We start from the raw sequence: 72089 nt of genomic DNA on the forward strand, positions 1-72089 counted from the left end.
CTAATATTGTATTAATTCACTTACATAGGATACTTTAGTCAAATTCACAGAGACAGAAAACAGAATGATGGTTCCCAGGGCTTGACAGTAAAGGAAAATGGGGTGTTCCCTGCAATGGGTACAGAGTTTCAGTGATACAGGATGAAAAGATTTTACAGCAATGTACATGTGGATTAATACAGTACTGTACACCTGAAATTTATGAATGGCATACTTGTTATGTGTATTATACCACAATAAAGTTTCTTATTCCTTACCCTTGCTAACACTTGGTACTCATTTTTTCAAGTCATTCATTTTTGTTGTTTTTGAAGACAGTATTTTCTCAGAAGTTCAACACAAGTTCAACTTATTTTTCCATGACCTGAGTGGATACCATCCTCCATCACAATGTCAGAGTCATCCCAGAAAGAAACGCACTCATATATTCCTCATCAAAATTTGAGATTTGTTACTACCCTACACAGATCAAACTTTCCAGGCATAAGAGAGATGTGGTTAAAACAGATTTCTGGAAACTTTAAAATTACAAGTGCAAACCCAGACCCACTGTCTAAAGAATGTACTGGAAAACTAATCTGAAGAGTTGACATAACTGTATACTAAACAACATGGAATGCAATGACATTTCCTGCACTAAAACTTATCTTAGCTTGCAAAACAATGATGTGTATATTATATAACAGTGATGTATCTGATATCCCACATGTAATATACAGTTTGTATGAATACATGTATTTAAAAACATATGTACAATACAGCTAACATAAAACTGTAGTATACCTAAAGGATATTACTAGTATCTAATATTGAGTATAACTCACTTTGTGTTTGCATCACCTTGGAACTACGGTAATTATAATCAGTGTAACCAATATTTATAAATCAGCTTGACAAGTGTGCAGTTTATACATACGTTTTTTTAAATAACTTTCACAATTTTCCCGACTTAATAGTGAGTTATGTGTCACAATAAAAAAAAGCAAGACATTTTTTACTGACTTTTGTTTGGTTTAAATAACGTAGACACTCTTCACCCATAATCTGGGTGTGACTTCCTGTTTTTAGATACCCAAGAGACTTCAGCAGTCACCAGCCTTAATGCTTGTAACAAGGCATTACTGTGATTTATCTGAAATTTTTAATCCATGTGAAATTAGAATTTATAAACTGACTTGGGTTGCAAATGTTACATCGAATGACTTATGTTATAAATAAAAAACATAGTTCCTTTTTTCCTTATCCTTGGTAACACCTGTTATTTTTTACAGTAATTCTCATACATGTGTATGATTATTTTAATTTTTTGAGAAAGTGGGGGAGCAGCAGAGAGACTGACGATCTGAAGTGGGCTCCAGGCTGACAGCACCAAGTCCAATGTGAGGCTCCAACCCACGAATCACAAGATCAAGACCTGAGCTGAAAGTTAGATGCTCAACCGACTGAGACACCTAGGCACCCCTTGATTTTAATTTTTTTGATCTTGCTATCTCTTGACTAATAGCTAAATATAGTATTTCTTGGTGCTATTTTTTTTTACCCCAACCTAGGTATTATTTGTATGTTTTCATGAACTAGTTCGTATGTATCATACATATAATTTTAATAATACAACTGCTTACCAACATCAAGCTTAAGGAAAATAAATCAAAACTTTAAAATCACTATTTCCTGATCCCATCTTCCTTCTTCTGATCATATTGGTGACTATTAGGAGAAATATATGCTTATCATTCTCTTGTCTTTATAGTTTTATTACAATCACATATTTCCTCAAATGTTTAGTTTTTTTTTAAGATCAAGTTATACATTTAAATAAGCCTGACAAGTTTTAATATCATATTTTTCAGGCATCCAGTATCAGCAAACAAGGTAATGAACATTTCCATCCCCATAAAAAGTTCCCTTAGTTCTTTTTGAGGTCAACTCTCTCCCCTAGAGTCTCTGGCAACCACTACTCTTATTTCAGTCCTTGTAATTCTGCTTTTTCCAGAATACAGTTTGTATACAATGCAGTGTCTAGTCTTTTGTGTGATTTCTTCCAAGGAGCATAATGTTTTCAATGTGTCCACCTAGTAGCACATAATAATTTATTCCTTTTTGTTGCTAAATAGTACTCCGTGTATGTGCAAATTGCAATTTGTTTAGTACTGCTGACTTTTTCATGTTTTGAGATTATATATAAATGGATTATATATATTTATACACACACACACACCACATAAAATTACTTTGTAACTTGCTTTGTTGCTCATTATTATGCCTGGACCATTCAACTATACTGATGTATAAAAATGTAGTTAATTTATCTCCATTACTGAGTAATAGTTCACTGTGTAAAAACACCATAATTTTGCTTTTTATTCACCTGGTAAATGAATACTTGGATTTTTTCCAGTTTTTATTCTATTAAACACTAGAATACTATTTATAGCCCTATACAAGTCTTTGGGTTCACATATAAATTAATTCTAGGGAAGAAACCCACTATGTTCTAGATTATGTGTGTCTTATTTTTCATATCAGAAAGCCTAAAAACAGAGTACAACACCATAGTTTATTATCAGTGCCAAGCCTTTTTAAATTGTTTTTGGTGGTAGGGGAGGTGGTATGGATAGTAAATCATGATGTTAGCATTGTCCTGATTGAAAACAGGTATTGGCATCATTTCACAGTTTATTAGTCATGCTATCCCTTCAGTGAAATGCCTAGATATGCCTTTTATACAAGTATCATTTTTATGTGTTTTTTTCTTGGTTTTGGTATTTGAGTATCAGGAATCTTTTATATTCTAGATATTAATGCTTTGTTAGATTGAATAACATATTTTATGTTTATGTCATTTAATTTTCTTTATGGCTCTTTTAATAGAACTTTAAAGGAGTAAAATTGATCAACATTTATGTTTGTGCTCTGTATGTTTTGTTTAAAAATATTTTCCTGCTCCAGTTTTATAAATGCTACTTATATTTTCTATTATTTTAAAGTCTTGTCTTTTATTCTAAAAACCCTCCCATATTTATGTGGAATTGACACCAATTTGTCATAAACACAGATTTACTTTCACTATTCCTTGTAAAAAAATATTTTCACTATACCACTACATCAGTTTTAAACAATTTATTCCTTCTTATAGGCAAGGATACATCTAATATTTGCAAAGTATCCCTATGTATGTGAAATATATAGTTCAATGGTCTAAGCTAATCTTTGACCAATACCAGACTCTTAATTACTGTTGCTTTATCAAAGTCTTAAAGTTTCAAAGGGAAAGGTCTCATTTTCTTTTTGTTTAAGGTATAGGATGGCTAACCTTACTCCTTTACCTACCCAAAAAAAATTTTTACTTATAAAAAAGTTAGCTTGTCAATCTGTAAGTGAATTTGGAATTAGAATTTATGATTCTGTAACCCTCTGTTCATGAATATAATTATTCCTTTGGAATTCTTTTAGGTGCTTCAGTAAAGCTTTATATTTTTCCCATAAGGTGAATTTATATTTAGTATATTTATTGTGAGGTGCTTTATATTTATTTATTCTGGGAATTCTACCTGAATTAAGACATTAAAGTCTAAAGTTATTAAAGATATTCATTCTCTTTCTGAAATACAAAAAACACTTAAATCACATTGTATCAAGTAACTGTCACCTTTCCAAATTTCTATAGCATAACTATTTTTTTATTACAGAAATCACTTTTCTACCTATATCTCCAGAGTTATTTCTGGTATCATTTTCATTTTACATCTATAGCTTTAAAATAATTATTGCCTAGACCCTTTATCTCATTGGGAGTTTAAAAATGGCTGTTCAACCAGTCATCTATTGCTGCATAACAAGCTACACCAAAACTAAGTGACTTACAATAATAACCATGTATCATTGCTCATGAGCCTCTGGTCAGCTGTGTGGTTCTGCCAGGATAGGTGCAATTCATCTCAGCTGGGCTAACTTGTGTATTTGAGCTCAGCTGGCCCACTGGCTAGAGCTGGCTGCTCTAAGATCTCTTATCATCCAACAGGCTAGCCTGGGCTCGTTTACATAGTGTACCAGGGTTCAAAAAGTGAAATGAAAAGCATGCAAAATTTCTTGAGGTTTAGGCTTAGAACTGGCATCTTATTCACTGTACTCTTAAGTTTTTGATTTAAATTCCAACTAGTTAACAAGCAGTGTAATATTAGTTCCCAGGATACACAATTTAGTGATGCTACACTTATATACAATACCTGGTACCCATCACAAAAAGTGCCCTCCTTAATCCCCAATCACCTATTTAACCCACTGTATTCTTATTGGTCAAAGCAAGTCACAAAGCTCTATTCAAAAAGTGAAGAAACAAGACTTTACTTCCGGAGGTAAAAGTCTGTTAGGTATCATTGGAAAAAAAACATAGTGGATAACTGTGGATACTGTTGCAGCCCACACGGTTATTCTTTTTCTGTCATTTCTTCTGAATTTCTTACTTGGAATTCTTTTATTCTTTCCTTTAACAATTTGTGGTCACCCTGACATACAGATCAAAGCAGAAAAGACAATTGTCTAATTCTATGTGTCTGTGCATGTTTATTTTTTTTGGTAAATAAATTTCAAAAATAATGTATTGGTACCACAGCCATCACCAGTGTTAACAGTGATTTCTTAGCCTTCTCCTATACTCACAGTTTTTGTCAGAGCCATTGCTGAAGATTCCACTCACAGCAGGGTCTTTTTTAAGGGTATGTTTTTGTAGGTGATTACTGAGGTCTAGTACTCTCCTTTTATTATACATTCCTCAGAGCTTGTTCAGACATTTTATATGTTAATATACAAATGCTTTATGTAGTCCACAAGGCTGGATTCCAGACTTGTCCTTTTCATCTGCCACAAGAATGATTCTCTCAGTAAAGAAACATACCCTTGGGCCATTTCTGATCATTTAAATATGCTATTCAAATTAATGCACATGACCTGCAGAATTCTATACATAAGAAGCATACTTTATTCCTATATCTTACATATCTTAAATATTTAATTCTTTATTTGGTATCCCACGGATTATAAACTAAACCTCTAAAACAAACACAAAAAAGTTGAGAGAGAACACATACTTAGGATATTAGCCCTAAATTCCTATGGAAAAATGTAGAAGGCAGGCTTTGTAAATAAGATATAGATATACAGTATATATGAATAGACAGTATTTAATAGAAATATGATGTGAGCCACATACAATTTTTCTGGAAGCCACATTTTCAACAATAAAAATAGATAAAATTCATTTTAAAAACTTATTTTTAGTTAACTCAAAATATTATGGCAACAAAAGCTAATAAACTAAGAAAATTATAAAGGATTTTTGATGCTTTAAATATTTTATACTAGGTCCTTAAAATCCAGTATATATTTTTAAACTAACAGCCCATCTCACTTCAGAGCTACATTTTAGGTGCTCAATGGTCAGATATTGCTAGTGGTGACCATATTTTACATCACAGTGAAATCTACAATAAGCATGCATTTTGTACTACCTTGAGGCAGTAATTTCCTTCTTCACTACCATACTACCTTGGAGTAGAGTTTTAACAGATTTGCTAAAGCACATATACACATACATACAAACAAAACAAAAATACTATACTTTACCCTCCAGGAGAACTACTGATCTTTTCATTTGACCTGCTGAACTACATCCTCCTTAAGATAGGACAGAGTGGGGAAGGAAAGGATCTATATTCTGCCCAGAATTTAGAATGGGTAGCTTTCACATGGTTATCCATGCATAGCTTCAAGCTGCATCTGGAAGAAAATTATGTATATAACTTGGAACTAACAATGCAGAATTAAAGTTATACACTGTCATCGCAACAAAGAGTTGATATAACTCCTTGTAAATTTGAGTATTTTATCCTAAGACTATGGTAGCCATGTATAGAAGATCACATTTTTACTTACCTCAGGATTGCCCTCAATACTACCATTTCCAGGTTTTCTTGAACATAAACTTAAAACACTTCATAAAATGACTTCATTATACTGAATAATCAAGAAGTAGATTGCACATGGCTTTCCATTCAAAGGAAAGGATTTAGTTACTGACTTGGAAACATTTTAAAGCATATTCTTTTATGAAACAGTTCCCTAATATGGATCATTGAAAACAGCAATGAAGTAAGTGTCACTGCATCACTGTAAACATTTTAGATGCAATAGTAGGGATGACATCACACTTATTCATCTGGTCTGCCCAATAAAATCAAAGTCTTATTATACAAGAAAAAAGTTCTGTCTGCTAAACGCTGTAATTTTTTTAGCCCTGAACAGATCAATGTATTAACAGGTTAACGGCTTAAGAGAAAAAAAATGAATTTGAGAATATAGTTATTATTTATATAAATAACTTTGTACTGCTGCAGGTAATTGTATTCCTTAATAAATACATAAAATAAGATTAACACACTAAGCTGCCTCACTCAGGTTCACTCATTTGACTGTTCTGTATGTTATGAAGGATGAGAGGCAGAAGCAGAAAAAAAAAACAAAATCCATGATAATTATACATCAAAACTATTCTAGGCATATTAAGTGTATCTTCACTAATCTTCACTACAATATATAAAGAGATTATTTGTCTTCAACTCATAGATAAGGAAATATGCTTTAATTAAATAATTCTCCAAGGTCACAAAGGAAAAAAGTAATGGAGCTGGGTTTCCAGGCAGGATAAGTTTGTCCTCGATGCCCCCCCACTTCTATTACCACTTAATATATTTCCTTCTATAATTAACTGACCTTACACTTCAACTGAATACTAGAGAACACTTGCAAATAGAAAGCACAGTTGGTGTTTTGGAACTGACAGTCAACAATTTGCAGGCTAATAAATCTAAGGACCCAACTGTTTCTCTCATTGGCAGTAATGGAGCAGCCACTTTAGGCTCTGCATTTTGGGTTAATTAGAACACTTCTCAGGTGGTAAAATTCATAGCCTTCAGCTTGGTATGCTTTAATGCCACCTGAGGCATACTGTTATCATTCAGAAATGCACTGCCTGCCAAGTACTACTTTTCAATTCACATAATTAGTTCAGCACTATAATCTGAACTGTTTTCCAAATAGGATATGGAAGAAAAAAATTACATATACATTTAAAATTTTTACCTAGTTTTAGAGATTCCTGTCATCACTTTAGATAAAAGAATTTACCAATTGTCTTTAAGAGTTAATACAAATATAACAATAAAAATCAGGTAAGTATTACTGATGACGTATGTTCTGGTCACTATGATCTTTAGATCTACTTGATCTTTACATCAATCATCTGATTTATACCTTGAGCCTACTTTTTATGTTGTAGTAGCTGTTATCCCAGTTTTCCAGATGAGCAATGTAAGCTTAATGATATAACTTGTTTCAAATCATACAAATATAAAATGCCTGAGAAGGGTGCCTGGGTGGCTCAGTGGTTAAGCGACTGACTCTTTATTTCAGCTCAGGTCATGATCTCACATCATGGTTCATGAGATCATCTGCATCTGGCTCTGCACTGACAGCAAGAAGTCTGAGTGGGATTCTCTGTCTCTGCCCCTCCCTTGACTCACGCTTCTCTCCCCCTTTCCCCCTTCCCCCTCTCAAAATAAACATTTAAAAAAAATGTTTGCCTGAGATTTCAAACAGCCTCACTCTAGACCTTGTACTCTTAATAAATATGTACTTTTAAAGTCATTAACAGTTATAAATATAGTGATTTCTCTACAGATCTACCAACACATTCACTAATGATTCAAGAAAGCAAAGTAATGTTAATTTGAATTTTAAACTGCACATATATTAACCTTGCAAAAGGATATAAGATTTTAGATCATCCTAATAATATACTTTAAGTCATTTTTGATGGCATCTTATATTAAATGAAGTGTTTTATTTTGAAAAGCATCTCCACAATGGGCCCCAAAGTGCACATTTAGTCCACCTTGAGAAAGACAACTAAACTGAGAACTTCCTACTTGAAGTACTCACTAAATATCTAAAACATACTTTACTGAATTTATAAAACCCTTTGAATTGCTACTTTTATTAATGCTCTGAGGTTAATTATGACTAAGCCTACTGGAGTCCCTTTGGCCTGAAAAGTTTAAAGTTTCAGCATGTGCTCTTCAGATATTGTATGACTTTTGTAGAAATAATTTTATTGTTTAATAAGTCATTCATGAAACAAGTGCTTTCCAATGCATACTCTACCTCAAAACCTATACTAAATAGAAGGGCTAGAAATAAGAATAAGAATCACTCATCAATTAAGGAGCTTACAACCAGCAAGAGGTTTACACACTTGACAATGGAGGATTTATTCTTGACAAATTCATTGAAAATTTTGCCCTATTTTTTTCATAAAAATTTCTAAGGTCATTCCAAAGATTTTAATATCAGTAATAGGACAGTGTGGCAGATTAAATATGGCCACAAATCTTTGGAGTTCCTCTCATCAATTGTTGGAGTCTATTTTCCTACCTGTTAAATTTGTATGGGCCCAAATCTTTCTTTCACTAATAGAATGTACCAGACATGATGCAGCAGGAGTTTTTGAACCTAAGCTTCAAGATGCCTTGTGGCTTTGCCTTTGCTCTCTTGAAATAGTGCTTTCAGAACCCCCTGTAAACAAATGATTGAGCTTATTGGAGTATTAGTAGCCATGTAAAAGAAAACTGAGTTGCCGCAGGTGACAGCCAAGTAACAACTGTGAGATGTGTGTGTGGTGACTTCCGACCTTCCAACCCAAACACTGTAGCCAAATTCAGTCCTTGAAGGAGCTTGGGTGAAACCAAAAGAACCACCACCTACTGAACTCACAGCATCCTAGAAATAATAAGCCAACATGGTTTTAAGGCATTAAATTGTGGCAGGGCACCTAGGTGGCTCAGTCAGTTAAGCGTCTGACTTCAGCTCAGGTCATGATCTCACAGTGTGTGGGTTCGAGCTCCACACGTCAGGCTCTGTGCTGACAGCTCAGAGCCTGGAGCATGCTGTGGATTCTGTGTCTCCCTCTCTGCCCCTCCCCTGCTCATGCTCTGAATAAACACTCTAAACATTAAAAACAAGTTTTTTTTTAAAAGACATTAAATTGTTGGGGTTTTACTTGACAACAGTTAGCTGAAGTAGACATAGTTTTAAGCTACTTACGAGCTTCAGAGGTTAATTTCTTAAAGGCGGCTTGGATTTTCATTCCCTATTATAGGTCTTAAGTAGTGGCACTAAGGTGAATGAATTTTCAATGGGTAAAGAAATGTCTAGTTAAATTTGTATCCATCTTATCAGGACTTTAAGTACAAGCTTATTTTTATGGATCAGAACTAAAATACCACAAAGGTAGATACGTATTATACATTTGACAAAACCCATACAACATAGGATACCAAGAGTAAACCCTAATGTAAACTATGGACTTTGGGTGATAATGATGAGTCAGTGCATGTTTATTGATAGTAACAAATGCACCACTATAATACAGGATGTCAATCATAGGTGTGTTTACGCATTTGGGAACTCTGTACTTTCTGCTTAATTTTGCTGTGAACCTAAAACTCCTAAAAAATAAAACTTACTATGCTCTGGTTTCTCTTCAAATCGCATAAATCTTTCGCCTTTTAATAAAAATAAAACTTACTAATTGTGTTTGAGGATTCCTTTTTATCATATAAACAGATTCAATTTTAAATGTAAATTAGTTGTATCAGAATTAAATCAGGCTTACCTGTAATATATCCCTTCATAGTCCTAAATTTTTGTTTTGTACTCAATACTATAGAACTCAAAATATTCAGTTAAATCCAGAAAGAAAGGAAAATTATATGTAATGCTGCTTACACACGAACACAGATATCTGAGGTAAGTATTTCATTAGTCACTGAACAACTCTATGCCAACAAACTATAGCTGTGGTAAGAAACTACAAAATCATGTGGCAAAAATGCTTAATGATGTCAGTATTTACTTCCCTTAATAAAATTTAGATTAGGTAGGAAGAGAAAGATGTATGAAGTGTATGTGTGTGCGCGCATGTATGTGTATACAGGGAGAGGGGAAAATATGAGTAAGTGAAATCGTTTTCCTTAATTGTATTCCTAGCTACTGCTATTTTAAATGGTCTCATTGGAGTTTTAGGGCACTAAAGACATTAAGTCCCAGCTCTTTTTTAATTAACTTATTAAATATTATCTAAATTGTTTTATTTTTGCTTCACTTGTGGAATGATCCTTTCACTGTTTATAAATGGATTACACTGAGATATAAAAGTGAGAAACAATTTATGGATAGTCAGTAACATGGTAACAGCAATGATACAGTATAAAATTTTAGGGAATAATAACAATTAGGGAATATCTTGATAAGCCATGGGTTCAGGGTATTACAGCTCTTAAACTGTATTACAAGGCAGTAAGATAAATGTGAAATATAAATGAATGTCATTTCGAGAGAATTTCATACTTTTGATTGCTTACATGAGAACATCCAACATTTATTGTGTGCATATTATGTGCCAGGCAATCTTCTCATCAGTTCACATATAACATCTCATTTAATCCTCTTAAGAACTATTTCAAGTGGATACCCACTTTACAGATTAGGAAACAGAGGCATAAAGAGACTCATTTAGTTAAGGTCACATGGCTATTAGGAACTGGAATTTCAACAGAATTTAACTCCAACTCTTAAATATAGGAGCCAAAAAGGAAACTATAATGTGACAAGCTGGAAACATATTTTATACATTTTTTTCCTAGAACTTCTAATTGTTCAGAGAAGGACACAGAATTTGATCAGCATTAACAAATGATTTGTCCAAATAACACAAAAATTAATACTCTGCCTGCTTAGATCTGTTTCCAAAAGGTGGTTTCTACCCTAGAAACACTTGTCAGTTGGTTAAATATATAAAATAAACCATTAGCCTAGTTTTGTAAAACAAGTAATGTTGATATTTATTTTGCTCTCTCCTCTCTAGATCTGTTGCAATTAAAATCTGAGTCAAATTATTTAACACACAATGCATTTTCACCATTCTGTATGCCATACCTCTTTCTCGATACAAAGATAGGAACCATGTGATGCTATATAAGCAAATTAGCTATTTATTCTTTATTTCTGTATTCTGTAAATAAATAGATCACAACAATCAATTTCACCCATACTTAAAACACAAATTTTGACCTCTATATACTGTTCCTCAAAGTCTGCTTTCCTGGCTATTAACACCACGAACCTAATTAATTTATGGATTTTAATCCACATCAGCCTCTTGGAGCCTTTTTTCATTTGAGTCTTTGCTAACAAATTTACAGGTCTCCAAGTCTATCTGAAATGACCACTGATAAAAACTGTCTACCTGAAACTTCCATATTACTCCTTCATTAGCTTTATTTTTGTCATCTTTGAAGACTATAATATCCATTCATCTTCCTGGGTCTCTGATGTTTTTTCTGCTCTTTTTGTTCATATCCCTGAGGATCTACATCACAGGCTATAATTTCATTAAATTGGAAACAATCGGTCTCATTTTGTGGCCATCTGAGACCTTCAGTGTATTGAGACTTTCTCATTGGGTATATTACAGTCTTGACTACCATGTATTCATTAGCTGATTGAACCTTATACCCAGGCATATTTGAAGTTTTCAAATACTTCCCCAACCCTTGTGTCCTTAATCATGTCTAGATTTTTCTATATTTGATTTTAAGTTTACCAAGCATCAGTTCCTTCATTTTGACAGAGTTCAAATGATCTAATCCTCAATAACTATAGGCTTCAAGATAATATTTTGGAATATTCTCCACAGAGCACAGCCACCTGACACACGTAAGTTTTTGTTTATTTGCATTCATGTATGATAAGTGGCATTCTAACTTTATCAGTTTTATCAAGTATGGCATACTGAGTTTAATTTTTAAAAAATGTAAAATTTCTTTTTTTTTTAAACATTTATTCATTTTTGAGACAGAGCATGAACAGGGAAAGGTCAGAGAGAGAGGGAGACACAGAATCCGAAATAGGCTCCAGGCTCTGAGCTGTCAGCACAGAGCCCGACGTGGGGCTCGAACTCACATACCACGAGATCGTGACCTGAGCCGAAGTCGGACGTCCAACCGACTGAGCCACCCAGGTGCCCCGTGTAAAATTTCTTAAAGATAGGTTAAAGGACCCACCCCTGTGGATCCACAAATAACTTCAGTTACACCCAAAGTTTTCCACAACAGTACCCTTAATATGAAAACTTTGATGTACTTAATTCTTTTAATGAGACTAACTGCCAATTTACTAAGTCACACTGACAGAATTAAATGGGCTTTGGAAATTCATTTCTTATTATCTGGATACCTTTGTAGATTCCCCCGATTCTAATCAAATTTTCTCCAGGTATTTTCATTACCATTTAATTCATTTTACAGTGTATTTACTATGTGCCTCTCATTTAACCAGCAGTCATTGATTTTGTCTATTCAAACACTTCAGATGAGTTTTCTTCAGCTTAATTCTCTCAAGTTTTAGTAGCTCCGAAATCCTCAGAATATCCTGAGATATGAAAAGGAAAACAGTCTCTCCCATGCCTCGCTCTTTAATTCTTATCTCTCCTCTTCAAAAGAGACTTGAACACATTTATGCCTGGTATGAGTACTATGGTCATAACGATGAAGGATCTGAATCAATGACTCCCTGAGGAAATATCTGAAAAATGTGAGTTCTGTCAGTCTGTAGAGGAGGTAAAATGTTGGGCATTAGAGCTTGGGATATCAACATGGAAAGCTTCAAATATTTAAGGGCTGCTTTATATATAAGAACACAGACTTGTTATGTAAAGTTTCAGAGAACAGAATGAAGATTACTTTGTAAAAGATCCCAAGAGTTGGACTTACTATAATTACATAGAATAAAATATGAAATAATCCACATGTCAAGAAGTTTTTATTCACTGCATGTTAATTTAATTCAATGAGCAATTATCCAGTTCCAACCACAGACACTATTGCACTATACAGGGCACTAACATATAAAGAAAAATACAGCACAGTGTTCACTCAGTTCAGATATCTGTGCCGCTAACTATGGTCTCAAGAAACTTTTTTCTACAGACCCCTGACCATGCAGCTTCTCATTATCTTCTACAGTTTGAAACAATTAACACCTAATATTGAATCTCCTATTTCTTACCACAGTGGCCTCTGAAGTCATTTACCTCTGTTTTGTCACTCTGCCCCATGGCAGATGCACATGCATGACTTAATTTTCTTTTGTCTTTATGAGACTAAGTTGGGACAACAGCTCTTAACTAAAGGTTCAAGGACAACAAAATATGGTAATTGGATTATGCAAAAAATCAAAATTAAACAGGACAGAAATTAAGAGCCACAGCCATGGCACATCTTGCTCAGTTCTTCAGAGCAGAACTTCTCAGACTTGAATGTCCATTACACATTGCCGGGGATCTGATTAACATGCAGAGTTTGCAGGAGGTCTCAGGTGGAGCCCAAGTGCCCAGGTGATGCTGCCACCGCCACCACCCTGCTCACCACAATGAGTGGCAAGGTTCTTCCAGATGCCTTTCTAATAAGCTAAAGGGCTTCCTCTCTGTCACTTGTTCTGTGTCAAATCCAGATTTACCTCAGGGTGCCCTTAAGCACACATGATCTGCTCAGAATCTAGTTCAGAGTGAATGAGGCACTTAGAAGGGAAGAGATTTACTTCTCAACCCAAAATACTGACTAACTTCACAGGCCATATTTCCGATCTCAAAAATGTTTGACAGAATGTTTTTTTTCCCCTGTAATTACCCAATTCCTAACTTAACCAGAAAATTCAAGGGGATAAATATTTGTAATCAGTTTTAAAAAAAGGAAATTGGTAGTTTTTATTTAAAACCCTTGCCAAATTAAATGGGAAACTCCAGGAATATTTCCCATTCCTCAAAAACTTCTATCAGATTAAGGGCAATATCTGTTCAGTCCGAGACAGCACTTCTTACATCCCATCCAGATACTTCAAACAATCTCTCATCTTGATTCAGGTGGAAGTAAGACTTGCATACCTCTCCTGCCGTCTTTTCCACGTGCTCAAAAACAAACCAACAAAAACCCATACACTTCCCCAGAAGAATAAATGTGTGTTTACCAACACAGCACAGACTAAATCCACTCTAAGAAGCATTTTTTTCTGAGGAAAGACAGAACACCACCACAATGTATTCAACTGTTTTCATTACTACACAAAGTATTTGCACTCCTTATAATCACAGTTCTACATCTCTTTTCAATTTCAATTTTAGTCTCAATTATAGTTTTATGTTAGCCTAAAATGCAACTAAGCAGTCCTTTCCTTGGCCCTCTAGTATTGAGAGAGTCCACTCCACAGGGATTTAAATGTTTTACCTCATATCACAATTTTTTCTGATTCCATGATCTATTGAGATGTTACAGCCATCTCTCCACTTTTTCTCTTACTATCCTCACTGTAAATACATGTATACTGAAATTATAAATTAAAAGGTAAAAATTTTTAAACCACAATTAGGTTTAGAAATAAAAAGAAAAAGGACATCTACAGCTACCATAGATGAAGAAAGTGGAAGGTCAGTGGTAATCATATCAGCTGATTCTATGGTGGCCAGGAAACTCAGATAATGACCCTAAGAATTAGACTATAATACCCATCAGAAGATAGCAAAGGTGAAATTAAGCTTCTATCAAGTATAGTGCTGGAACTAAGGACCCTCAGCTTTTCAAAATGGCTGACCTGACTTTGGATAAGAATGATAAAAAAGAACTCCACTGAGTAAGCAAATGTCAGGGAAACTGGTCACAGCTCAGAAATCTAGATTAAAAAAAAAAAAAAGTACATTCAGCAAGGACTGTAAACCTAAATTATGAATTTATATTTCTGATAAAGTAAGAGACCCAGAAAAATAAAACTCATTTACAAATTGTTATGGGGACAACTAAAACTCTGGGAACATAAGAGGAGTTATAACAACAGAAAAAAACATTTTGTGACTATTTTTCTCCACTCATGGGGGTTGAGGATAGAGGGATGAAAGCAACTCTTTAAATGAGAAACTTTCAAATAAAATTTATACTTCATACAATGGGGGAAAAACTGACATTAGAGAACTAAAATTTGTACACAAAGAAAATTATTCAAATTAGGAAAAATTACCAAATGTTTTAAGTTATTACAAAATAAGAGATAAACTAACATTTTATTTTAAAAACTGGAATGGAAAAAATGAAATAGAAAAGGAGTCACTAGAAGTAAAAAATCCTGAATGTAAAGCTTAAATAGCATATCAGAAATGTATAACCAAAAGAAATGATTAGTGAGATGATGTACAGAGCATAGGAAATTTTCAGAAAAAATCAGAGAAATTTTAAAAAAAATTACTAAAGAAGAATTTAGAGGCATAGGACATAGAATGAGAAGGTCCAATCTGCATCTAACAGGATTTGTAGAAGAAAATGGGAGAAATCGTTTTCCAAAAAGTAATTGCTATCATTTTCCCATATTAAATAAAGACTTAGGTAAAATTTTTAAAGAAGTATACTGTATCTTTCTCATTATAAATATTTAAACTCTATGAAAAAACCCTAATCAGAAGAAGAAATGAGTTAAGAAAAAGTTCATTAATTTCAAATAACTGCAACTTGACCGATAACACTTTTTGTTTTTAATTTTTATTTTTGGGAGAGTGCAAGTGAAGGAGGGACACAGCAGGAGGAGGACAGAGAATCTGAAGCAGGTTCTGCACTGACAGGCTGATAGCAGTGAGCCAGATGTGGGGTTGAAACTCACAAACCCGTGAGATCATGACCTGAGCCAAAGTCCGATGACCAGCTGAGCCACCCAGATACCTCTTGACTGACAACACTTTTATGAGCCCAATAGAGACCATAAAAACAGGAACTGTTACCTTCCAATTCCAAGAAAAAGTTAACTGTCAAATTAACTGTATATTCAGCTGAACTCTCTCATTGAAAAGCATTAAGTATCAAGAAATTTTGAGGAAACATATTTTAGAGAAAAAGATAAATGAATCCATAAACAAACTGAGGCTACAAGAAGCAATGGCAACAAAAGAATTAACATGTCAATATATAAAAATATCATTGATTTTTTTTCATCTCTCTTCCCAACAGCTCTCTAGATTGTACCTCTAGGTACAATTAATGCCCAGTTCCTCCACAGTCTGAACAGCCATGTTTCCTCTCTTTTGCCAGGAAATGAGGTATACAAACCACAGCCTAAATTTCAACACCTTGCATGGGTCAACATGGGTCAAACGGTGCCTTATGACAACTAGCAAGCCTAAGACCTTTCATGCCTCAGATTTTGCATTTCTTGTGAAATGCCCTTTTCTTTCCATTTCTACCTATCAAAGTCTTGATCATTCAGACTCAGTCTTTCCAAAATTTTTTAAATGTAGTAAAATACATACAACATAAAATTCACCATTTTAAACACTTAAAATGTACAGTTCAGTGGTATTAGATACATTCATAAATGGTATGCAACCATCACCACTATCTCTCTCTATAACCCTTTTCATGTTGGAAAACTAAAACTCTATTCCCATTAAACAGTAAGTCCCCATTTCCCCCTCCCCCTAGCAACCACCATTCTATTTTCTATCTTTAGGGTTTTGTTCACTCTATCTCAATATAAGTAGAATAATACTACATTTATTTTTTTTGGACTGGCTTATTTCTTTAGCATAAAGTCTTCAAAACTCTTCACTTTTAGCAAGTCAGAAATCCCCACCTTTTAAAGGCTGAATAATATTCCATTTTATGCCTATACCACATTTTGGTTATCCATTCATCCATCAATAGACACTTGGGTTGCTTCCACATTTTAGCAAATGTGAATAATGCTGCTATGAGCAAGGGGATATGAATATCCCTTCAAGACCTTACTTTTAATCATTTGGGCATATACCCAGAAGTGCAATTCCTGGATCATGTGATGATTCTATTTTTAATTTCTGAGGGAAGATCATACTATTTTCTATAGTGGGTGTACCATTTCACATTCCCACCTACAATGCACAAAGGTTCTAAATTCTATACACTCTTGCTAATAACTGTTAAATTTTGTCTTTTTGACAGTACTTATCCTAATGGGGGTGAGCTAGTATTTTGCTATAGTTTTGATTTGCATTTCTCTAATGACTAGAGATGTTGGACATCTTTTTCTTGGCTCCATTGGCAGGTCTATGCTGATCTTTAAAAAAAAAAAAAAAAAAAACTTTTGGTTTCATTAATTTTTCCTATCATTTTCTCTGTTTCATTTATGTCTGTTTTAACATTTACTATTTCCTTCTTTCTGCTGTCTTAAGGTTTAGTTTGTTCTTTTTCTAGTTTAAGTTGTAAAGTTAGGTTGTTGATTTCATTGTTAATGTTTTTTAACCTAAGTATATCTGTAAGTAAATTTCCCCCTTATCACTGCTTTTGCTGTGTCTTGTTGGTTGTGGTATATTGTGCCTTCATTTTCATTCATTACTTTCTAATTTCCCTGTGACATCTTCTTTGTTCAATTGTTTATTTATTTAGAGAAAGAGAGAGAAAGCAGGGGAGGGACAAAAAGAGAGAGAAAGAGATAGACAAAGAGAATCCCAAGCAGCCTCCATGCTGTCAACACAGAGCCCAAAAAGGGGCTGGATCTCACAAATGGTGATATCATGACCTGAGTTGAAATCAAGAGTCAGACACTTAACCAACTGAGTCACACAGGCACCCCTGTTCAAATGGTTTTTAAAGTTTGTTAGTTTCTACTGTTTTGGCATTTTTCAGCTTAACTTCTGTTACTGATTTCTTCTTTCTGTTGTGCATAAAAAAGATACCTTGTATGGTATCTTTTCAATCTATTGAGACTTAATATGTGGTCTAAGATATGGCCTACCCTGGAAAATTTCCCATGTGTACTTAAGAAGAATGAGTAGCTGTTGTTGACTGAAGTGGATATATGTTAGATCTAACTGGTTTGTTATTTTAAGTCATTTCTTCCTTATGTACTTTTTCTATCCATTATTGAGAGTGGAGCACTAAAGTTTCTAGCTATTATTGTAGAACTATCAAGTCTTTTTTAATACTTTTTAATGTATATTTATCTTTGAGACACACACACACACACACACACACACACACACAGCATGTGGGGAGGGGCAGAGAGGGAGACACAGAATCCAAAACAGGCTCCAGGCTCCGAGCTGTCCGCACAGAGCCTGACGCGAGGCTCGAACTCACGAACCGTGAGATAATAGCCTGAGTAGAAGTCAGAGGCTCAACCGACTGAGCCACCCAGGCGTCCCTCAAGTTCTTCTTTCAATTCTATCAGTTTGGGTTTTTTTTTGATATTCTGTCATTAGGTATATAAAATTTTTTGTAATTGTATCTTCATGTTGTATTAAATGTGTTATTAATATATAATGCCCCTTGTCTCTTGAAATTTAAATTTAAACTCTAATATTAGTATAGCTACCCTTTTTTCTTTTGGTTACTATTTCAGTATCCTTTTCCATCCTTTCAATCTGTGTCTTTGGATCTAACGTGAGTCTCCTATAGGTAGCATAAAACTGGTTCCTGTGTTTTTACCCATTCTGCCAACATCTGACTTGTATTGGAGAGTTTAAGCCATTTACATTTAATGTTTTCTTCATATAGTTTCCAGTTTCCTATTGAAAACAGGGAAGAGACTTCCTCCTGCTTTTTTTAAAGCAATCACTTTATGTAACACACACACACACACACACACACACACACACACACCTTTGCTTCACAGGGGTATAAAGCCGCACCACACAAATTTCAATATTGGCGAACTGAAGTAAAATATTTAGGGCATCTTCTGTCAGCTACAGGCTACAGAGTGTTAAAATCTAGGAGTCGACTCATTTTGTAGGTAAAGTGGTCTATTAAAAAATCTTAGGCCATTTATGACACCAGTAAAGACAGTAGATTCCAGCTTTTGCAAAGTCATCACAACCTCTGATGGAACTGCATGATGACCGTGGACCTCAAACTGAGAGACTTTCAACAACTAAAATTGGCTACAACTTCTCTCCCAATTTTAGAGATTCCAATTTTGAAAAACCCAACATGATTTATCTGATATATCTATTCATATTACAGATTTGATAGTCATGTACTTGGAGTAAAAGTGGCCCAGCAACATAAGGCTATGCTGTGGTGACTTACCATAAAACTTGAGGAACTTAGCCCTTGTCTGGAATTAAACTGATTGGTTAATAACGGTTATTGGATTTAGAATCAAGGTAATGCTGGCCTCACAGAATGAGTTTGGAAGTTTTCTCTCCATTTCTATTTTCTGAATCAAATTCAAAAGAATAGGTATTAAGTCTTCTTTAAATGTTTGGTAGAATTCCCCTGGGAAGCCATCTGGCCCCGGACTCATGTTTCTTGGGAGATTTTTGATTACTGATTCCATTTCTTTACCTATTATGGGTCTGTTCAAATTTTCTATTCCTTGAGTTTTAGTTTTCATAGTTTATCTGTTTCTAGGAATTTATCCTTTTCTTCCAAATTCCCCAATTTGTTGACATATAATTGCTCATAATATTCTCTTATTATTGTTTGTATTTCTGTGGTGTGGGTTGTATTCTCTTTCATTTGTGATTTTATTTATTTGGGTCCTTTTTCTTTTTGATCAGTCTGGTTAGGGGTTTATCAATTTTGATAATTATTTCAAAGAACCAGCTCCTATTTTCATTGATCTGTCCTGTTTTGTTTTGTTCTTTTTATTTCAAGATCATTAATTTCTACTCTAATCTTTACTATTTCCTATCTTCTGCTGGTTTTGGGCTTTATTTGCTGTTCTTTCTCTAGCTCCTTTAGATGTAAGATTAGGTTGTGTATTTGAGAACTTTCTTCCCTCTTTAGGAAGGCCAGGATTGTTATACACTTCCCTCTTATGACCACCCTTGTTTCTCCAAAGTTTTGGACTGCTGGTCATGTTTCCCTTTTCATTGGCTTCCAGGTACTTTTTCATTTCCTCTTTAATTTCTTTCTTTAACCCATTGATTCTTTAGTAGGATGTTCTTTAATCTCCAAGTACTTGTGGTCTTTCCAAACTTTTCTTGACCATGCTAAAAAGGAGAATTACAGCCTAAATTCCCTGATGAACATAGGTGCAAAAATTCTCAACAAGATACTAGCAAATCGAATCCAACAATACATTAAAAGAATTATTCAGTACAATCAAATGGCATTTATTCCTGGGCTGCAGGACTGGTTCAATACCCACAAATAAATCAACATGATACATCATATTAATAACAGGATAGGAATATGATCCTCTCAATAGATGCAGAGAATGCATTTGACAAAATACAGCATCCTTTCTTAATAAAAATCCGCAAGGAAGTAGGGATAGAAGGAACATACCTCAACATCATGAGGGCCATATACTAAAGACCCACAGCTAGTATCCTCTTCAATGCGGAGAAATAGAGCTTTTCCTCTCCTGTCAGAAATATGACAGGGATGTCCACTCTCATCACTGTTGTTCAACATAGCACTGGAAGACCTAGTCTCAGTGATCAGACAAAAAAAAAAAAAAAAAGAAAGAAAGAAAAGGCATCCAAATAGGCCAAGAGGAGGTCAAACTTTCACTCTTTGCAGATGACATAATACTCTATATGGAAAACCCAAAAGATTCCACAAAAAAAAAAAAAAAAAAACCTGCTAGAACTGATCCATGAATTCAGCAGTTGCATGATATAAAGTCAATCTATAGAAATTGGTTGCATTTCTATACACCAATAATGAAGCAGCAGAAAAAGATATGAAGTAATCTATCCCATTTACCACTGCACAAAAAACATAAAATACCTAGGAATAAACCTAACCAAAGAGATAAAAGATCTCTATGCTGAAAACTACAGATAGCTTATAAAAGAAATTGAAGAAGACACAAAGAAATGGAAAAACCTTCCATGCTCATGGATTGGAAGAATATTGCTAACATGTATATACTACTCAAAACAATCTACCTATTCAATGCAATCTCTTTCAAAATAACAGCATTCTTCACAGAGCTGGAACAAATCATTTTGTAAAATTTGTATGGAACCAGAGGAGACCCCAAAAAGGCAAAGTATTATTGAAAAAAGAAAACCAAAGCTGAAGGCATCACAATTCTGGACTTCAAGCTGTATTACAAAGCTGTAATCATCAAGACAGTATGGTACTAGAAAAAAAAAAAGACACATAGATCAATGGAACAGAATAGAGAACCCAGAAATGGACCCACAAATGCATGGCCAACTAACCATCAACAAAGCAGAAAAGAATGTCCAATGGAAAAAAAGACAGTTTGTCAACAAATTGTGTTGTGATAACTGGACATGCAGATTGTGGACATCCAGAATAAAATTGGACCATTTTCTTACACCATATACAAATATAAACTCAAAATGGATGAAGGACCTAACTGTAAGACAGGAAACCATCAAAATCCTAGTGAAGAAAACAGGGAACAACCTCTTTGACCTCAGCCACAGCAACCTCATACTAGACAGGTCTCCAAAGGCAATGGAAACAAAAGCAAAAATGAACTATTGGGACCTCATCAAGACAAAAAACTTCTGCACAGCAAAGGAAACAATCAACAAAACCAAAAGGCAACTGACAAAATGGGAGAAGATATTTTCAAATGACCTATCTGATAAAGAGTTAGTATTCAAAATCTATATGGAAGTTATTATAGTCAACACCCAAAACCAAATAATCCAGTGAAGAAACAGGCAAAAGACATGAACAGGCACTTTTCCAAAGAAGACATCCATATGGCTAAAAGACACATGGAAAGATGCTCAATATCACTCATTATCAGGGAAATACATATAAAGATACCATCTTACACCTGTCATAATGGCTAAAATCAACAACACAAGAAACAATAGGTTTTGGTGAGGATGCAGAAAAATGGGAACCCTCTTACACTGTTGGTTGGAATGAAAACTGGGGCAGCCACTCTGGAGAACAGAGTTCTCAAAATTAAAAATAGTTACTCAAAATTAAGAATAGTTCTAGCAATTGCACTACTAGGTATTTATCCAAAGCAAAAATGCTGATTAGAAGGGGCACATGCACCCCAACGTTTATAGCAGCACTATTAACAATAGCCAAAGTATTCAAAGAACCCAAATGTCCATCGACTGATGAATAGACAAAGATGTGGTGTACACACACACACAAATGGAATATTACTTGGTGATCTAATAGAATAAAATGTGCCCACTTGCAACAATGTGGATGTAACCAGAATGTATTATGCTAAGCAAAATAAGTCAGAGAAAGACAAATACCTGATTTCACTCAAATGTGGAATTTAAGAAACACAACAGATGGGGCACTGCGGTGGCTCAGTCAGTTAAGCGTCTGACTTCACTTCAGGTCATGATCTCATGGTTCATGGGTTCAAGTCCCGTGTCAGGCTCTGAGCTGTCAGCACAGAGTTGTCTATGCTGACAGCTCAGAGCCTGGAACCTGCTTCGGATTCTGTGTATCCCTCTCCCTCTCCCCCCGCCCTCATTCTCTCTCAAAAACAAATATTTTTTTAAAATTAAAAAATAAAATTTTAGTAAAGTTGTTATTCTATGGTAATTCTGATACTTGCTTTTCTTTACCATGGACTTGCTGGATATTTAGATGGCTGCAACCTGACCAGAAAAAGATAGAAACAGCAATGGAGATAGCTAAAAAATTGTAATGTTACTATTTTATGTTAAAGTGGGAAGGAAATTTTAAGGACAAATACAACCTAAAGAAAAAAGAAAAAAAAAAGGCTTCATTCTCCCTGTTGGTAGTAAGGGAAAAGAAAGACTTAACCCCTACATCTCCCATTCATCCTCACTTTTCTTAGAAAATACATCTTAGAAAACTTGTCAGTTCTTCCTCTGTCTCTTAAATGTATATAAGTCTTTTTAAAAAAACAAGCCTCTTGCCAGCTATAAGACCAAAACTGTCTTTCTTAAGGATCTAGAAAGTGTTTCTTTGAAATGTAAACAAGATAGTGTCCCTTATCTCCCACTTTCTTCAGGTATAGGAGTCTAACTTCAGAAGGCCTCATTCCACATTACAAAATGACTTTTTTTTATAAAGCAAATTTACTAATATGTATAGTCATCCCAAATACTAAGTAAACTTAGTATGAATTACACATAACAAATTAACAAATTGTGCTGTTCAGTACTCTTTCTTACTTGAGGACTAGTCATTTATCTTGAGAACATGTATATAATGAATTGTATCTGTTTGGTTACATAAAAGGGTGAAACTTCTGTCTTTACAATAGCTTAGGGGATTGCCTGTGATACATACATACTACATCCTGAATAATGTTTATTCAGTAATAAAACTGTTTTCTTTCTCTTCCATCTGACCCTTATAGAGAGATCTTCTGGGTTGGGAGATTTTGGTTTTAACAGTTATTTCCCCAGCAGACTTAAGCACACGTTATAAAAAAAAAAAACAACAACTATATACATATAGATAGATATCAAAACCTATCAGTGACCAGAGAAAATGTGCAGAGAAAATTTACTTGGAGTTTCTTGGAAATGCAGTGAATTTATGTTATCAATTTGGGAAAAATTATCTTTACAATACTGATTCTTCCAATTCTTGAACACTGATTTAGTTCATTTCTAAATTGTAATTCTGTATTGAAAAGTGTTTTTCTACCGTTATCTTATTTCTCTTTTGATCTCAACATATTAAATCATAGTTATTTTAAAATCCTTCTTTGCTAGTTGAAACATCTGGATCATACGTGCATCTTCATTTATTGTTGACTCTCCTTGAGATTATCAGTCATTTTTTTTTTTAACGTTTATCTACTTTTGAGACAGAGAGCATAACAGGGGAGGGTCAGAGAGAGGGAGACACACAATCTGAAACAGGCTACAGGCTCTGAGCTGTCAGCACAGAGCCCGACACGGGGCTCAAATTCATGGACCGTGAGATCATGACATGAGCCGAAGCCGGCTGCTTAACTGACTGAGCCACCCAGGCGCCCCTATCAGTCATATTTCTAAGTTATTTTTAAATATATGTTTATGCTGAGAATTGTATTAATTCATTTCATCTTTCACCAGAGTATTTCTAGACCTTTAGTCTATCAAGGAGATGAACAAATTAAGTTAATCTAGTAACATATATATATACACACATATATATGTATATACATATATACGTATATATATGTGTGTGTGTATATATATGTATATACATATATGTGTGTGTATATATATGTAGACACACACATATACACACACACATTATATATATATATATATACACACACACATACATATATACACATACATATATAGCTTATTTGGGATTGGACTTCAGTTTCACAAACATTAAATACACTTCCATGATATCACCTTTGTTCTTGGAATATGTCCTTCCAGGGCCTTTGATTACAAACCTAGCAGGTCTGACTCCATCCCTAAAGGCTTAAGTAGGTGGTTATATCCATGCCCTACTTCTGTTGCCCCAGCCCTGTTTACTTTTCTTGTCCACTCCTAATGGACCCGGAGAAAAAAGAATCAAGGACTTTGTCCTTCTTCTTTTGATTTGAATGGGACATTTTAGGTCATATTTGAGTTTTTGTTACCCTATCATGTAGGATAGTAATTTTTCAAGTATGAAGGCTAGAATGAGAAGATGGACTCTTATGCTCAAGTGAGCTGAAGTAATTTTAAAATGTCTTATCTCAAATAAAGGACATTTATTTTCTGCTGGGAACTAAAAAATAATTTCAAATGACAAAGTTTAAGCAGTTACATTTTTATTCTGGCATTTATCAATCCTTCTGGAAGATTAATCATTTTTTAACAAGTATAAAAACAAAAAGAAAAATTTTTTACACAGTAAAATTAAAACTAAGCTTATTTTATAAAAATACTATATATATGCATATGCCTACTGAATATTCTTTAGAGTCAACAAGTATGAAAATAAAATAGAATGAGCTAGCCTTCAAGTTTTAGCATTCCACTCTGAGCCATATTTTAAGAGATGTGAAAAATATTCTTTTAAAAATGAATAACAGTAATCCAATGCAATCAATGGCAACAATAAAACATAATTGGCTGATCTGCAAAGTGGAAAAACTTTTGATTGCATATATGCAAGATGAGATGTAGCAAATCCATATGCCTGCAAACCAAGCAGTAATTTCAACAAATATGTTATTTCATTCAAAGTAAGTGAGATGTGGCTAAGTGATACATCAAAGCAAAAATTTTTGACAGTAGTTTCAGTATGACAGCTGCTGGAAGCAATGGTTAAAATAAAATTTATTTCTATATAATGAGCAACTTCTATATACCAGGCATTGTCCTATTGACCTGTCACATTCTTAAGAACTTACATTTTCATGTAAGGTTAGAAGTAACAATGAAATAGATGTATACTTTCAAGTGGTGTAAGTACTACAAAACCAAAGGATAAAGAAAGGGAAGATAGAGTTTTGACCTGGTCAGGAAACATGTGAAGTATTTTTTGAGGAAGGGATAAATGAACCGAGATCTGAATGGTAGCAAGGAGTTAGCCAGAAAAAAAAAACGAAACTAGGGGAGTGTGCCAGTCAAAAGAAACAATGGGAGTACGGTTTTGATGCCAGGAAAACACAAGTGTGAAGGAACCAAAGTCCGTTTGATTGAAGCAGAGGGGATAGGGCAGCAGGAAAGACCAATAAGCTCATTTACAAAAGCCTTTTGAAAATTGTGTTTCTTTTTAAAAGGAAAAAACAGCGTTTAAAGTGCATAAGTATAAATGAGAAATGGAAGAAAATGAAGGTATTTTGATCAAATTCGTATCTCTAAACCATGGCTCTGGAAGCAACATTGAGACAAAACACAAAGAGACAAGAATAGACACAGGTAGAGTCATTAGGCAATTATTTAAGTATTTAAGATATAAGAGTAATAACTTGATTAGAGGGAAGAGATGCAGAAAAGTAAATCAAGTCAAGAGATATTGGGGCACCTGGGTGGCTCAGTCGGTTGAGCGTCCGACTTTAGCTCAGGTCATGATCTCACAGTCTGTGGGTTCGAGCCCCGTGTCAGGCTCTGTGCTGACAGCTCAGAGCCTGGAGCCTGTTTCCAATCCTGTGTCTCCCTCTCTCGCTGCCCCTCCCCCACTCTCACTTTGTCTCACTCTCTCAAAAATAAATATTAAAAAATTTAAAAAAAAAGATATTTAAGGGATAAAAGTAATAGGACTAATGATCTTAATCATCAGGTTCTGCAGCCTATTAAAAAACTTGACAATCTTTCTGGATTACAATAAATACATATTTTCATGCTTATAAGTCCACAGGTTTGCAGGTGTGGAAATAAACTACTATTTATTTTATCTAAACTGGACTTGTCTGAGCCTTAAGATACGCCAAGCTACTGGCTGGTTTCAGGTCTACTCAGTCAGTGTGTTACTATTCTGAGGCCTAGGACAAAGAGTGTGTGGCTATTCTGGGAGATGTTGTTGTCATGGTGGTTTGCAACAGTGCAAGAAAACAAGCTTAATCATATCAGGAGTATAAGGGGAAATACTGTAAAAATAACCTAAGAAATGGTGCAGATATATAATCCTACTATACAGGAGTCAAGAATTTGAAACATAATTCAATACACCAAATTTATGCATGTAATATGGTCGTTATGGAAGCATTAGGAGTCCAGAATGATCTCTGCATTTGCATAACTTCTATGTATTATTGGCTGGATGGTAGTGCCATTAATGACTATAAGGAGCAAAACAAAAAACCAAACCTCTATTATGTGAATGAAAAACCAGAACTCAGTTTTGAACATATTGAAACTTAGTTGCCCTTTAAGGATCTAAGAGGAGAACTCAAGGAAACTACTATAAACTCAGAGAAATAGATAGATGCTGGGAATGAAAATATGGATGGCTTCTTTGTATAAGTGGCAATTTCATCTTAGATCTGATAAAAGTTTCCCAGAGGAACCACAAAATGAGAAAAGAGTAGAACAGAAAGCTGATACTGAGGAACTCAAATATTTTATATTTGGATAAAGAGTTACACAGTTCTCAGAAGATAGCAAAAGGATTTGCTAGAGAGGGAGGAGAAAAGGTAGGAGATTATTTCATTTAAGCCTAGGAAGAAAGTTTCACCTAGCAAGACTGCATCAAGATAAGGAATAAAGCATGTTCATTGTACTTAGTTACATGAGGGTTTACTGCCAATTTAGAATGAACAATTTGGGTGGAGTGATAGGGTTTGGAATTAGAATTACAGTTTTTAAGAGGGAGTGAATAGGAAATAAATGAAGGAAATGCTTAGAATTTTCACAAGTTTTGCTAGAAAAGGATAAAAATAGAGTAGGTGTTAAAGGATGGTGGAATGAGGGGATTTTCTTACTCTTATTTTCTTTTCAAAGGGCAATGTTAAATGTACTTAAAATCCAGTGGGAAATTTCATTTTAGAAAGAGTAATTGAATATTCAGAAGACTGAAGGAGTAACCTCCATGCAGGAGGAAGTACGTTCCAAAGCACATTAGGTATGATTTAGCCTAATGAGTTAAATGAGAAAGAAAGATAAAAGTCAGATACAAAGAATAAAGACATTAGAAATCCCCAATTCAAAGAAAACGGAGAAGATAAACAATTTAGAATGAGAACAAAGAGAATTTAGTCTTGACAAAAATCACAATTTGATAAATAATGAAGTGAGGGTATCAAAGGAGAATTGTATTATCATTTTTTTAACACAATGAGGAAGCCCAAAGTCCAAGGTAATCTATAAAATAACCAATTAAACTAATTATTGAATTATGAAGGGCCATTTTTCTCATGCTTTTAAAAGCCACCTTAGTATCTTGTTTATATCATCTCCTTGTATTCTTTCAGCACATTAAATTCTGGATTCCAGGAAACACCCACAAATTGATAACCTCTAATTTATCCAACTTTAGTTTCAAGAGCTGCTGATATCCCTTGCACATGTTACCAGACTCTGCTGGTTGCACTAGGAAATTCTGATTACTTTTTTATTTATCAGATCCCACCTATCCTTAAATGCATGCTGTAACTTAATCGTATCTACTGGGATTTGGTCAAGAAGAGAAAATGAATACATATTGTGAGAGGCGCACATGTTGTCTTAGGGCAAGTCTCTTAATCTTCAACCAAGGCATAGTGACAGTATTTAATAGAAAATATTGGGCCATTTGAACAGGTTCAGGTGATCCTAAAAATATGCACTTCCAAGACTTTTCAGTCTATCAGTCAAAATTTCTCATCTCATGGAGCAAGTTCTCATTCTTTCCCAAACAGAACTGTGACCTTGGCATATCAGACGTGCCTTTTCGGGAGCTCAACTAATTTGATAGTTGATTCCTGGGGCAAGCCCTCAGTTTGCTCTGCTCTCCCTTTAAAGAGAGGAGGGCTTTTTTATGTGAAACTAGAGACTATTTGGCTTTAGCACTTAGATTTCACTTACCTATTAATTATTCTCATCACAGCTACCCAATTTCACTATCCACACATTTATTATTTTCCTCACATTTGTCAAATGCAATGTATTTCCTATCAACTAATTCATTTCTTCCCAGCAGTATACCATCCCAGTTTACCAAAAGTGCAAACAACTGTACTATTATCTTGTGTGAGGGTCTATGTTCCACTGATAGGAAGAATCAGTGTGAAGTCCTATTGCCAGTCTGGCAGCAAGTAATCCAGCTACAACACATCACCCTATTGTCTGCTTTCCTGGACCCCACTTCTCATATGAATTGTCTTAAGCTGAATTTCCTAGTAAGCAGACACTGATAGATTCACTTTTGTAACATCTATTACAGCATGCTCTAGTAATTTAGCAAAATAGAGTAGCAGGACATTTTCTAGCTACTTTTGTTTGCATTGCTAAAATAAATACATAAGGTCTTCTCATTCCCAATTTTTGTTTCCCCAACTTTCACTTCACGGAATTTGAAAAGATGAATGTGAAATGGTCTTTGATGACTCCATTAAATTTTCTCCCTCATCCTTCTCTTCTGTGAGCACAAGCATGATTTATTCTACAGGTTTAAAGTGAGTACCTAAAAGTCTAACTCTTGTACAGATATGAAAGTTTTAACATCTCATCCAAACATTTGATAATGGCAGAAAGCAATCAATAGTTTAAACATGACAATGTCATCTTTTAAGAGGCCAAAAATTGGCCTTGACAAAGAATATTCTAGTTATAAATATAATTTAATATTGATTTTCCAATAACTTACTTTTCAACAGCTGTGATTTCCTATCCAAGAAATATCTGAAAACCAAAACTGTCCCATATTCAACAAATTGTCAAACAATTGAATAATCCATGAACAAATCATATAGCTGAAGATTCTAAGATTAAATTTTCAATTATTCCTTAAGACATCCTACTATCTGCTCAAATTTTGATACTGTATTTTAATAGATTGTTGCAGAACTAAAATAATCTTAGATAATCGAATCACCCCTGCATTGGTATAAAGACAGCTGTTCTGTCTGATGTTCCATGTCAAAAAATGGTAGATTATAATTTAATTCATTTATTCAATTATTTTTTAAATGTCTATTTTTGAGAGAGACAGAGAGAGACACAGACAGAGACACAGACAGAGACACAGACAGAGACACAGACAGAGACACAGACAGAGACACAGACAGAGACACAGACAGAGACACAGACAGAGACACAGACAGAGACACAGACAGACAGACAGACAGACAGACAGACAGAAAGACAGAAAGACAGAAAGACAGAAAGACAGAAAGACAGAAAGACAGAAAGACAGAAAGACAGAAAGACAGAAAGACAGAAAGACAGAAAGACAGAAAGACAGAAAGACAGAAAGACAGAAAGACAGAAAAAGAATCTGAAGCAGGCTCCAGGCTCTGAGCTGTCAGCACAGAGCCCTACACAAGGCTCAAACTCACTAACTGTGAGATCATGACCTGAGTCAAAGTTGGGACACTCAGCCAACTGAAGCACCTAGGTGCCCCTCAATTACACTTCTTTAGCACTAATTTGCTACTACTAGGTTAAGAATAAAGATGATTTTCAGCCCTCAAAAATATTAAAATAAAGTATTAGGATTAGCATTTTAAAAGGATATAATTACAGTGAGGTATTATAAGGTTAAAATGAAAAGTTTATGTTGTCACAGGAATATTTATAATGATCTGAGATTTAAGACCTCTTTGGAAAAGACAAAGGATGAGAAGGAGTTACTGAAATGCAGTGGAAGCAATGAAAGAAAAAGAGTCTCCCAGAAAACAGTGCATGCAAAGTCTAGAATCCAGTAAGAGTTGCCTACCCAAGAGCCACAGAAACTACTCAAAAGCCAAAGAAACTCAAAAGCCCAGATTTCGGCTCAGATACACATACACCAAATTCCCTTTCTACCTACAGAGTTCAAAGACTTTGTTTTACTAGTCTCCCTCTCTCAAATTTGCCCCTCTTCATTTACCTTCACCATACTGAAAGGGTTCTATTCAAAGCCCCCTCCCCAGCCATGCTTACAGACAAAACTCACAGTTGTCTGTACTTGGCCTTAACTTTTTGTTTTTCTAGGTCACAGGGCCTTACATTCTTGAAAAATTAAACCACAACTACAAAACATATTCTTGTCTAGCCTGACCACATCCACTTCCCAGAGGAGCCCCAGGCAGAGCCCCTCAAGAAACTTGCCACCTCCTGTTCTAGATGGCCAAGAATCAAAACCTCTCCACACTTCCAATAGGCACAGCTACAACCCTTTAGGTAGGTAGGTAGGTAGGTAGGTAGGTAGGTAGGTAGGTAGGAACTCAAAAGGCCCAATCCAACAGAAGCTAGTGCAACAACTCTTGATGTCTGGCCCCTCTCTTCCCTTGGAAAAGAATAAACTATCCTGCTTGTTGCTCTACTCTTGGTGCAATTCTTGGCCACCTGTGTCACTAGTCACCCTAATACATACTACTCATATTTTTTCACCGAGTCCTGAGTTTTAGCCTGCAGTATATTTGAACAAAGGTTGTAAGCTCTTCATGTCTAATGATTTTCTTGCAAAAAATCTTTTTGTTGCTGGTGTCTAGATTTCTCTTTAAAGGTTTATTATTTTATTTATATACATCGTGATAAGACTATTTCCCATGAGATCTACCCTCTTAAAATTTAAGTGCACAATATAATATTGTTAACTATAGGCACAATATTGTACAGCAGATCTCTGGAACTTACTCATCTCGTGTAACCAAAACTTTATATCCATTGGATAGCAATTACTCATGTCCCTCTTCCTCAAGCCCTTGGAAACCACAATTTTATTCTGTTTCTATGAATTTGAGAGTTACCTCATGGACAAGTGAGATTACATCAAACTACAATGCTCCTATATAGCAAATGATTATCAACACACAGAAAATGCAACCTATGGGATTATAGAAAATATCTGCAAATTATTTCCTATTTCAATTTAAATATTCTGAGAGGCCCACAATAACCTGGAAAGCCATAGACACCTACTCCACAAATAGTAATTGTTAGAATATTGACAGTAGTTTAGGGAAAATAAAATTTTAGGGCAAAATTTAGATGCAAGATGGTATACTTATGCTGAAGGTCCATCATGGAAATATGGGATACCTTATTTACAATCCATGTTTTTAGGGCAAGAAAATATTCTGGAGCCTGTATGATGGCCAGCTACATGTTCTTGTGATCCATTCTCTCATTTCTAATAGGTTTTAGAATTCTCTCATTTAGAGCATATTCTCAGTTTTGTATCCCCCTCCCTTCAGAATTCCATCAATGATTCTCCCAAAGAAATCAAAGAGCATGCATAGTGGTATGCAAATTATTATATCCCTTCTCCCCTTCCCCTACCATCCTTCTTAAAAATCTCCACATCCAACAACTCATACACAAATTTAGATTTTCTCTTCCTCTAGGATACAGGTCAGTGAATATGCTCGATTGTCAATGGTATACAAAATTGAGTGAATGTATATATGTGACTAAATCCCATTCTTGTTAAATATTAAAATTTTATAAATTATCAAGACCAAATTGATCAGTATTATCAAGGTAAAGCAATTCTACTCCCATTCTAAAATCATTAGGGTGACATTATGTATACCAACTTCAGAACGTTGCTTATAGAAAGGGCTGGAATGATCTGCTCATATAATTATCTTCACAGGAAAATAAGCTGCTTTACAAAAATTGCTTTTTACGTGTCATAAATAAAAGAAAGTGTTCTTTGAGTGTTTAATACTCTTAAAATTGTAGCTTAAGATATCAGAGGCGATTGTCTAGGACTATGATTTTAAATACATGAAGTATTTTTGCTAATTTTTACGAGTTGAAGATTATAGTTGCTACAATACCAAAACAGATCTCTCATGTATTTAAGATGGTCAGTACTATTCCTTTCAGCACTATAGTTTATTTATACACAGAATTCATGTAAGTTTAAAATATATTTTTGTTTTGAATTTTCTTTAATTTTAGTGATTTAGATTACTTATATTATTCTTCATCTTTTGGTCATCCAAAACTGATTTTATTTCTAAAATAAAGGGAAACTTTGAAAATTCCAGAGCCAACAGAAAGAAAAAGAAATTTCTGCTGTTTAATTATGTAACCAGATGTTCACTGTTGCTACCCTCAAATTGAAAAACAAAAACAAAAAACCAAAACTGCCCTTACCACGCCCTTATTCTAGGTTTCCTGATTTTCAAAGACATTTCCTACTTTTATTTCTCATCCTTTTTGACTTCTAAACAGTGCTAGATTACTTAACAAAAACAAAAACTCCTCTTTTGCATTTGATGATTCGCCTCACATTAAAGCTCATTTGTTACTATTTCTGTGGACGCCCCCTCATCTATCTTGTCCTGTGAAGGTTTGTATTCCTCAAGAAGCCTGTACTTGACCCTTCCATCCTTTCTATAATCTCTGCCTTGAAATGTTCTACATTCTTATGACCTGACTGCAATAATCTATAGTCTAAATTCTTACTCTTATTTCTGTATCTGTACAATCTTAGCACTTGCTCCATACTTACTGGACATGTAAAATTCAGTTTAAAATATAATTTATCTCTTCTCTCACCAAATTTGTCCTCTCTTCTATATTATGTATCTATAATTGAATAATATATGGTTATATTGACTGTTTACCACAACAATCACATCAATTCATATATCATGTTGATTCTAATTCCCAAAACTGAGTCAAACTATATTTTCTTACGTTGTCAAGACTGATTAAGAAAGGCTAACCTAAGCATAAAACTTAGTCTATGCTGTTATGTCTTACTTGGATACCTGCAAAGGTTTTCAGACTTTTTATTTCACTTATTTTCCATACTTCCTCCAAGATAAGGTTTCTAAAATATAGATCTCATATATTTCATATCACCAGTTCCTGGTACATACTAGTGGCTCCACAAATATATACTGAATTCAGACCATTCACTTTGTCTTCTGAACTCTACAACCTATAACAGAGTATCCTGTTTGACAAAGGAGAATAATAATGGAACCACTGGCTATATGCTGTCAGGAGCTTTTATCTTTTAGCAAGGATAGAAATCACTTTGAAGCAGATTGTACATGTTTTGCAAATATTCACTTAAATGATCCCCCTAATTATGTAAATGTTGAACTAGTCAGCATCCACTGACTTAGAGAAAAATGTAAAAGAAACTTTGGTGACTTTATCAAGGACATTACTGAGATCCAAAAATATTTCATAATTTCAAAGTTGGCTGTGGGGCCTCAGGACCAGAGTGTAATGTCACCAACATCTTTCACAGACACAGGTTTTTAGAGGTAAGGAACAAGAACTCCAGAATCTGCCCTCTAGAATTAAGGTTAGGGAGGCCTATCATGGCAGGCTGAAGGGTCTCTGACAAAAGCACACAGATAGGGAAGAACAAGTTGCCTGAAATAAAATTACCTAAAAAATTGAGTCTAGACTCCTGTTGAAGCTCAACGCTGAAGTTTTAAAATAGTCAAGGCCATTTTGTCCTCTTTTTGTTAAGTCTTGCTCGAAATGTTCATTAGGAAACTAGAATGTCTTATGCCTTAGTTCAAAAGGTATCCAAACATATTATCAATATCCCAAATTCTCAGGTTTCTTAATTTAGTGTATATGGACAATTAGATGGATTTGTAAACAGTGAATTAATCTTGCATTCCTGTCATAAACCCTTCAATGACATAATTTTTCATACTGTGGGATTAAATTTCTTATAATTTTATCGAGGAAACTTTTGTCTATGTTCTTAAAGTTATTGGTTTTCTTCTGATTTTCCCCCTTAAGTTTTGATACTGATGGAATTTTTTATAATATAAAATAGTAATTTTACATTATTTCCTACTCTTATTTCCTAAAAGAAGGTTTCTCAATCTCAGCATTATTGACATTTCAGGACTATTGTTAGTCTTACTTACTTTGGACTTTTTATTTAACTCTGGAGTTTTAGAAATGCTCAGTTTTATATCCAATTAATTAAGAATTTTCCAGGTATCTTTTGATTACATTTTATGGTTTAATTATAACTTGGTCTAAACAATTTCTTCATATGATTTAAATTCTCACATTTTGGAAGTTTAATATTCCAAAAGTGATCTATGCTGAGAAGTACTATGCATTTAAAAAAATGTTCTGCTGTCTGTGATGGAATGTTCTATGCATGTATATTAAAGTACTTGATTTGTGTGATTCAGTTTTATATTGTTACAAATTTTGTCTACTTTTGCTTTAGAGAGGTGTTGAAATCTCAAAAAAAACATGGAATTGCTTTCTTAATACCATCAGATTTGGTTTTATGCATTTTGAAACTCTACTATTAGACATGTACAGGTTTATGATTTTTAGGTCTTATTTATCAGATGTCCTTATTAATCTTTAGTAACATTTCTTTCTCTGAAATCTACTTTATCTGATATTAACAATGCCAGGTTTCTTTTGAGTAATATTTGTGTAATATATGTTTGTCTATAACTTTAGTCTTAACCTATATATGTCTTTATATTAAAAGTGAGTTACCTGTGGACAGCATATAGGTGGGTGTTGCAAAGAAAGCCACAGGCCCAAAATGGTGTTGCTTTGGTTAAGGCCCCAAGTCAGCAAACCAAAACTTAATACCTAACCTCACTGCAGTTTGAACCCTCCAGAAATATAACCTTTTAACCAGTCAACATGGGATTTCCTGGTTAACACTAAGAAATCTAGACCATTTCTGTTCTCCCTTAGAAGGGTGACATTGGCCCTTTGTAGCGACATGGATGGAACTAGAGAGTGTTAACTTACATTTAAATAAAGATTTTAAAAAACGTAAATAGTAATTATCTCCAAAAATGGTTTGCTAACCCTTTCTTAGTACATGGGCTGAGTGAAACTAATCACAAGCTGGGCTACATTTCGGTGTAGGTGGGGTGGCATCCTTATTAATGGTTGCTGGGGTTTGTTCTTCTTGCACCACCATTTTCAAATTCTTCAAACGTTAACTTGCACTTAAGACAAAAGCTAGATTCCTAGAATTTTCCTGCACATGGAGCTTTTACTCAGAGGTCTCTCTTCACACTACTGCCCTTCTACCAACTACAGACTGCTATTGCTTGTTACTGAGGAGTTTGGCTCCTGACTAAAAAGCCTATGAGTGCTTTTAGGCTCACCCATAGGCATTTACAAAGGCTTTACCCAGCAGGCTTATAGGGGAAAGCTGCCTTCCCCCATACAAGACTGGAGGCATAGCCAATACGTCGCAGATCGTGAAGGGAGTTATCGTCAAGGATTCAGGCTCCCCTAGCCAGCAAGGCTCTTATACAAATCTGCATTCCTCATCCAGAAGCCTCCGTTCAGAACCCTCTATTCTGGGCCATTTGGCAAAAGCCTTCCTCAGTTTCCTCTGTCAAGACTTCTTTATTGGGGCATGGAGAAAGGAGAAGAACCTTAAATATACTTTTTACTCAGTACTTTTGCACTTCTAGCCCTTCTCCCTTGCTCCCCTCCAGCCCTTAGGTCCATGCAATGGCAAGCACTGTTTGTTCATGGCTCCCCCAACAATGAGATGACCCCCCATGTGTGTGCCAACTCACCTTATCAGCAGGTGAGCCATTCGATGTGGAGAAATGGAACCAGGAGGAGTTGGCATTTTCTCCAGTTTATCTCTTGCCTCAACTATCAAAATAGGTGATTAAAGCCTTGATTATTACTTTTACTCTGGGTTCTTGTCTCAGTTGTGTACTTTGACTCCTGGCAGCTCAGCTCCATAGGACTTAGCTAAGTTCTTAAGAGTTGCTTCCATATATGCTAAGCTGGTGGTGGGAAACAAGCTTTAAAAAATATCATCTCCCTGAGTTTCAAGGTTGTACTATTTCAGAGATTCTAAACTTCCTCCGGTGGTAAGAGAGTTTCTAATATAAACACAAGATGGTTTCCTTTCTCTAATAAATCAAGGGATGATTTTTAATCCTTCCTCCAGGCACAATGTGTCTCCACCTATGTTGGAAGCTACAGGTCTTACTGCCCTTCTTCCAATGGCTTAAAGCTTCCATAGCTAAGAAGCATCTGGGTAGGGCTTTGTTATCTTTTAACAAAGATTCAACATATCTTTGTTACCCCTCTTCCTGTATACATGACTGACAGATGACTGATTCACTCCTCCATCCTAACCCCAATCTTTCTCCTTAATGCCTTCTTGAGGTCTACAGAGAAAAGCCTACCTGTGGGCCCAAACTATGCATGTTTCTTTGACTCTCATTGGTTCTACATCAGTACACTAGACCAGACTCAGCTGTTACTTTTTCCATATTTCTATCTCTTTTGTATAGTGCACAGTAGGTCTTCTTCTCATACGCTGTAAGAGAAGACCATGTGTTTCCATCTTGTTTCTCTGGATTTAAAACATTTTCCCTGTTATTTCAGCTGTCTCATGGGTTCATGAAAGATTATGATTTTCTAGATTACCTAGCTCTTTCTGTTAGTTTGGAAGTGATGCTCTTTCCAGCCACTCCTTCTACACCCTATGCAGAAATAGAAGCTTATATTTTGATCGAAGTATTTACTTATGTCTTCATTTCTAAAAGCAAAGTCACTTTTTGGTTCAATTCATAGATTTAAAGCATAAAACTGATGTAATAGCTATCTCCCAAACTGAGTTCTTATTCTTAACATCACCGTCTACTTAAATTGGTTTTCATTCCATTCTATCAATCAACTTACCAGGCCTTTTCTTACATCAGATTTGTGACAGATTAATGTTGATCATGGAACAAAAAAAGTATAATTGTTTTCCAATAGAAATCACCTCTTCCTATGTATCACATATTCTCATTGACAGTTGTGTGACAGAAGCCATATTTTAGTTTTAGTAAATTCTGGCCTCTGCTTTCCAGGTACAACCATATTCCACATATCCTAGTATAGGTTTTACAGGTACAGGTGCCATTATGTAATATTGAAACAGTAAAAACACTGTGTCATTCTTTGATCTATCCAATCCCAACCAACTGCATCATAGAGAAGATCCATGTTATTTTCTATACCAAGCCATTAGAAAACTAGGATATTCGCTCAACTGTCCAGTGATAACCTGCCTTAAAATTGTAACAAACCCCATTAACACAACTTTCTATTCCCTTCTAGCACTCTTAACCACTGACCTTTAAAAATAGTAGATTCCAGGGCACCTGGGTGGCTCAGTTGGTTAAGTGTCTGACTCTTGATTTCGGTTCAGATCATGATGTGACATGTCATGTAGTTCGAGCCCCACATGGGGGGCTCTGTGCTGACAGTGTGGAGCCTGCTTGGGATTCTTTCTCTTCCTCTCTCTACCCCTCATTTGTGTTCTCTCTCAAAATAAATACAAATTTTAAAAATAGATTCCATAAATACTAGAATATTCACTAGTCCTTTCTTTATATGAGAATACAAGACTTCTCTCAACGTTGATAGTGGTTTTCCATGAGCATTATTGCCCAATTATTTCATTTGTTTATAGCAAATTAAATCTTCCAGATTGATTCCAGCCATGGTTATGCTCTTGAAACAGAGGTCCCTCTAGTGTTCCTATTTGAGTTAAGCACATCTTTTACTCCTGTTGACAAAGCTCTAGAAATGTTATTTTAGTCATACTCACTAATTTCAAGACCAACTCCTTAAGTCTTCAGAATATCTTAGGCTGAGTGGACTTATCTGACAAAGCCACAATATATATTACTGCCATTGAATATCCACTGTTTATGTGTAATTTTGGAAACTATATGTACCCAGAAACATTATATTCCACGAAACTGTCACTTAGGTAGTGTCAAGGTCATACGATAACCCCATCTGGGTGTAATGTAAAGTATCACATAAATGTCCCTTATTTATCACCTGAGGGATATTATTGCTAATATCAAGACATCAAATCACATCCAAACTGACCTCCCTTGAGGCTCTTCAGGTCCCATTTGCACCTCCTTTAAATGCATTCCATTGAAATTCACATTCCATATATTCAAAGTAGCAAATAAACTTCTGGCATGCTGGGAAGGCAGCAGCAATCTCCTTTGTCACACCCAGGCAGCTGTCTTAGCAATGCATCACATTGATTAATAGCCACAGAGAATGACAGAAGCTCTGTTCAGCATTCTCCACCTTCTATGATTCATTGGTAGTATTTTTCTCAAGTCATCAGAAAAATAACAAGAATGGTAAATATAGACTATAAACCATGAATCAAATGGTAGTAGGTGGTTACTGATAAGTTGAGTTATCATGGGTACTGTGTCACATCTTTTCACCAAATTATCTAGGTGGAATTTTGAAGCAGAGTTCATAAATCATCAAGAATCCAATTCCTCTTGGGGCACCTGGATGGCTCAGTAGGTTAAGCACCTGACTTCAGCTCAGGTCATGATCTCACAGTTCGTGAGTTCTAGCCCCGCGTTGGGCTCTGTGCTGACAGCTCAGAGCCTGGAGCCTGCTTTGGTTTCTGTGTCTCCCTCTCTCTCTCTCTGCCCTTCCCCCACTTTCACTCTCTCTCAGTCTCTCAAAAATAAACCTAAAAAAAAAAAAAAGAATCCAATTCCTCTTTGTGGAGAAAACAGATGCAGAGGTTTCTCCTAGAATCTGCTGCTAGTAAATGTTAGATTTGATGAAGATAGCTAACAGTCTTATTCTATTGTTCTAAAGCACTCCTGTGGAAACAGTGTGATTGCTTTCTTACCAGAGATTGTAACTCACTTATGAACATCCTTCATTTGCCACAACTTCCCCTGTTTCCATTTACCATTCACTGGTCTACATATTTCCCACCATGGTGAGGTTTTTCTAGCTCAGATGTATAGTCCTCTATAGGGTACACAATAACAGCATGCATGCTAATGCTTCTTATCTTCTCCAGACCAGAAGGATTTCAAATTTTTGACAAGTAACAAATATGCAGACAAGTGCATACTGCTAAGAGCATTTCATAGAAAAGGCCATTCCTTCTAGTAAGCCCTATAGCGTATTTTCCAGAATTTCCATAATCAGCATGTTTATGGTTGATTTTACAGCTTGTATTTCTTTCCTGAGTGTCCCAAATAGAAGAGAAATAGGTTACAGGCCTAACGCTAACTCTTTCCTTTCTGGTAATGAATAAACAATATATGATGAAGAATTACTTGAATGGATTTTGTACTATTCATATGGTTGAGTTTATATCTATTGTGTATGTTACTGATGAATAAAGAGAAATCTACACCATATGCATAAAATACACATGCCTTTCTACAGACCAACAACACAAGTGAAGGGACAGTTATAACTGATTTTGAATGTAACTAAGTGTGTTTGTCAGATTTATAGAGAAAATACCTATGCAGTAAAATTTACTGTATTGAATTATGTAAATATATTTTATGCATTATATAATATATGCAGAATATATATAACAAATACATGGTTATCTGTGTGTGCGCTGATTTCTATAGATGCTTTGTGTATTTTCTATGGCTGAAATTGGCTAGGAAATTGACACAATACATATCTCTAAAAAAATCCATTTGTTTGGAGACATGCCAACTTTGTAAATAAATTGATCAACTGAAATGATGTGAAAATCCAAAACTAAAAAACAGTAAAGGTATTTTATTCAACCTTACTCACTGCTAAGGGAAACATTAATTACTAAAATGTTAGCAAGGCCATTTGTAGATGGAGAATAAGAATCAAAATTTTTTCACTTTTGGTTATATATCTGAAGAAATAATGTGTAATAGAGGCAAATACTTCCAAAAAATATTAACTTCTTGAATATAAAAGATTACATTTTCTTAAGCTATCTTAAATCATTTCTTAAATATACATATTTCCAGGGCACATTTACAATAGCTGGAAAATTCCAGTTGGCCCGGAGTTAAAGAAATTACTACTTAGTTTCTCAAGGGAAACTGCAAGAAGTTTTGTTTTGTTTCCTTCTTGTTCATCCCAACCCATATTATACTCTCAGTATTTCTCAAAGTTTTCTTAAAGATTTACAGTCCTCTGGCTATATGGTCAATGTCAGAGTTCAGATTATGGCAAGGTAGAAAAATTTCTCTTTAATAAAAACTACCATACTTTGGAAAAGATTAGGTATTAGATATAAACTTAGACAACCTAGCCATCCCCAGAAAATACTAAAATGCTCTTCTCTGCCCTACTTCAGTCTCTATCATTCACAAGGGGAACATGCAAAGTTCATAGAGTTTCATATGCCATAATGAAAACAATTACCAAAACCATGGATAACATCACTAAAACCATTGATCTGTTCCCTAGAGAAGTGATCAAAATTGTGAAGACCATAGATCAGAAGCTAAGAGCACAAGATACATTCTTGAACTCACATGGAAAAAATAATTTATGTCCCTAGATACTCCTATGGACTATTTAGAGGGAAAAATAAATCTGAAAAATAAATCAACTGTTAACCCACATTTAGAACCAAGATGTTTTCTGGAAAGTAAAGTTTAGTAATTCTTCATGTATAATTTTTAAGATTCTTTCCAGAGTTCTGTTCAGCTTTATTTTCTTTATTGTAACTCTTCTTTATTCACTTGGGTTGATATTGCTCAGGCTGGAAATTTTTTCTTGAACAGTTACAAGGACTCTACAGTCTTTCCTAAAACTACCAAAACTGCATAGGTTTACTCCTAACCCAGATATTGCCATGAAATTTATTGAAAATTTTGGTTATCACTGCAAAGCACTCAAGAAGCCTTCAAGATCTATATGACTGTTCTAACTATAAGCCGTGTAGTTTGAAGTCCCTGCCCCCCATTCATGTTAAAGTTCAGCTAACGGTGCCTATCTTTCATCTGTTGTAAAGACTAGCAGCAACCTATAGGAGTTGCGATTTCTCTAGCTACATCAAAATGAGAATGAGGATCAGTGTTTGTATGTCTGTTCCATTTCCCTATTATTACCATATTCACATCTTTTCTTTGGGTACAATTTGGAGACTATACAGATTAAGTATACACATGAAAATCTTTATTATTTACTGTTTAATTGTCCTCAGTTTCTTTTATACCTATACTCTCAATCTAGGCTTGGTTCTACTTCTCAGACATTAATAAACATAATTTATGTTTCCTAACTTTGATTTACTGACAGAAAGCTAAGGCCTAGAATCCTTAATAAATTTCTTACTCTTCCTGAAATCAGTTTTCTTCACTTCCAACATGACTTCATTATCCTTGGTCTTCAAAGACCAGGACAACCTTTATCCCTCATTGAAGTATTGACACTGTGCCTTAAAATAACAACCTGATATTAATAATAGCTAACATTTTTATAGCACTTAGTATATGCCAGGTCCTGTGCTAAATATTTTATATGTATTTGATTCATATAACCTACATAGCAGCTGTTTAAACTTGGTAAAATTGTCTCCATTTTATGGATGGGAAACAGATACTGAGCTGTTAAGTAACATGTTCAAGGTCACATAGCTAGTAAATGGCAAATTTAAAAACTGAACCCTTTTGTAAGTAATGTCACATTTATAAGTAGCCATTTGATAGGATTCCAAATGATCTGCAGAATGTGTACAAAATCAACCATGGGTTTACTGCTTGAGCACAGTGCTGAGATATTGGTCTTCTACAATAAAAGACTATTAGCACATAAAAGTGTGTTTTACTGTGAACAGCATCCATATCACTGATCATAAAACCTAGATTTTATTTATACCCCACCAATATTTTAGATCCATGCCAGTGTGCTAAGATACACTTCACTCATATGATAAGTGGAAATAATATTACTGGCCTGGTTCATAGAGCCCTATGAATATAAAAGAAATTTTAACAGTTACAATCATTAAACTATTATGTAATTGAGTTTAAGAGAATAGGTAAAATGCAGCAATAATTAAACTTTTAACTTTGGAAATGTCAGATGACCCTATTCCAGAGGATTTTCTAAGAATTGACTGTTCCCTGTATATAGGTAGAATATACTAACCTAATTTTGAGAATCAAACTGCTTCCCCTCCACACCCATTTATTAAAATATGCAGATAAAATATTAACTGAGTTTATATGGGACCAATGAACCCAACTTTTACTAGTTGAAATTGAGAAGCGAGCTCCATTCTCTGATATCTTACTGCTAAATACTTATTTGCCTCTTAATTACTCCAATTCCTTGGGAGTAAGAAGTTTGTGTTTCTTTAAATCATAATACTAGTCTTGAAAAATCCAAAATTACTGCTCACTGCTTATTACCCAAACCCTGGATACTTTTCAAATATTGCAAAAACTGCACTAAAATCTGAATCACCATTGATGAATATTAACGGCATATATTTAACTACTGAAGGGGGGAAAACAGTTGAATGACTAAAGGAAACAAGAAAATACAGCAATATATTCTTCATATTTACTGACTTTCACTGCTGCCTTTTTCCTGATTTAGGTACGTGAGGGTTTCTACCAAACATGGAACTGAGCAGCACTTCTATGTGTCTAATGTAACCCAAATCATTTTTCTCAACCTGCCACTACTCCATGAAATTCTTCTCATTCTGCTTGCATCCAAAGCTGCCATTTCAAGAGAGTAAGAAGGAATAACACTGGACCATCACCTGAAGGAAAACATAACCCTGACAAGAAGAAAATACAAGAGGAAATATAAAAATATACAATGGAAAAAATAAGGGATCTGAATGCTTAGAGAAAATGAGAGAAAAGCTATCACAAGATTAGATTCTTTCCACCAGTAAACTTTAAGCAAACAAGATGTTCCATGGCAACATTTCTCCCCTCCCCACAGTGCATGTGTCTAAGTGCTTCTTGATGGTTCTGTCATTTCAATAAGAAAGTTGATTGATGAAGGTCTGGTTTTGACTGATGGTTTCAGCATCAATAACATGGTATCTAAGCAACATGGTCTCCTTGGTTCTGTCACAAGTTTACAAATTCTAAAGAGGTAATGGCAATGGCTACTAGAACTGCAGGCTGCCTAATGTGGGGTTTCAGCAGCTACAAAAGTCAGTTTCTGCTCCCTGATTTTCATGTTTTCTATCTTTATAGTACCTGTCACCAATATGGAAGAATTCTTCACCCCTACTGAAGATGGGTTTGGCCATGTGATTTTCTTTTAGTCAACAGAAGACAGAATGACAGCTCAAGATCAAAGTCGAAAGAGGTGTCAGATGTTTACCCTCATGCTCCTGCCATATGCCATAAGGAGAACTTGTCTCAGGTTGTTGCTTACCCAAAAATAATATAGAGACACTTCAAACAGCCCTGAATCCAAACTGTAGCTGGAACCAAGCCCAGCTCATAGGCATTCTGAAAAAGTTTCTCTGCCTTGATCAGCCAAGCCAAAATTGACTTGCACGTTTTGGTGAACATGAAAAACCAGCATACTTGTTGCTACAAACTATTGAGATTTGTTTGAAAACAATACAATCTACTTGATTGATGAAAGCTGCTACAGTTGCACCATTTGGTTGTAATGTTCTCATCATTTGACTTCACAATGAATTCCATTCTAAGACACATACTTTCAGGACATATAGGACTGTTAGGATTAGAGTCATGTTTTCTTCTTTCAGGAGTTAAAAAAAAAATTAAGTAGGCTTCATACCCAGCAAGGAGCCCAACCCAGGGCTTGAAATCACGACCTAGAGAGCAAGACCTGAGCTGAGATCTAGAGTTAGTCACTTAATGGACTGAGCCACCCAGGTGCCCCTTTCGAGCTTTTCTATATAAATTCTCCATTACACAAATATTTATTCCAGAAATAAATATTTTATAGACTTGTAAAGATGCTGACTATACTATTTGATGAGTATTTTCTTCTTCCCACAATACTTTGTGTCATTTTGGATTAAAATTTCACAAGTATTTTATGAGGATTCATATCCTACCACTCACTCTGCACTCTGGCTACACTAGACTGAAATCTGAAGATTTTCCAGATCTTCAAAAAGGTATCATGCTAATTTCCCCATCAGGACTTCTAATAAAGTGTTACTCTACCTTCAATATCATCTTCCCATTCATTTATCCAAATACAATCTGGTTACCCTTGAGATAGCAGTTCAACTATATCCTTGGTTAAGCTTTCCTTAATGTATCCCGACTAGATCAGTCTTCCTTTCATATGCTCTTACAGCCCCCTTATAAAACTTTTTAATGGTTTTAGCTGATTATTACCTATCTCCCCCACTCATATGTAAACTCTGAAAGGAATGTATGTACTATTTAAATACACACACATTCATATGTTGAAAGTGGGAAGAAATTGAACAATTATTTAGAGGAAACCTTTTGTTATGTGCATGAAGTGGCCTAGTATTTCATCTACTTGCCTAAGAACTTTGAATCCTGTCCTGAATCCTTTGAATCTTGTTCTTCAGAATACCAGCAAGTTCTTCTCCCCTACTTATCAGACATTTTACATTTCTGTTACTGAACTCAATGTATAGAAGTTAATGAGATTATGGTTAGTCTTACTGGTTAGTTAATAACTTATGTAAATTCTCTTTAAATGGAAATATTTTTGTTGAGAAAACTTCATGCATGATTTCTTTTTGTACTCAACTTCAAACAACAAATCTTGAGTAATTTATATAATAGCAGTCCTGCTTACCATGCATGTGTCACAATATAATTCTCAACAAGACAAATATGTATGATTACATTCACTAAGTAACACTGAAGAGCTCCAAATCATTCACTGTGAAAGCTTTAACTGCTTAAGTAAAATTAGTTTGGCTTCTCATTTAGTTTCTACTGCCTTTCACTTAGATATTTAGTTTTCAATGATTGGGAGGAATAGAAATTTTTGCCTTATTCAAGTTCACAAAGTGGAGGGATCAAGGAAGCCTCGGATATTGAGCTCAATAATTGACCTCTAACATTTTTGTGTGAAACTAGGAATATTAATATAGAGAGGGTCAAAGACAAAGGAGTTAGCTTTACTTAAAATTATGAATGACATCAAATTAAGGAAATAAGGTCATTATAACATTTTTATTGTTCATCTATGCCCTATCTAGTTTTTAAAAAAAAGGTTTCATAAATATGATATAATGTAATAGGTGGCTAAAATATGGTAACAATTTATTGAACACTTTTTACTGTTCAATACCAGAATATACTTTAAAATATACATGTAGAATACATAGTAATCCTCAAAGTCCTCTTCAGATAGATATTAACATTATTTTACCACATGGTAAATTCAGACCTGGGGATTTGAAGTAACTGAAGTTCACACAGCTGCCACCTGACAGAACTGAATTATAGCAGAATCTATGTGATTTAAAATCCTACTACCATGAGAGAAGACTAACAGATGAAGCGAGGATAAAGCTTCTGGCATATGCCATGCCATAATAACTTGTGTATCTGCCTTAAGTGACAGATTTGACTCAGATTTTAAGAGGAATGAAAAGTTATACTATTTACAGATTTTGCTTTTTTGATAGAGTCCCACCTAAACAAATACAAATTAATTGACTCTCAACATCTGCTTTTACAATGCTCCCGAAGGGGACAAATAATTGGTAGTCAATTATCTATGAAAAATTTAATCTAAACAACCTTACATTTTTCTCAGTGGATTTTGCCTGGCTCTATAATTGAAGCATCAGTAATACTAATTCATTTTCCTAAGCACTGCATCTTTAATATTGTTAATACAACATACCCAGACACTCTTCACAAATGAGAATGCTGAAGGTCACAGAATTAAAGTTTGAATTTGAATCCAGGTTTGCCTGAGTCTTATCACATGCTTTTATTACAACTGTACTCAAAATGCTCAAACAATGCTAAATACATTTCAATAACTTGTTTTACATTGAGCTATATAGTTAATATACACACATATCTTGCCTCTTTCTTTTAATAGGGATAAGGAAGACATCTAGATTTCATATTCATAGAATTTAATATAACTTGTATCCTAAGATCGTTATTAATGATGAAAGTATACAAATAAACGAACTTTATGTTAGATTCAGAGTTATTACTACCAAAATACTTCTGCTTGCATATGGGCAATAGGGTCTTGTAAGGAGCTCAGGGTAGGAGGACTAGACTCCAGATCTTAAATCCTTTCCTTCCATCTCCTCTCATTATATCAGTCTTGATTTTCAAGGAAGAAACTTGAATATATGCATTCCTTTTCTTTAGCGTTAATTAAAAATTTATTTTATTTTTTAAACTGGCATTTTACTTTATTCTCAACCAAAAATAGAGATCACTTACATTATAGAAATTTAATTCAATACTTGAGGCATATAAATAAAAAATGTCTACGAAGTTCTGTGGTAGGTAACTGGATTACAGGATTTCCCAGGAGAAATCTTTTGCTCTAGTAATAAAACTGAAAAAATTTACTTAAGACATGAAAACAACTGCTCATTTCAAGTAATTGACAATTCCTCCTCTATAATTCCATAATTCTCTATCTGTACCTCTGTTAAAACCTTACTGTTAAATCTCTGTTCACCTTCTATTCCTCTTACATCTGTGAGTCACTGGAGATTTAGCTAATGTCTTTCAATACCCTGGGTCCTGGTGTATTTAAAAATATTTTTAGGGGCGCCTGGGTGGCGCAGTCGGTTAAGCGTCCGACCTCAGCCAGGTCACGATCTCGCGGCCCGTGAGTTTGAGCCCCGCGTCGGGCTCTGGGCTGATGGCTCAGAGCCTGGAGCCTGTTTCCGATTCTGTGTCTCCCTCTCTCTCTGCCCTTCCCCTGTTCATGCTCTGTCTCTCTCTGTCCCAAAAATAAATAAATGTTGAAAAAAAAAATTAAAAAAAAAATATTTTTAGATTTTCAACCATTTTATATGATGTATGCATACATATGTACACAAGAAGATTAATTAAGCACAATACTCTAGAGGTGCTTAGAATGATTTAGTTTAATTCCTGATTATCAAAGCCTTCTATCTGGGACAAAGTACAAGAAATCCACAAGTTAGATGCAAATTAATTTCAGGGGGAAACTGGATTTATTTAATGGGCATATGATATATACCTCCATCAGTATGCACAAATTGTGACAGAATCCTCACAAATAGGAGATTAACCTGGGCTTGGCAGAAAAACTTCAGTTTCAGCTATCAAGATTGAATAAAAATGTATTTATAGGAAGGAAACAAATATAAGTGTTGCTATGTATCCAGAAAGTTTAAAACTTAATTGTGGACTTTTGTTTACAGGGACCATTTTACAACCCAACTTTTAAAGTAGAAGAAAAAATGTTTAAGTATATTTGAACACCAACTGAAACTTGTTCTGAAATTTATGAGGGCTTAATACAAATAGTAGAATATTGAGGAAGAGAGGCAAAAGTAAGCAAACAAAAATAAGACCCCCCCCAAAAAAAAAACAAGGAAACCCCTCCAAAACCAGAACATGGTAAAAAATGAAAAGTAACACTAATGACATAACATGCAAAAAAACAGGTATTGAATTGGCTGCAGACTTTGCCTCTGCAATATTAAATTCAATGATAAGTTGTGAATTTACAAAAAAACATGAACTTAAACCCAGCTATTTTCTCCTGCATAAAGAACAGCAAATTTCTCAAATATACAAAGGATTAGAAATAGTGACATCTGTTTCTTCATAGGACAAAATGATCTTTTATATTCTGTAGCCAACTGACAAGACCTAAATAAAAATTAAGAATCAAAGCATGGTAGGTAACAGCATACTTTAGCAAGAACCATCCAGCTTAACACTGCAATTGCATAAAGAATTGAAAATCAGAAGCTCTCGGGGAACCCATCTGATGCCTGATTTTGGCTCAGATCATGATCTCATGGTTCCTGAGTTTGAGCTCTGCATTGGGCTCTGTGCTGAGAGCACAGAGCCTACTTGGGATTCTTGTTCACTCTCTGCCCCTCACCCACTCACACTTATGCACCCCCCCTCAAAAAATAAACATTTAAAGAAATTCAGAAGCTCTCATTATGAATCCTGGATAACTAGGTGATTTGGAACAAATCAATTGCTTTCAGATTGCATAAATACATATGCATATATATAATTTTAAAAATTAATGATCATTCCTTAGTGATGAAAACTTACCCAGCAGTAGTAACTTAAGTTTGTGCTTCTCTTTCTGGCCGGATATACATTAAGATACAGTTAAGCTCTTCCTTTTTCATGACTATGGATATAGAACATTAGTTGAAAAATTTCATTCTTTATGACAAAGACTAAACCTATTTAATGCAAATTTAATTGGCCCTTGCTAAAGGAGATAATTCTTTTACCTAAATGTGGTGCCCAGAGCCTGGCCTTTTCTTCTATTCAAGTTTTCCCCTCAATCTCCCATCATGAATCCAGTCAGCTTGCCCTCTTAGTGTATCATCTCCTCCTTGGGCTAACTCCTCAGAAAACATTCAGTTTTCTCTTATATTTTCTTCTCACATTGTAGTCCGTTTCAACAGTATTAACATTCTCTGTCCTCCACTGATTTCAATTTGCCTATTCTATACAGTACTGCTGATTATTTTAACCATTATTGGTGTCCTGTAACTCACCATTTAGTTTATTCTAAATGGCAAATCCTAGTATAGTCATGTTTCTAGATTTATGGGTGTAATGTATTAAAGATATAAAGTCTAAACTAGATCTTCTAAATAACCTTCATGGTCATTAAGTTAAAGAGCAAGGAATGGAATGATGAATTTAAGTAGAAAACTTATCTCAACTAGCTAGACATGTTCAGTAATATAAAGGAGTCTGAAAGTATAGGTTTTCTGCTAATTCTCAGAATGTCCTTAAAGTCTTAACTAAAAAATAGAATCTGAACAAAAAATGTATACAATACCAGAGTAGACAACGGACACTCAATAGTTCACAATTAACTACTGAACAGTCACAGAAACAGGAATACTTAAGGTCATGCCCTTAGTATTGGGAGATCAGGACAGTGAAGCCCAAAACATAATGAAAACTTTGTTATTTTTTCTTACTGTCTTCTTACATGAAAAATCTTAATGTAGTTTCTTTTTTCATTGCACATTAACTATGTTCAGTACATGTTGAATACTGCAATTTCAATGCAACTGAGTAGGTTTTCAATATTTCCTGGAATATTTCAGTATTTACCAAATAGACTTCTTTGGAGCTATCTTTTCTCTAGATAACTTTAATTTTCCCCTCTGTACTACTATTTTCTATGGCCTAATTTTGTCTTGCTTCTACAGATTTACTTGGTCTTAAGCTGGATTCTCATAACTGGATTAGGAGAGATCCATAAGCTTTTCCTACAACTAGCTCTAAAAGGTTTTGAGTTCAGAATTTACCAAATTCCCCTGGTAAATATTTGTTCCCTAGTTTTATTTCCTTAATTTTTAAGTTTTAGGGAGTTGCTTCACTGTTTCACTCACGAATTGAAAACAGGTAATTTTTTAGATTTTTGAGAGAGAAAGAGAAAGAGCGTGCACTCGCCAAGCCTATGCCTGAGAGTGCATATAAGCCGAGGAGGGAAGGGGTGGAGGGGGAGTGAGGGACAGAATCGCAAGCATTCTCCACATTCATCATGAAGCCTGAGCAGGGCAGGACTCCATTTTGAAACCTTGAGATCACCACCTGAGCTAAAAATCAAGAGTCAGACACTTAATCAACTGAGCCACCCAGGCACCCTGAAAAGAGGTATTTTTATAGATTAAATGCCCCATAAGCATGATGCAATCTCAACTGGTATTTTAATGATAGCTACACATTTTTTGCTCATTATATACCCATGGCAGATTTAGCAAAGTTTATTTGGTTTATCTATTCATCTTTGATTCAAGTAATTAAGACAGACACGTGCTTGAGTTTTTACTCTTCGGTCAATCTCCATGGGAAAGAACACCCAGATTAGATTTCCCTCACAAGCAAGTCTGAGGTGTCCACTTTATATTAGCAAACATATGTATTGCTGAATAAAATGGCAATACAAAGATTGCATGTAAAATCTGAAATTCCCTTTCAATTTTTTTATTAAAGTAATTTCGAATTTTCTGTTGATTCTACAGATCTAAATTAATCCGAGAGATGATTTCTGAACATTTCCACAATATACTGTTAACTAAATACATTTCCAAGAGCTTAGTGAAATTTGAAAATTATACAATGCAACATAATTCAATAAAGTTAACCACTTATTAACATTAGTTGTATGTAATCAAAATAGGAGACAAAAGGACATGACTGACTTGAAGCCTTACTTTTTCCAGAGCATTTAAAGATGTTCAAAGTTACAACCTTTTTATGAATCACAGTTTAAACACAAAGTATTATGTTGAGGGCAGAAGCCTATAAAGGGATGTTGTTAGATACACATATGGGAAAGGAGTTCTATGTTGTATCAAAACTACGCAAATTGCTAAATTCTGTATACATCTTAGTATTGCCTGAAACTGAGGTTTTACATCATTCACAGAGGAGCAGGAGACCCAGGCCAGCCCCAGTACTTGTTTCTGGCTCTTCATCTCCTGTATCCCTCAATGGAGTTTAAAAAAAAAAAAAAAAAAAAAAAAAGACAAGGACTGTCACTTCTACCATGGTCAAATAGCTCCTACTATACCAAGCTCTCTTGCACATTACTATAAAGTCCAAACAACAAAAGGACTTCAAAGCAATGGATAGTGATCAAATTCAAGTACATTCTAGAGCAGGAGTTGGCACTTGTTAAAGAATACTACTGTGTGAGTTATGGGGTTTTTCCCTGGCTTTTTGTTTAAAGTTAAGCCAACATTTTCAATGCATAAAATGGCTAGAACACTTAGAACCTACAGACTTTGACTTTAAAAACCAGAAAACATGGGGCACCTGGGTGGCTCAGTTAAGCATCCAACCGTTGATTTTGGCTGACGTCATGATCTCATGGTCATGAGATGGAGCCCCGTGTCAGGCTCCACACTGGGCGTGAAGCCTGCTTAAGTTTCCGCCCCCCCCCCCCCCTCACATTCTCTCCCTCTCTCAAAACAACAACAGAAAACCAAAAACGTATTTCAAAATGACTATACTTCTTAAAAATTTACGCAAGATTCCTAGTAAGGAGAAAGCCACAGAAAAAGAGCCCTAAATCTGGAGTATAAAACCTACCTGAGGGGCTCATGGGTGGCTCAGTCGGTTAAGCGTCCGACTTCGGCTCAGGTCATGATCTCACGGTCCATGAGTTCGAGCCCCGCGTCGGGCTCTGTGCTGACAGCTCAGAGCCTGGAGCCTGCTTCAGATTCTGTGTCTCCCTCTCTCTCTGACCCTCCCCCATTCATGCTCTGTCTCTCTCTGTCTCAAAAATAAACATTAAAAAAAATTAAAAGAAATAAAACCTACCTGAATCTCAGAACGGTTTCTGAAGTATACGGGCACAGTACAGCCTCAAAGTAACTTGCAATGAAGGTCGAAATAAGTACACTGAGATTTGAGATGTAATAAAATGTTTGAAATTTGACCCTAACCAAATTGTCTATTAAAAAAGAAATCCCACCATTCTTAATATAATCAAATGCAAATTACCTATATAATATCCCCTTCACAATGAGAGGAATATAATTAAAAATAAGGTATGAGAAACCAGAAAAAAATGCTAGTCATTCTTACAGGAAAAATTAACAGATTTTAACCTTACATTATCCAGATGTTGAAATCAGCACAGACTTTAAAAGAGCTTGTGTGTGTGTGTGTGTGTGTGTGTGTGTGTGTGTTTGCATGGTGTTATGTGTAACACACACTATGTGATGACAGAGAAACACTCCACGTATAAAAACCTAGGAAATCTAGGCAGAAAAAAATAAAGATGGGGCACCTGGGAGGCTCAGTCAGTAAAAGCACCGACTTTACCTCAGGTCATGATCTCGCCATTCATGAGTTTGAGCCCCTTGTCGGGCTCCTTGCTGACAGCACTGAGCCTATTTCAGAATCTGTGCCTCCCTCTCTCTGCCTCTCCCCAGCTCGTGCTCAGGGTCTCGCTCTCGCCCTCGAAAATAAAACATTAAAAAATTTTTAAAAAGAAAAAGCTTGATAATATTCCAGATAAAGTCAAAATAAAACAGTTTTTGGAAAAAAAATACAGATGACAGTAAAGAAAATCAGTGATCTTCAAGATCTAGCAATAGAAAAAAAAACAGTCTGAAGAAAAAGAAGAGCTTCAAGGATCTGTGGGACATATCAAAATTATAAAGTGAACATAATTTGAGCTCAAAAAGGATTGAAAGCAGAGCAGGGAAAAAAACCATTTAGGAAATAACCATCAAAAACTTCCCAAATGTGTGGAAGACATAGTTTTAAACAAACAAGAGGCTTAGTAAACCCAAGTAGAAAAAAAATTTAAAACTAAACAGCAACACAGAAAAAATCGTTGAAAATTAAAGAGAGGGGCGCCTGGGTGGCGCAGTCGGTTAAGCGTCCGACTTCAGCCAGGTCACGATCTCGCGGTCCGTGAGTTCGAGCCCCGCATCAGGCTCTGGGCTGATGGCTCGGAGCCTGGAGCCTGTTTCCGATTCTGTGTCTCCCTCTCTCTCTGCTCCTCCCCCGTTCATGCTCTGTCTCTCTCTGTCCTAAAAATAAAAACATTGAAAAAAAATTTAAAAAAAAAAAAAGAAAATTAAAGAGAAAAAATTTTAATTATCTAGGGAACATGGGCAAGAGTAACTCATATTACCAGAGATTTCATATGAGCATCCATGGAAGCAAGAAAGTGGAAGAATATCATTAAGAAGATAAAAGAAAAAAGAAGGTAAACACAGAATTATGTTCACTTACAAAAATAAGGAATTTTGTCCTGAGTACTGCATGTGTAAATGCTAAAGGAATTCCTTCTAACTGGGAAAAAAATGTGTATATATATATATATATATATATACATACACACACACACACACATACATATATATATATATACATATATATGTATATCAGAGGAGAAAGATGGACCATCAAGGAGAAATGAAGAATAGCAATATATATTAACAAAAAATCAGTTTTTCCCTTAGTTGAGCTGAAATGCACATGACTTTTTGAAGCAAAAATTATAATGCTGTCTTTTGGGTTCATAACATCCATAGCATAAGACAACATACGAAGAACGAGGAGGTTACATTAAATGGGTCCAGTGGCTGCATGTTTTCTATGTAGCATATGAAGTACTACAACATTGATTCTACAGATTGCAAAGAACGATCCTAAAGAACTACTGAAAAAGGGTCAAGAGGTAACTTAAAATGGAATTCTAAAATTCAAATAGTAAGAAAGCTAGAAAATATGGCAACAATAGAGGGGATGTACAGAAATTATCTAATAAAATGGCAAACCTAAATCAAGTATCAATAACTACACAGGGTATTTATGGATAAAACAATTCTAATTAAAAGGCAGGGATTATAAGAATCAACAAAAACAGGATCTAACTCTATGCTATATAGAAGCCATGAAATTTAAAGCTCACACAGGTTGAGGGCAAACAGATATAAAGGATATATAATACAAACCCTAAGCAGAAGGCTGGATTAGCCATTTTAATAAGATAAAGTAGACATCATGAAAAATTTATTGTCAGAGATAAAGCAGGCTATTTAACAAGGATACAATTCCCAGTTCATCAGGGAGACACAACAACCAAATGTGTATTACCTGACAGCCAACCTTTAAAACATGGTATGAAGACTACAGAATTTTTAAAAAGCTAGTTAATTCCATGATTATAGGATATTTTAATAGTTCCCTTGAACTGAGTAAACCACTAGGGAAAAAAAAAAAAACCTAAGACAAAAATCTTGGCCTAATAATTATAGGACACTATACATACATATATACACGTACATATAATGTCAGAAAACACATTCTCTTTGAGTGTTCGTATTTTATTTACCAAAATGGACCATGAACTGGGCCATAAAGTCTGAATCAACTTATCAGAATTGAAATCAGAGGAAATAAATTCTCTGATCCCAGTTAAATAAGATATCAATAACTACAACGCATCTCAGGAGAACTACATATATTTTCAATTAAACCACGCTTAGAATCCAGAGGTGAGAGAAGGGAATCGAAAGGAGAAATCACAGTAATTTGAATATACAAAATACAGCATACAAAAATTTGGAGAAACAATTATCAGAGGGAAATTTTTACCTTTAAGTGTTCATACGGAAACAAATTTTAAAGGTCTAAATTTTAAAGATTTTAATGACCGAGAACCTGCATTTGAACAGAATTTAAAATAGAGCAGAGTAAACTAAAAGTCGAAACTGGAAAGTTGAGAGAAGTAGAAATCAACGAAATAAAAATCCAGCAAACAAAGTAGAACATTAACAGCACAAAGCTGCATTTTGACTCAGAAAGTCTAGTAATGGGGCTGCAGAAGACGCCTTCTCCCCCACCCCTCGAAAAACGCAGGCACCTGTGGCTGCTGGCCCCGCAGTGACCTCATCAGGGCGGCACACCAGCTGGTAGCAGGAGATTTGACACCTGTGGCCCACAACCCCCCCCCCCCCCCCCCCCGCGGAACCGACCGCAAGGCTTACCTAAGAAATGGAGCCTGTCTGTCGGGACACCAGTGGCAGTCGCCAGGATGCTGAACGAGAGCCACACATAAGTGGCTTCCGCTTGTTGGGATCTGCTGGTGAACGCCTCGAGGCAGAGTGTAGCTTCTGGACCCTTCAAGGAGACACAGCCCCACGCTGGCGGGCAGGAGAGGCCCGTGAGTAGATGCAAACGCCGCCGAGGCCTGGAGCGCCGCTGGAGCGGGCCTGTCCGAGGTGCCACACTGCGGGCACATGTGGGCTCTCTGGGGAGCAGGGAACGGACGGTGTCTTCCCCGTGGTGTGGAGCGCCGCTGGGAGGAGGCCCGACACCAGGCAGCAGCGGGCAGCCATGTTCTGAGAGGCTCACCGCCAAGTTGCTTTCGGTTCGTCTTATGCTTGGTCTCAGCGAAGGGGGCGCCAAGGGACTCGAGGCCTAAGGAACGCGGGCTGGGGTCTTTCAGCGGCCTGGGTGTGCAGAACGCCAGGGCTGTTGCTGAGGCGAGGTAGCAAGCTGCGAGCCTTGAGGTTCTTCAGGGGTAAGGATGTGGCTGGCTGCTCCGACCGGAAGTGGGCACTGGCAGTATTTTTGCGCTAGCTCCGACTGAGGCTTCAGCTTAAGCGGTCTTCAGGCGTACTCGGTTCGCCGTCGTCTGCTGCAGAGACTTGTGGCTGATTTACTCTCTAACCCTATCAAAACTACTGGGAGAGTGGTTTTTATGATGATGGGCTGGGAATGTTCCCGAAACCCCATCCCAGCAGGACTAGCGCCAGGTCTCCAGGTTGCTGTAGTTAAGAGTCCAGGCCAGTCAGTGGCGGCACCTGCTCCTGGAGCTGCTGGGAGAGCATGAAGTCTCGTAATTGCCGACAGATGGTGGTCGAGTAATTGATCTGCCCTAGCTCACACTCCAACCGCAGATCTTTGATTTCCGTTTCCTTCTCACTCTGTTGCTCCTGCCCCTTCTCTTGCCCTCTATCTAATCTAAGAAAGGAATAGAAATAGAAATGGAATTATCAAAAGAACTCCCACCAAAAAACAAAAACAACCTTGTGATCATATATTTTCACCAAGAATTCTATCAAACATTCAATCCTGGAAGTTTTTTGGACAAAGCAGAGGAGATGGAACTTTCCCTGACGTCTTTTGAGACTAGCTACCTCTAAAGATGTATCCTGACAATAAAATTAGAAAAATTCCTGACAAATATTCATCATGAATATAGGAACAGAAGCCTTTAACAGTATTATTAAAATGGATCCATATGTGAGGGAAATACATTATGAACAAATAGGTTCAATTCCAGGAATGGAAGGTTATTTGAACTTGCTTAAATTAATCCATGTAAGTCGTCATATTAACAGAATAAAGGACACAAAACATATTATTTCAATAGACTGAGAAAAAGAATTTGACAAAATTCAACACTCCTTATTCATCAAGAAAATTCAACAAAGAAGAGAAAGAAATTTCTTCAATTTGATATCCAGGAGAAACATAAAGGTAATATCATGTTTAATGTTCAAATATTTAATGCTTTTCCTCTAACATTAGGAAGGGGACAGTAATGCCTGCTCTCACTTATTTAACATTCTGCTTAAGTACTTATACTTGATTCATGTGCCTAAAAACTAAACAAGTTTAAATATTGTGTGAATTCACATGTCCACCACTATAATCAAGATGGAAAACCATCCTAGAGTTGTCCTTGTTTTATTGATTTCTAATTTGATTTTATTATGGCCAGAGAACGCATTCTGTGTGATTGCAATTATTTTAAATGTGCCAAATTTTGTTTTGTGGCCTAGGACATGGCCTATCTTGTTGAATGCTCCAAGGGCCCTTGAAAAAAAAATGTACATTTTTTATGTTAAGTGGAATATTACATTATGTAAAATACAGTCTTTTAGTTGATGGCATTGTTCAGGTCTTTTATGTCTTTGTTGATTTTCTAAGAGTTCCTTCAATTTTTAAGAGGTGGGTTGAAATCCCCAACTACAATTTCAGATTTGTGTTTCTCCTTAAAGCACTATCAGGTTTTGCTTCATGCGGTTTGAGTCTTTGTTGTTTGATGGGTACATTTTAAGAATCATTTTCTTCTTCTTTTGGATCTTTTGTCTTTATGTATTTGAGGAATGGAGGAGTGTTTCCAATGGCAGTTTAATTTTTAGGGACTTTGCAATCTTATTACGTGGGTCTGCTTGGTTTACCTTGTACTGCTTGGACTCCTACTGGTCTCTGTTGATGTTGCCTAATTGGGCAGAACAGGTTTTCCCAGACCAGCCAGGAATGCCTCTCCCTGGGGAAATCTTGTGTTGGGGTGGTTTTATCAGTGCCCCCCCCCCCCCCGTGTTGCCCTGATAGCCCCTGCTCAGACAGAAAAGCCTCAGCCTATGTAAAGAGATGGGCTTCCCAGACTAAGGCACTTGCAGAGACTGCATGCGTTTTTCTTCTGTGTTCCTTGGCAGGAGAGGAGATTCTCAGGCTTGTGAGATCAGAAGCTTCCCAGATTGATAAACCTACTGTAGCTGAGTCTCTCTTCCAAGTTATGCTCTCCCACTTTTTAATCTCTTGACAAAAAAGGGGTGTGTTAGCCCCAATGGGATAGAGAGTGCTTTACCTGGCCACTTATTTTTGGGGGCTCCTGATTGATACTTCTTGCCAGTGGTGTCGAGGTTGGTTGATGTTCCCCTAGGGACTCCCATTTCATTGTGGAAGGATGAGCCTACCTGGGCTACCTTCTGTTGCTGTATTGGAGGTGAGAAAAATTCAATCTACATCCTTTCTCTGTTGGCTGGGAGGACCCAGACACCTTTCCACTATGATATTCTTTCATTACTCAGTCTTCTCTTACTACCTTCAGAATTCTTTGTTTGTCTCTTGTACCATTTCTACGGTATATACGTGTGCTTAATGGTGAGCAAAGGGGGGCAGGGAATGGATTTATACCATCCTCCCCACTGGAAGTCTCTGAGAGAAATTTTTAAAAAGAAGAAGTCGGAGAACTTACATTACCTGACTTCAAGTCTTATTATAAAGCTATAGTAATCAAGAGAGTGTGGTATCGACAAGAGCATAGTCACTGGATCAAGAGAACAATTAGAAAGTATAGAAATAGAATCGCTACATACTGTTAATTGATTTTCCCTGAAGTTTCCAAAGCAGTTAAATGCAGAATGCAAAGATTGTAAAGTACTGATGCTTAAAGAACTAGATATTCATTCAGGGGCTTGGAGCACCTGGCTAGCTCCCTTGATAGAGCATGTGACTCTTGATCTCTGGGTCATGAGTTCAACACTCAAACTGGGTATAGAGCTTAATTAAAAAAAAAAAAAAAAAAGGAAAGAAAAAAGAACCTTAAGCTTTACCTCATACCATACACAAAATTAAGCATAAAATGAGTCATGGATCTAAATATAAAAGCTAAAATATAAATTTCTATAAAATGTTTATGATTTTGATATTATTAAATATTTTTAGATAGTAATACAGAGCAAGAACCATAAAGTTAAAACAGTAAGTAATGAATTCGAATTTATCATAGTGAGAAACATTTGATCTTTGGAGGACACCATAATGAAACTAAATAGCAAGGCATAGATCAGAATAAAATATTCTTAATCCGAGAAAAGATTTGTACCATAATGTATAAGGAACTCTTACAAAAGTAAAATAGTAAAAAAAAAAAAAAATCAACCCAACAGGAAAAAAATGACAGATGATTTAAACAGATGATTAACAAAAGAGCTAATAAGCATACATTCTCAACATCATTAATCATGAGGGTATTACAAACTAAGGACATTTTGTGATATTAATGTACAACTCTTAGAATGGCAGAAATTAAAGAGACTTAAGTTCACAATTATTGGTGAAGATGTGGAAGAACTTGCACTCTCATGCCCTGCTGCTGGGAATGTGAAATGATACAACCGCTTTGGAAATCTGTCCAGCAGTTTCTTTATAAGTTAAATATTCACCCATCATGAAACTCATCCATTCCACTCCCAGGTATTTACTCCAAAGAAATGAAAACATATCTTCACATAAAGAACTGTGAAAAAAATATTCATAGTAGCTTATTTGTACTAGTGAAAACTGAAAATAACCCAGGTGTTCATTAACTGGTAAATGGCTAAGTAAAATGTGGAATATTCATGCAAAAGAATGCTACTTAGCAATAAAGATGACCATGTCACTGATACAAAAAAACTCAACATGATGAATCTTAAAATCATTATACTGAGTGAAAAAAGTCAGAATATATACTTTAGAAAAAGTAAACCAATCTATAGTGACAACAAATAGTGCGGGAAAGATTGCAAAGTGGTACAAAAAACAGTTGGTGATGGGAATACTCTGTACCTAATTGTAACAGTGATTTTACAAATGTATACATATGTAAAAATGTATCAAGTTATATACTTGAGTTAAGAGTTTCTTTCCTCTCTCTTCATGGAACCTAGATGAATAAAGAATAAACCAATTTTATATCAAATAGATCAAGATAGGATTGTTTTAAATGTTTAGTTATTTTGAGAGAGAGGGCAAGGAGAGAGGAAGAGAGAGAATCCCAAGCAGCCTTCACACATTGTCAGTGCAAAGCCAGACATAAGACAGAGCTGGATCTCATGAACCTTGACATCATGACCTTTCCAGAATCAAGAGCCAGACGCTTAACCTACTGATCCACCCAGGCACACCAGTCAGGATAGTGTTAAATTATTTCTCTACCACTCAAGGAACAGATGGCTTATCATTCTTTTCCCTACCACTGTGTATGTGAAGGTATAGGTCAAACTGTTAAAAACTAGATTTTATTTAGGAAAAAAAAGAGTCACATTAGGATTGAGTCCAGAGATACTAGTGTTAGTATATTTTTAATTTCTAAACTGTGCAGTATCTGTTGTTTAAATTATTGCCATAAAGCATATATTCAAATTACAATTTAAAATTACAGTAATAAAAATAGAAAACAACACTATTCATTTTCCCATCAATCTAGGATAATCACTGTCAATATTTTAGTATAAGTGTTCTCACAATTTTCCTTCTATTTTTCACAAGGGAACTGTCTCGATTATAAAATAAATGGTTTACTGTAAATAATTTGAAGTGTACATACATATGACTGTTAGGAAGAAAATAAAAATTGCCTAAAATCTCATTATACTGATAACCATCAGCCACAGCCACAGTTTGGTGACTATTCAGACATCTATTTTATTCATCTGTACTTTGCTATATGAAGTTACCAAATTACAGGAGCAATATCCTATTCATATTCACAACTTCGTCCTAAACTCAAGGAAATGAGATTATGCAGAGTTTCCACATCAGGGAATGGGACTGTTAGTGTTCAATTTAGAATTCTATCTACCACATAGGGAAAGCATAGGAAGAGAAGCCCACATCTATATTATAGAGAGAAGGAAATTTGAAGTCTTTAATCACTAGATTCTGAAAGGTGTCAAAATTTAAGAGAAAGAACAAAGTTTACTTTTTCATAAATGTGAGATATAGTTGTTTTATTTAACCTAGATATAGTAGTTTCATTGGTAGAGTTTATACTATGTTAAGTACATTCATAAAGAAGAAAATGTGTAAAATCTATATTAAAAAGCCTGCAGAAATTGCTTAAAGTTTCTTTTTTTTTTTTTTTTTTTTTTTTTTGCAAATTCCTATGTCAGTGTTAGTAATCTCTTAATAGATAAAAGTTCAAAACACAGACTCCAGGTCCAAAATGCCTGGGACTGAATACTGGCTCTGCTATTTTTCCTGCCCTGTGACTTTGGCCAAAAAACTTAACCTTTCTATACTAGAGATTTATTACCTGCAAAATAGTCAATAATAATAATAATACCTATCTTCTAGTACTGTTGCCAGAACTGAGTTAATTATATAAATTATTAGAACACTAGTTGTAACTTAGTAACATAAATACTATAATTATTATCTTTATAGTTTAAAAAAATTTTTTTTTCAACGTTTTTTATTTATTTTTGGGACAGAGAGAGACAGAGCATGAACAGGCGAGGGGCAGAGAGAGAGGGAGACACAGCATCGGAAGCAGGCTCCAGGCTCCGAGCCATCAGCCCAGAGCCCGACGTGGGGCTCGAACTCACGGACCGCGAGATCGTGACCTGGCTGAAGTCGGACGCTTAACCGACTGCGCCACCCAGGCGCCCCTATCTTTATAGTTTTAAAAGTCTCTTTCACATTGAAATAAGACTTAGAATGTGGCACTGATACATGATTGCAAAAATCATGAAAATAAGTAATCCGTTCAAAATTACAGAGTTGAAATTCAATTCCTAGACTTGTGTTATCCATGATAAACTGTTTCCACTTGGCAGCATTTGATGATGCTTTGAAAGAATATCAGATATTTTACATAAAGACTCTCTCAGGCTGTAATTTCTTTTTCAATTATCACTCACTGCTAAATGACAACTACTAAAGAGGGATAAAAATCTGGTTTATATCTAAGACTATCAATTGGCTACTCTCATGGAAAAGACAATTGGCTGATAGAAAATTCTAGATACAGGGGGCACCTGGATGACTCAGCTGGTTAAGCATCGACTCTTGATTTCAGCTCAGGTCCTGACCTCATGGTTCATTAGATCAAGCCCCACATCAGGCTCTGTGCTGACAGTGCATAACCTGCTTGGGATTCTCTCCCTCTCTCTCTCTGCCCCTCCCCTGCTTGTGCTCTCTCTCTGTCTCTCTCAAAATAAATTGACATTAAAATAAACAAATAAATAAATTCTAGATATGAAATATTTTCCTTCATAATCCATTGCAAATCTCCCCTTTATTCAGTTATTAGAACTACAGAAGAAAAGTCTGAGCCTAGCTTTTGTTTATAAAGTTTGCAGCCCAAGTTCTTCAAAGATACTTTGTTTAAATTTCTACTGAAAAATTTTTCCACGTGTATAAAGTGTGATTTTTATTCCATCATTTTTTCTGTTATGTTAATAAGTTCACTACCTTTTTTTTGTCTTCAGTAATTGAGGCAAATTTAATAAATGCAGACTGATTACAAACCAGTTGAAACTTCAAATTTAAAAAACCTTTTTTTTAATATTAATCAGTATGTTTAATTACTATGAATTTGTAAATGTTTAATGTGGATAATTTTAATAAATACAGAAATATTTAAATCAGAAAATAAAAACAAATACTGAAATTTATAATGAATTACATCATAACCCATTTGTAGTAATGAAAGCCACATTTGTTTAGCAAAAATATTAACATATCAAAAAGCAAATAATAAGAGTGTGATTTTGTTCCTCTCTCACTGAGAATTCGTAAAACTGTCTTTCACATACGACCAAAACTAAATGTTTGGTTCAGCTCAGCACCAATTTTTTATTTTAATGTTTATTTATTTTCTAGACAGAGAGAGACAGAGTATGAGTCGGGGAAGGGACAAGAAAGAGGGAGACACAGAATCCAAAGCTCTGAGCAGTCAGTACAGAGCCCGATGCAGGGCTCCAACTCACAAACCATAAGATCATGACCTGAGCCAGAGTCAAACGCTTAACCGACTAAGTCACCCAGGCACCCCATCTCAGCACCAATTCTTAAAAGAACTGACGTCTCTTTAAAAGTATCAGTTACAAAGAATTGCTTAATTGTGTGATTGTGGAGTAGAAAGGATAAGTGACGGAGTAAGACAAGATTAAAGGCCAGCAATGGAAGGAATATATAGCCCAGACAGAAAAATGCAATCAATGCATTTGCTATATTTAAAGTCTTACATTTAAGGAATTGCAACCAGAGAGCTTAGTGTCAAAAGATATCTTTTCAAGATCCTGCTGTGAATACCACGCAGTTTAGAGCTAAGAGGTATGAATTAGAATGGCTGTTTCCCTGTGTTTGGGGTTTAACACCAAGTAAAAACAGTAGTTCCTGATCTAAGCAAGTATTTAGCCCCTCCATATTTAATTAACTTTTTAAAATATTGCTGTTTACTTTGAACTATCAATGACAATTGAATGAATATTTTTAAATGAGGTCACCAATGAATGAATGATATCTGTCTTCCTTGCAGTTATTTAGCAAATATTTCTTGACTAAAAAACAAAAAGCTATTTACCCATTAGGATTTGCTTCATTTGAAGTCCAATGAAAGTCTATAATATATATTTTCCAAGCTTTTACTTTGAACTGATGTCTCATTAAAACTATCAGTCACAAAGAATTGCCTAATTGTGTAGTAGGGCCATACTCAAATATCCAATTACATTTTCTTCAATTAACTTTCACTAGCTAGTGTTTACAAGTAATTTAGTGAAATTAGGTAAAGGTTAAATTACTGTAGCAATCAGAGGTGTATTTAAGTGGTAAAATACAGAGAAAGTCTGACTTGTTCTTATAAATATGCATATTAACACCACTGCCCTTAGAATATAACATCAGCCCTCCTTACTTAATGCTAGTAATAAATCTCCACTTGCCACTCCTTCAGAATGCAAAACTACGTGATGTGTACTCAGTCATTTAAACAAATAAGCTTTCCATAAACAGATTTTTAATCTATGCTCTTTAAAGTTGTACTCCATTTATCTGCATTTATCTGCAGCTATTCCCCATTCTATATTCTAGCTCTAACTTTTTTTTGAAATTCATACCTAAACTTCCAACTTCCAAGTAATTATTGCTAATTTCTAAGAAATGTCCACCACTTTCTAAATTGAGCTTTGAGCCTCCAATATAACTTTTCTTTCTCATGAATTCTCAATTTACATGTAGAGTGTTACCATCTTGTAAAACACAAATTTTATCTATCCCCATATCCCGCCGCCCCCTAAGTTTTTTAGTTCTTCTCTAGAATCTATTTACTGCAACCACAAATAGCATTTGTTTTTCATCTCATCTCCAAATGCATTTATTAGAACCTATTTCAGGAATAATTTAGTAATGCTCATTTTAGAAAATGTAAAAATTACAAATAGGTCTCAGCAAAATAAAAATGGTCTCCAATCCCATAAGTTGGAATTAGTTATCTTTAAAATGTTCATGTATAGGGGCGCCTGGGTGGCGCAGTCGGTTAAGTGTCCGACTTCAGCCAGGTCACGATCTCGCGGTCCGTGAGTTCGAGCCCCGCGTCAGGCTCTGGGCTGATGGCTCGGAGCCTGAAGCCTGTTTCCGATTCTATGTCTCCCTCTCTCTCTGCCCCTCCCCCATTCATGCTCTGTCTCTCTCTGTCCCAAAAATAAATAAACGTTGAAAAAAAGAATTAAAAAAAAAATAAAATGTTCATGTATAAACTCTGGTTTCTTACACATAGTCATAAACATTTAACATATCATTCAACATGCTAAATTCTAGTTTTAGGGTTTTTGGATCTATTGTTATATTTGAAGTGAATTTTTAAAATATCCTATAAGTGGGGCATATTTTTCCCTTATGATAATCTGTCTCTTAATTAGTGTGATTTACATTTAATTTAATTACTGATATTTGTGGATTTAGATCTACCATATTCTCCCTTTTTGGAGGAAAAATGTTATTTAATAGTTTTTAGTATTAACTTACCATCTTATCTGTCACAATTTTGACTATATCTAGTGGTGGTTTTTTTTGAAATTGCTTTAGGAATTACAAAAGACATAACCTGTCACAGTTTACTAAGTATCAGTATTTTACCATGTCTGTTATAATGTAGAAATGTTGCCACCATATGAGGTCATTCAATCTATAATTTTCTTACGTATTATATCTATTCGCATCGAAAACTCCAGCAGAAATTGTAATTTTTGCTTTTAATTGTCAGAAAAAATTTTAAAAACTCAGAAAAGGAAAGAAGTTTTTCTTAATGCTTATTTATTTTTGAGAGAGAGAGCGAGCGCATAGGGGAGGGGCAGAGAGAATCCCAAGACATTCCATGCAGAACCCGATGTGGGGCTCTATCCAGGACTGTGAGGTAAGGACCTGGGCCGAAATCAAGAGTTGGACGCTTAACTGACTGTACCACCCAAGAACCTGTAGAAGATATTTTTCAAACCAATCTGTTGTCCTTCATCTCAGAATGTCATTATTTCATTTTTATTTCTAAAGGATATTAGTACTGAATATAGAATTGTTGCTCAGATAAGATAATTTCTGTTGATTTTTCATGGACTCTTCCACTATGTCTATTCTGCTATTAAGTCTATCCAGTGATTTTTAAAACTCTCATTATTGCATTTTTAAGTTCTAGATTTCCACTTGGTTCTTCTTTATATCTTAAATTTCTTTGCTGAAACATTCTAATATTTGTTGTATGAGTGTTCCTGGTTGCTCATTTGAGAATTTTTATAGTAGCTGCTTTAAAGGGTTTGTCACGGGGCACTTGAGTGGCTCAAACATCCAAATCTTGATTACTGTTCAGGTCATGATCTCACAGTTCATGGGTTTGAGCCCCATGTGGGGTTCTTTCACTCTCTCTCCAAAATAAATAAATAAACAAACAAACAAATAAAAAAAATAAAGTGTCAGATCTCTGTTGGTATCTGTTGATTACCTTTGTGAGCAGAAGTGTAGGTGGTGTTCATATGCTGAGTAGTTTTGTATTCTGGATATTTGGAATATTATGCTATAAGATTTTTGGTTTTGTTTAAATCTTATAGAAAATAATATTTTGTGTTTGTATGCATGTATGCATGTATTTACTTTTTATGCATGAAGTCCAATCTCATTAGATATATGTACAACACAAGGCTAAGGAGATTTCACTATTTCTTCTAAGGGTTTCTTTTTAGCTCTCTATGTTCTCATTCATTCATTCCCAAGGTTCATCGAAAAAAGTTATGGAGAAAGCTGGCAATACCTTCTATGTCCTGTAAGTGTTGAACTTGTTACTTCATAACTTCCTGATTACCAAAAATTTTCCTGATTTCTCTATTCTCCAGGAAAGCTAAGTCAAATCTATACCTTGCAATAAGAATCCATAAATTCCTCCCAAGAAAAAAGGGATTAGAAATCATGAGTTCTAAAGCCTGCTTTCCACTATGAAATTCTTTGTTGCTTACACAGTTCTCTTAGGCTTTTAAAAATGTGATTTTGTAATTTCTTCACTATTTTTCAGGTCTTTTTAATTGCATTGACCTTCCATATTACATCACAGCTGGAAGTAGAAATTGGAGTTCATTTTTTTAATTTTTTTTTTAACATTTATTTATTTTTGAGACAGAGACAGAGCATTAACGGGGGAGGGTCAGAGAGAGAGGGAGACACAGAATCTGAAACAGGCTCCAGGTTCCGAGCAGTCAACACAGGGCCCGACGTAGGGCTCGAACTCACATACCGCGAGATCGTGACCTGAGCCGAAGTCGGACACTTAACCAACTGAGCCACCCAGGCGCCCCAGGAGTTCATTTTTAATAAAGAAAAAAATCAATGCCTTTGGTAGACTTGAAATGAAGATTCCTTTTATTTGACAATAACATGAAAAATGTTGACAAGTGAAATGTAAAATATATAAATACATGTTTCTGCAATTAAAATAAAAAATTTTTAATGTTTATTTATTTTTGAGACAGAGAAAGACAGAGAATGAATGGGGGAGGGTCACAAAGAGAGGGAAACACAGAATCCGAAGCAGGCTCCAGGCTTTGAGCTGTCAGCACAGATCCTGACGCGGGTCTTGAACTCACGGACCATGAGCCGAAGTCGGACGCTTAACTGACTGGGCCACCCAGGCGCCCCTCTGCAATTAAAATTTAAATTCACCAATTTATTTGCAGCAAAACATCATTAATCATTTTAAATGAACAGCTCTACTTTGAATCAAACATAGTTTCATGAAGCATAACTCATGTCATTTAAAAGATAATATAGAATAAACATTAATACAAATAAGATAAATGGAAATATTGAAAGAATTATTTATATATATTTCTGGAAGATGGTACTAGTTTTACTTATTTCTTACTTTTAGTTATTCTATCTTTTGAATTCTTGTATCTTATTTTCATCTTTCTTATGTTTTCCTTAGTAGAGAATGCAGATATTAAGATATATTCATATTATCTGTGTATGTCATTTCCCCATATAAGAACATCAGTTCCATGAGGAGAAGATTATAATTGATTTATATTTTTTCTCCATTACACCTATCACAGTGTCCAATAAGTAACAGCAGAAAGAATACAAAAATTTGTTGAAGGTCTACTGTTTTTCACCTAATGGGCATCATATATACATATATATAATGCCATTTGCCTTTAAATGTTTTTGAAATATAGTTATTATTTCTATTTCATATATTCAGAGACTAATGATCAGAGAATTTAGGTAGTTATGCATGATAACACAACTACTCAGATACAGTTGCTACTTACAACCTAGTTTGGCACTAAAATTTTTCCTCTACAGTATATATGTTATGCTCTTCAAATAGTAGATACTCCAAATATGTTTGGTGGAAGAATAAGAGAATAAATAATTTGATAAAAAAGAAAATAAAATTTGTTGATTACCTACTATGTATTTTAGAATAGAATCTTTAACATTCTGTTTACATTTAATTATTTCTCACATGTGTCCTGGGGTAATATTTTTTTCCTTATAGTATAGATGAAGGGACAGATGGTCAGAGAGATTAAATTGTCCAACAAAGGACAGTTGGTATATAGTTTGAAAGGGTTCTTGGCTGAGCTCCTTGCAGACAGTACATAGAACCCTTTTAGATGTCATGTAATATCTCACTAATTTGTAATAAATTTTGTGCAGACCAGGCTTAAATACTGAGATTTCACTCTTCTTTATTCTTAAATAAAGTCCCATTACAAGTGTTTTTTTTTTCCCTTATTACTTTGCTAAGTAATTCATCTCTGTGAGTACAAATGCAATGGGATAATTTCTTTAAGTTATCACACATTCCAAATTAGTTGTGCTTTTTAAATTTTGTATAGTACCTTTTTAAAAATATGTAAATAACTGTAAAAATAGATTTTTTAATCTGTTGGCAAAAATAGCAAAAATGGAAATCTTCCCTTTTAGTCTGCCTAATTCATCCATATCCTTCAGGTCTCAAGTTAGACACAATTTCCTTAGAGAAGACTTTTCTGATACCACTCACTCTCCATATTAGGATAGATTCCATTATTACATATATAGATGTTTATTAAAAATATTTCTAACTAATTGCTTAAAACTTTCATCTTCAGCAGGCCAGAAGTTCTGTAAGGGCAGAGTCTATACTGCTTTGCTAACGGACCTATCTCAAGTGCCTCATTCACTTCCTTGCATATAAAAATGTTTAAAAAAAATAGTTGACTTTGGGTGCCTCAGGTCAAAAATAGTTGACTTGGGGTGACTTGGTGGCTCAGTGGTTAAATGTCCGACTCTTGATTTTGGCTCAGGTTGTGACCCCAGGGTCATGGGATTGAGCCCCATATTGAGCTACATGCTAAGCGTGGAGCCTGCTGGGGATCTCTCTCTGTCTCCTTCTGTCCCTTTCCCCATCTTGTGCTCTCTCTCTCTCTTTCTAAAATTAAAAAAAAAAACAATAGTTGATCTACTGAATAAAGATTACCCTCTCTAAAAGAGATCTCTACATTTAAATCATTTTATCCAAATATCTGCTTCTGTAATACTCTTGAGTTTTCCCATATAAGACAAAAGTATAATATCTTTCTATATCATATTGCCAGCAACTAGTAGTAGAAAATTGAATGAATGCAAATTAACATTCACCTAGGTTTATCTAGACAAATAGCACATTCTTTACTTACAAAAGCATTCCACCCTCGATTTTTTTTCTTCCCCTTTCTACAGCACTGAAATCAACATACATAATGTTAAAATAGACATCATAAGCACAGTAGATTGCCAAATGGCTTAGGTAGTATAGAACATAGAATAGTTCATCTCTTGATTTATTTAATCACTACTCTCCATGTGTATTTCTTTTCTCTTCTGAATGCATTTTTCTTCCAAGTACTTGGTGTACTGTTGCTTGGTATAATTTCAAAACCCTTTACTGATAAAAACAAATGAAAATCACTTCCTTAATCACAGTACCAAATCAAAGAGAAGACATTTATAGATTTTTTTTTTACTAAAATATGGCAGACAACAAAATTGTTTTGGAAAAAAAATATTTTGAAAAGAGGCAGGACATGAAGTCAATTTTATTAGTGTGCAGAAAATGTTATTTCAGATTTTTACAGCTTTTATATGCTATTTATTATGTGTTGTGATGAACAAGTCAAAAGTTTTTCACAAATATCCCTTTATCACAGAGCTTACTATTCAAGCATACCTTCTTATGGAAGGTGGTAAATGATGTTATGTAATAATTATTCATTTATTTATTCATTTAACATATAAATAATGGGTTCTTATTATGTAATAGGCACAATGCCAATGCTACAGTTACAGAGCTGAATAGGATAGTCCCAAACTTCAGGATTTCATAGACTCACACAGGCAGGGTTGGATGGATATATAACCTGCAGGGCTCAGGGCAAAACAAAATGCTGGGAACCTTGTTCAAAAAAAGGGAAAGAGGTGCCCTTAGAAGTAACAATATCAACGGTTTTTGTTTTTCACAGTACCTTTCTTTGACCTGGGAATTTTTTTTTTGATTTAGTATTTAATGTGGCATTGGGAATAATTTTGCTCTGTTTCTACTGGCTCAGAGCCTAACCCCTCACACATAGTCTACGCTCAAGTTACAATCTCTAATCATGCAGCCTTTGATTCCTGAATCAGAGATAGGTGGTCACCCTCTGAATACATAGTAATGTACTAGTCCTGGGGTGGAAACAGCCATTTGCCCCTCACTGAGAGACCCTAGAGCATACACTTGGCCATGACACAACTCTTTGGTGTGCCTTATATGTGAGAGGAGGGGTAGGGGAATGGTATTTGGACTCAGAGTACCACGTGTTAGAGGATTGGGCAGCTGACAATCGATTCAAGGGAAGTGGGAGACAATAGGAGGCCAGATATCTATGAGCTAGGGCTATAAGCCTCCTCCCCATCATACACACACACACACACACACACACACACACACACACACACACACACACACAGTATACCCTCTATTGTACTATCAGACTTCACTTACAAAACACGAATTCAAGGTAAGATTATCAAACATTTCAAGGCCATGACTACAGATCATGGGAACCCAAATGTGGAGACCTTCTGAGAGTTGGGTTCTATGCAATTGCACTAATCATATGCCTGTGAAGCTGGCCCAGCAAGCAGAAGATTATAGATAATTTAAAAATCATGATGAAGATTTGGTAGCAGAATATTATTGGAGACCTAGGAGAGGAACACCCATCTCAACACTCATCTCACATCTTTGTATGTGCATATTCAAGTAGGTACAGAGAACATTTCTTAAGGAGTATGACCTCTGGGGAGCCTAGGTGGCTCAGTCAGTTAAGCATTTGACTCTTGACTTCAGCTCAGGTCATGACCTCGCAGTTTGTGGTATTGAGCCCTGCATTGGTCTCTGCACTGACAGGATGGAGTCGGCTTGGAATTTTCTCTCTCCCTTTTTCTCCCCACCCTCCTCTGCTTGTGCTCTCTTTCTCTCAAAATAAATAAACTTAAGAAAAAAAACGGTTGACTTCTAAATTTTAAAGATGAATAGGAATGAGCTAACTAAAGAGGCAAGAGAAAATGTTCCAAGTAGAAAGAGAAAAATAAGCAAAGACAAAAATTCAATACATGTGTGTTTTCATCTTAAAAGAGTGTTTCTGGAGCCCAGAAACTGGAGCAAGGAGGTATATGAAGTGAGGCAGAAGAAAGCAGGGCAATGCTAGTAGGCCTTATGTGTCTTACAAAGGAGCTTAGGTGTCATAATGAAGAAAAGTGGAAGAATGATGAGATATGTTTCATCTGGCAATGGCCTGGTAGAAGAACAAAAACTAGGTCCAGACAGCCCTAGGTTATGAGTTCCCAAAATACCTATAGAAGTAAGTTGACCCTTTACCATGAATCTCTTTCACCTGTTTCTTTTAGGGTCCCAAGGAGTCTGGACAAACTGGTTGGGATTTGATGATTCAGAGTCACAGAAATCTCTGTCTTTCTGTAGAAAAGTAAGAACAGAAGACTCTATAGCCATGAAAATTTTCACTAACAAACTGAAAAAACTATTTTCTCATTTATGAAATAAGTGTCTTGCCCTTTTGGGATTCCTGGAACCAATTCCAATGAATGTGTGTTGGGGGAGTAATTCCACCAAAAAGCAATTCTCACTAACACCAGTTGGTGTCCTACCATTCAAATCAATTCTAGCACTTTATAGCCAGAGACAGCATCCAATTCCACAGGTTAAGCGTTCCATCCTACAAGATTATTTCCCCATCCTTCTAGGACACCAGTTGCAAGCCCAGGTTCTGGCCAACCAGCTACAGATTAGAGGTTCCTACAACCCCTTCCTTGGACTTCAGATGGCCAGTGACAAGTCCAAGTTGTCACCTGTGCTTCTGACTGGCTATAGATCAGAAGTTAAGACAACCATGTCCTTGGTTCAATTTATTTGCTAGAGTGACTCTTAAAACTCATGGGAACATTTTACTTAGTAGATAACTGGTTCAATGTAAAAGGATAAAACTCAGAAACAGCCAGATGGAAGAGATGCAGAGGGCAAGGCACAGAAAGGGTGCAGAGTTTCCAAGCCCTTTGTGAGCACACCTTCTCCCCAATTCCCCATGTGTTCAGCAACCAAAAGTTCTCCAAACCCAGTCCTTTTGGGTTTTTATGAAGGCTTCATTACATAAGCACAATTGCTGAAATCATTCACCATTAGAAAATGATTCAGCCTTCAGCTCCTCTCCCCTCTAGGGATGTCATAGGGAGGACTGAAAGTTCCAGCCCTCTGATCACAAGATTGATTCTCCTGGCAACTGGTCCCCCTCCCTAGGTGGGTTCCAAAAGTTACCTCATTAATACAATAAAAGGCCTTCATGGCTCTAATCACTTAGGATATTTTAAGGGTTTTGAGAGCTCTGAGCCAGGAAAGAGAACAAAGACCAAATATATAGTTCTTGTTATAAATCAAAATATCATACCTGCATATATTA

Source organism: Prionailurus bengalensis, chromosome D4, assembly GCF_016509475.1.
Source record: "Prionailurus bengalensis isolate Pbe53 chromosome D4, Fcat_Pben_1.1_paternal_pri, whole genome shotgun sequence".
Lineage (NCBI taxonomy): Eukaryota > Metazoa > Chordata > Mammalia > Carnivora > Felidae > Prionailurus > Prionailurus bengalensis.